Raw genomic sequence first — 72,089 nt, 5'->3', positions numbered from 1 at the left:
GACAATGCCTTATTGGTGATTGTAAGAAGAATACAGTGTGTGCCTGGGACAGCAGTACTTGTGATGAGCACACATAGAATCAACAGCACAGGTTGCAGCTCTTTGTAACTTTCAGTGACTGTGCGTAAGTTTTGCTCATTAGCATTAGCTGCTTATATACTCAGAAAAACAATATGAGCTCAGCATCAAACTTCATTTCTATCCTCTCCAAAAGCTGTCAGTAAAGTGACACGGATGTGGTTTTGTTTAATTTTCTATCATTTATTTGCTTCTGTTAAAGTTAGCATACAGCTAGTCCTGGCCCTGCCTCTACCATCACTCACTGATAGTCATCCCTGTCCAGTCTAGCCCATCACATGTGGTTAAGAGATATTGGCGTCAGCTATTATCCCGAAAATCTCTCTTGACATCTTTGTTGATGTCTGACACCAATGTGTGTGTATGCATTTGTCTGACACTTGAGACACTGACTAATACTAGACATTAACAAGGAACTCTTTATTTCTTTTAGTTATTTTCCTCCAGTTTCTCTTCCTGTTCCTCTCCACTCTGTCATTTTATTAAACAAGTCACAAAGCTTTGGAATGAGAACTGCAAATGTTTTGCTCAAGCTCAAACACTTGTAGTCTCACATGGGCTTTAATTTGTGCTTCCAAGTACACATATTCAACTGCACATTTTCAGTCACACTAACTTTAAGATTTTAAGATTTACTGCATGTTCTATCTGAATTTTTTTTTATGAAAAAAAGTTTTCTTTTTAAAAATTTGTTTTACTTTTGTATGTCTGGTCATCATTACAATGACAAAACACGACAACTAACCAATGAAGATAATCACTAGCCACACCTTTATCTTATTTGAATCATTTGCTCCCACTTAGACTCCATTTTTAGCAGTATTGCAGAATTTGAGACTTAGCAATACATAAACATTGATAAAGTTATTGATTAATATATTGTCTAATGACTTCATAAAATATGTACGCAGAGAACCAGAGAGAAGTGAATACAATAACGGGAAACATTAGATAAATTGAATTAAAAAATCGGCTTTAATTACCGTCTTTTCAAGCTCTGTGGGCCTTAATGATTCCCACTCTGACATATCTGGTAGAGTTGAGCTTCTTTCACTATAATCTACTTTTTGTTAGTGACTGTCATTGTAATGCTGTACGCAGGTCCACTCGACAATGAATTTATAATCTTTCTCAGTTGACAGTGGAACTGTCATTGCGTCTTCAAGGCTATGAGAGATTCTACTTGTCAGTTGTCTGTTAGAGTGTAAAATGAATCATGGCCACTCAGTGAAAAACTGATTCTGCATCAGTTGGGTATTTGAACTGTGTGTGTGTGGTGTGGGTGACTTTATTCTTACACATGTGGCATGATGTGTTTTTATGGCTGTGTGCTGAATTCATGTTATTTTGTTGTGTGTGCAATATGTGTAATTATGATGTGTGGAGTGACTATCAACCGGGCTGTGATGAAGTACTGAACTGTGGGGTGTTGTTTACACTGCACAACTCCAACATTGTTACCACAGCAATAACAGAAGCTTTAGAGGGAAACAACAAGAACATGTTATTTCTAGTATTTACTCTGTTTCTAAATAATTGAAGTTAGCAGCAGCAAAAAACTGTTCAGGATTTTTTACCTCCCTATAATGCCAGACATGTCCCATTTATGTTTAAACAACTCACTGGGTGGCAAATGATGTGTAGGAGGGCAGCGGGCAGTGTGATCTTTATAATGAAGGCTGGGGGGTCACAGAGAGAGGGAGACAGATACACTGGCAAAGGCTGAGCCAGAAAAGCTGTTCATTCCCGGGACGAGGAGAAAGAACAGCAATGACTCAAACACAGGGACAAACATGACACATGGAAGCAGCTACATTTAAGACTTAAAGTATCATATGTTAATGACACCACCGTTTCAGTTTCTGCTAGAAGAATTTTCTGGAAATGAAAATCAGTTCCTTGAAACAAAGATATTGCATAGTCTGTTATATTAAACAAATGATGCGGCCCATTAATGTGATTATCTGTATTCATTATTACCTTTTTCCCACAGTAAATATACTTTTCTAGTTGCAAATCAGAGGGGGTTTAAAAACCTTTCTCCAAGAGTGAATAAAACCTAGCTTTCTGGATAGTCTATTTTCCAGTCCAGATGTTAATGTGAAGTATATGAGAGGATGCCAATCCAGCAATATGGCACATCAGATGAATTCAGCAGTGTTTGCTTGTGCTCTTTAAACAACAAATAAGAGCAGGTTGTGAGTATGCTTTGAGGCCACACCAATTGGACTGTGGAGATAGCTGGTGATACAGTGCAGATGGATAATTGTTTTAACATGGTGGAGTTTAGAGTTTTTTACAGGCTTACTGCTGTGACATCAGGTCAGCAGGCTGTTTGCTGGCAGTGAAGTGGCTAAAGGCCAGTTCATTATATTAAGTAGAAGTGTTTTGGCTGGTGACAAGAGAGCTTCATGGTTAGATAAACATGTTAGATCAGTACTGACGTCCCACAGTAAAATCTGAACATCTGCTCTGAAACTGACAGTGTCGTGATGAAATCTATGGATGACATGATGACGTTTCTCTGTTAATGATGGACCTGAAGTAGCCGAAGTAGCTGAAGTAGCAATATTATCAATCAGTACAGGCTGATTTTGTGCAGCAAATGTTTGACATTCTGTGGCATTGAGAGACTTGAACTGAGTGGAGGACGACTCAGTTTGAGCTTGATCAACCTGACGTATGTTTACACTGATATCAAAGCAGATGAATCACAAGTGTGACACTTGTGTGTTAGTCTTTCTTTTTCTTACTGTAGCTGTGCTGTTAATCTGTAAATGTCACAGGGGATCTGAGGATTGGACCGAGGCCATTTGTGCTCAGCCATTCGACTGTCCTCTGTTAATCGTCTCAGCTGCTCCCATTTCTGCAGGGAGGCTTTCTGCACACCAAAACTAATTATTTTTGCTTGAAGAGCAACAGAAACAAAAGCAGACTGTTTTAATCTGTACAGAGGAGTTGAAGTGTTTGCACAGCCAACTGTAGGGAGGAAGTATTCACACTCTTTAGTGTAAACGTAGAGATACCACACAGTAGAACTACTCCATTAAGAAACCACAAACTTTAATAGTGCAGTAGACAGTAAAAATGTTTTATTACTCTTATTTGATTAATCTGCTCTCCCTTTGACTCTTATTTAAATTTTATTTGAGATCTCAGCAACACAGAAGCATTGATATAGTTATTGATTAATATATTGTCTACCGACTTCATAAAATATGAATGCAAAGAACCAGAGAGAAGTCAATAAAATAACGAGGTAGAGTAAATAAAATTCAATTAAAAACCTGATTTAACTACGTGGTATTTCCAAGCTCTGTGTTGGCCTAAATTCTAATTGTGACAGATATGGTAAAGTTGAGCTTACTTCAAATAATTTACAAATAAATACATTTTGGAGATTCTATTGGATTGATTAATCTAAAGTAGTGCATCATATTTAAGGCCTATATACTCATCATAACTTTATGTCATAGAAACATAAATAGTCATATTACCACAAACTATATCTGCCAATAGTTCTCTAAACAGTGAGATATTTTCCTCGTCAATCAACATCATTGAGTATAATTTGCATCAAATGAAATTCTCAATTATTGCTTGTTATTTCAAATGTGTACATTACCTGAGTATACTGTATATGTATAAATATATAAATATAAATATATGTGGAAATAACTGCATTCCTTACTGATACCCACACATACTGGAGGACTTTACATGGCTAAAGCTTGCAGCTCTGCAGTGCAGGATCCTGAGACCTGGTCTTTAAGAAAGTCCAGTCTCTTTAAAACTTTCGTTCCGGAATTCAAAGGTGGCTCACACACATTTGTGTTTGGTGGACAAGTGTGTAACTTGTGACGGCTACTGCTTTCAGTAGCTTTTGAATCTTAAAGAACTCTGTGAGGGTCTTGTCAGGCCACATAAAACCAAACCCAGCTGTGATGATGGGTGGGCTCAAATTTGTAACAGACTCCTGCCCTCACAATTAAAAGCACTCAAGTTCACCAAAAAAGGGCCTCTAATGGTGGTCTGGATAATGACTCTTGTTTGTCACAGGCTACAGGAGAGACTGAAGTTCACTTCCCGTTTCCTACCGACAGTTCAACCATGACCACAGTCTGCCCCCTCCTAACCTAAGCCATAAAACCTTGACATGAACATATCTACACCACAGAGGAGGAAAATAATTTGTAGTCATTTGTTATTTGAGGGCGCTGTTAATTATTATCATCTTGTTGATGGGGCACCGAATCAGATAATGCTGAAATGGTTTAGCTTAAAAGATATATTAATAATAAAAATAATAACTGTATTTGTATAGCAATTATCTAAACAAGGTAACAAAGTGCTTCACAAGAAAATCCATGGCAAAAAGATGAATGAACTTAAATAAAAGGTATTCAATTAAGTTAAATTTAAATTTTAATCATCAATATATGCCTTTTTAAACTAAACTAAACACCTACTCTCATAGGCAGCAGATTAAGCTGTCCTATTTAAGAAACTACACAAAATACGGCTGCAACAAAAAGAAGATGAAAGGAATAAAAGGAATTAAAATAACACAGTAGAAAATGCTTTCCTATAAAAATACGTTTTGAGGAGGGATTTAAAGACAGGTAGTGAGTTGGCGAGCCATATTTCGTCAGGCAGGCAGTTCCAGAGCTTCGGGGCCTTGACAGAGAAAGCCGGTCACCCTGAGTAGCCAGCCTCGACCTACAACAGGAAAGCCAACAGGGACAGGCTGGCCGATCTCAGGTCACGACTGGGATTGTAGGGAGTCAAGAGCTGCAAAATGTGAGTAGGGGCCAGTCCATGTTGAGATTTAAAAGTTATCTTAAAATCAATTCTGAATCTAACTGACAACCAGTGAAGGGATGCAAGGGTTGGCGTGATATAATACTTATGGTTTGTTTTAGTTAAAATACAAGCGGCAGCATTTTAAACAAGCTAATAACGAGTTACTAAGGTTTGGCTAAGGCATGTATACTGTGCATTGCAGTAATCCCATCAGGAACAGACAAAGGGTTGTATTCGCTTTTTTAGGGTCAGGTAGAGATAGAATTTATTTAATTTTGGAATTATTTCGTAAATGGAAGTAGCAGGACTTAATGATTTCATAAACGTGTGTTTTAAAATTCAAAGGGGAATCGAATGTGACACCTTGATTTTTGCCTGCTAGCTTTATCGGGACTGAAGATTATTATTTATATATATTTTTAATTAAACTAAAGGAAGTTGAGTGACATCCCATCCTTAATGGCACTCTGTTAGAACACTCTCACTGCTGACGTTGTCGGGCTTAAATACAGGTAGATTTGGGTCTCATCTGCATAGGAATGATAGGATATCTCATTAAAATGGCTGATGATGTTTCCTAATGGGACCGTGTACAGTGCAATAGGATGGGACCAAGGATAGAACCTTTTTGCAGACCGCGCATCAGTGAATGAGATGTTTTTTCCATTGGAAACAGAAATTTCTCTATCTGAGAAATAAAACTTGAACGATCTGAGGGCAATATGATGCCAGATATGCTAACACACTGTGTTAGTCTATTGATGAGAATGTATGATCAATGGTGTCAATTGAGCACTGAGGTCAAGGAGCAGTAATAAAGAGCAATCACCAGCATCGGCAGACATTAATTAATCATTAGTAATTTTAAGGATAGCAGTTTTGGTACTGTGTAGTTTGCGAAATCCAGACTCTAATCGATCAAAAAAGTTATTATTGTCACATAAAACTCAAAGTTGGGTTTGAAGCCCCTTTTTAAGAATTTTAGATATGAAGGCCTATAATTCTGTGGAAGTATTTTGTCAAGAGAATGTTATGTCTGCAGAACATGTCGTTCTCCTGATAGGAAGAGTAGCAGTTAAAATTCTTTTGTTTTTCTCCAATAATGTAAAGTCCTCTCCTTGCTACAGAGTGCTTGGATGTTAAATAGAGTGATTCCTCATTTTTCAGGTGCTTCACTAAGCCCTCTATTGCTTTCGCTGTCCATTACTGTACAAGACAGTGAACTATACAGCAAAGTGCAAGTTTAAAAGGGATGTAGCCTTCGTGAACACCAGCACTGTGCCGATGTGTAGATCCAAAAGAAAGTGGCTGAGCTCTTTAAGCCTTGTTGATGAGTCTTAAGGCAAATACTGTAATTCCTTCAACATCTGTCCTGTGGACGCTTAGAAAGACACAGCTCAGCCTCCCTCCGTCTCTCTCCTTTCCAAAAAAGACAGAGAGAACTAAATAAGGAGTTTGTCCAGTCTATTCCTGTGGAGTAAAAAGACGAGTTTAGGAGTTTAATAGACTGAGCCTTACTGGTTTCTCTTGCAAGCCACTGTTTTGATTTCCCAAATCTGATCTGAAGTAATGTGTATGTGTGTTGTGTTATCCAATGCCTGCCCATTCTGAAGGAGTAGCACTTTCATATATGTTATACTTTTCACTGCCCGCTAAAACTGCTGTATCTGATGAGTTATTTAAGAGTCGGAAATGTGTGTGAGAAAGGTATGCTCTCAATAGTTCCCAGAATGCAATGGTTTACTTTTTATAAATGTTGTAATGATCTATACCTTGTAGTGATGATAAGTGTCTCAGTTTAAAGTTTCAGATTATACAATAAATTACATTGATATTTAGTTGTTTGTCAGATGCTTTTATCCAGTGTGTTCCACCTTAGGGACAACAATTAAGATTCAGACATTGAAGTAGGTGCTAAGATCTAAATCTTTTTAATAAGATAAAAGAAAGGTGATCAGGTGAACAAAAAAATTGCTAGTTAGGGTTGTAAGCTGGTTCCATTGTCAACAGAGGACAAACAACAGTCTGGACTGTGATTGTCTTGTTTGAAGGGATTTAACAGCAGCACAAGCTCCTTGATAGAACTCTGTGGCTGTGGAGGGGTGTAAGCCTGTATGATTGAGGTCAATCCAGACCTTGAAGTCTCTTTTTGGCCAATATTAGTGATTTGAATTTGATTCTTGCAGCCAATGGTAGACAGTGGTCAGTGAGCAGTGGAGTGACATTTCTCCTCTTAGGCTGACTGAAGACCAGACGTGCTACCACGCTCCAGACCATCTGTAAGAGTTTCACTGTGCTTGAAGGGAGGTCCCACAGGAGGGCATTGCAGTAGTTGAGGTCAAAAGCTGGGTGGCATGAATATTCAACATCCTAGAATCAGCTACTGAAACTACTTACTGCTGTAGGGAGGAGGGAATGAGGGATGATATTCCTCAGCAGATGGAACTGCTCATGGCTTCGATGCTCTGTTGTCAAATTTACATGAAACAACTTGACACAATTTAGTAGGAATAACAGAACCATTCAAAGGACATTGCTGAGAGGGCCATGCTGTATTAGTACCTCATTGCAGTTCAGACAACTCTACACAGTGGTCAGACAATTTTAACATGATACAGTTGTTATATTTCCCTTGCTCCCCACCTGTTCCCGTTAAACCTGCAGTCGCGCAGAGCCTGAAACTCTGCTGCTGAAACATCCTATTCTGTCTGCTGACTCCATGAGTTTATAAACCGCTCTGGGGCAAAGATTAGCTTTCTTTTCTGCTTTGTGTTACTATTATTCTTATTCACAGCACTGCAGCCACCAACTTCAGAATGTAAGAAGAGCTCCAGGCGCAGAGTGTGTCTGTGTCTGTGTGTGTGTGTGTGTCTGTGTGTGAGTGAACATGCAGACCTCCAGGGAGAGTTGCTATGCAGATTGAAGGAGGCTGAGTCAGCAACTGCTCTTTTGTTCTAGGACACACACACACACACACACACACACACACACACACACACACACACACACACATAATGGTGCGGAGGTTGGAGCTACATAAGAAAATGTATTATTACCCTCTTCATCTTGAGAGGACATTAAATATAACACAGCTGCTTTTCATTCAACATACATTTTGAAATCCCAAATGTTTAAAATGCTGAATTGATTTATCTAAGAACGAGCAATTAAGAGGCCTTAAAAGAATCATTTTTGACTATTTGATTTGATTCAGAAACCAAATTCCACACTTTATATATTATATATGTTTGTGTATATGTATATATAGATATATATATGTTCTCTCTATGATTTCAGAACTAATTAACAGAACAGGTAAAATAAACGCTTAATGCTTTTGTTTTTGTTAATCAGGAAACATTGCATATTTATTATTATATATAACTTATTTTAATAATCACGCATATTGTTATATTGATGATATACTGATGACTATCAGATCATAAACCGAATATTGGTACAACCCAGAGTCATTTAGTAAAGCTCTCCTTCACTGAAAACGAATGGTGCACATCCCAGTCCGTCACGCACGATCAACCTGCTATAATCTGTAATAACTGACACTAAAAATAACAAAGGAAAATGTAAAATATAACCAGTGCCACAGCAGAAATGCAAAAGACACTCCTGTCTCCCACCTCACACACACACACACACACACACACACACACACACACACACACACACACACATACACAAACACACACACGCACACACACACACATACACGCACAAACACACACACACACACACACGCATGTTTCTACCTTTACCTTAGTGAAGACACTCATTGGTATAATGCATTCCCTAGCTCCTTACCCTCAACTTAACCATCCTAACTAAATCCCTAACCCTAACCTAAGCCTAATTGTGCCAGGAACCCTAAACCAAGCCTTAACCCAATAAAGGTGTGGCAGAAGGTGAGGACCGGCAAACATTTCCAAAAATGTTCCCAATAGGTTGGAGGCTCAAAGATATCTGTACAAGAGCACACACACACACACACACACACACACAAAATACAACAATACTGAAACTTCTATGCTTTAAACCACTCCAAACATGCTGTACTTTTACCCGCACAAGGCCCCAGGCAGAGGCTTCTTACATATTACTTTGTCGATGCACCAAGCAACAACTTGGATAATTAGATGATTAAACTCACATAAATGCTAAGAGTGTACATTTATTCAAATATTGTCTATATTACTTGGTTGTCATTTTCTACTACAGCAAAAGCAATATACAGTAGTGCATTTGAAAATGACAGCAACCTAAAGTTTGGCCTGCCATGCTGTGTATCAAGTGATTACTCCTTTGTTTGTTGCATTGCTGCCATCTGCTGGCCTGGATTGGCTGAGGTGGCCTACGGCCATAAATTAGATTAATTTGAGGTGGTGTGGAGTGTCAAACAATCTCCACCTCTGTAATATTAAGAGACATTTATTAATAAAGCATGACAAATACATAGACAGCCACCGTTGCACTTGTGGACTCTTAACTGAGAACCCAGACAGTCATTCATGATCCCATTGTTTTATTTGTTTTACTTTTTTAGGGCCATTTTACTCGCATTCACTTGTATTTATTGTGTGGATCAGGAGGAAACCATGATGAGTTAGTGACAGCGTGATAGTGATAAACTCCGGCCACCTCTGCTTGCAGGGTAGAGACTAACCTACACTTGACTCTATGTGTACCATGGGAAACAGATACTGGACTTGAGGATAGCAATCAGTCACTTGTAGGAAAGTTGCTCACACTGTATACATGAGGTAAAAAGGTTTCCCTTTCTTGCTTCTAGGTTTGTTTCCAAGGTCAGGGAGCTCACTGCGCAGAGGCCGTTAGTGAAAGCGAGATAATTATATATTTGCCAGGCAAGCAATTTTCATTCATGAGTGGCTGCCATCTTTGAGTCTGATGTAATCCAGATTTAAACTGTGACAAGGGAGATTTGTTCCACATTTTCAATCATTAAAACTACTGTCATCAAAAACACTGGTAACCTCTGCTAAAGGGCTTTTGCATGCTTTTCATAAAAAATTATGACAATTTTTTCACAAATAATTCTTAATATGATTCTAGTTCATTGAATTCTAAATAAAATATATTTCTGAGTCTGAGTAAATGTATTTATATTTAAATAGTTTGACCTGCTCATAAGTTAAAATAGTTCACACATGCCCTATATAAAAAATAAGAAGTACTTTAAAACAACATTTTTCCAATAGATGATACAAATATTTAAAAAGAATGCCATTAAATGCATAACATTTATTAAAAATAATTTCCACTGCACTATCAACACAATGTCTTTATCTGTCCTGCCTTACAAACTGTTATTATTGAATAGATATTCAGAAGTTAAAAAAACACCAACAGTGTAATTTATACCAAAGTCCTTCTCAAACACTGATTCGCTATCCCCTTATTCCCAAACCATCCGTCATCTTCCACTCTACTTAAATATTTATCTAAGCCACCCGATAATTATTTTATTGATATATGTACTAAATACAACCTAGATAATTACACTACAATTTGTGGGCTGCATTCTACTGAGAATGTTTCTTAAACGCAAAGAAAAACAGGCTTGTGTGATTTCAGATGGTGAAATTCCACTCAGAGAAAGCTTCGACACACATGTTAGTGGAGGTTGCACATGTGCACTGCATTGCTTTCAGTTAAGTGCAAATGCCAACATGGAAACATTCTTACAACGACATATAAACATGCTGATGGTGCTATAGGGTTACCATGGCCACCATAATAGTTACACTGGTGTATGTACAGGTTTTGCTCAGGCTGATAGGATTTGTTTTGCAGGTGTGATCATAAACCAAACTTTGGCACAAAAGTCATATTGATGCTGCTGTTGTCCTGGTGTCCTATACTGATTCTTGTCAGTATGCCATTATGTCACCCGTGTTACTCTGACAGACACCACCACTCCTCATTGCTGCTCTGACACTGCTCTTATGACAGAACTTATGGGCAGAGACTAAAGTTCTCATCCTCCTATAGAGTTGTGGTTGCTCTTGGACATTATGACAGGTGCTTAACACGCACACAGGATTAAATTACATTTTAAAATAAGAAAGATGACTTTCAAATATGCTTCATGTAGCCACAGTAAAGCAACTGTATTGTGCTTTTTTTTGTCAGTTTTGGTGTTTGCCTGTTTTTCTTTTAAATAGATTTTTTAAGTCAAATGGAACATTATCTGGAAATGTTATTCCCAAAGCTGAATGTGGAGTCACTTGCTTGGTTACATTTTTATTCTGTATAAGATTATATAATCTGATCATTTTCATTCCATTTTGCGATTTTAAAGCACACTGAGGCCTGGACTATGAAGCATTTTTAGTATTCCCAGGATTATTTTTTTTTATCTGGCTTGACCCAACCTAACATTGACCATTCTGGATAACCAGTACTACACAATCTGGTTCAGATAACTGTGGGTTTTCAGCTGCATGTTCATTATAAATATTATCAGTATGAATAATGATTAATGATAAGAAACACTGATACCTGTAGGTAAAATTCAGATATAGTGACAGAAAAAAGTGACAATAAACAAGGTGTACTAAAAAGAAACACTATAAAATGGTTTGTGATCATTTAAGTCATACTGAGGACATACTGTAAATAAATACAAGAATTATTGCATTTTGTCAGATAATGGTGAAACTATTACGAACTTGTGATGCAGATAAAAAAGTGAAGGAATGTCAGTTTGTAGATGCTGAAAAAACAGAACGAAGTAATTCTTGTGTGATAGCAAAGTCCTCACTGAAAATCATGGGAACACATTCTTTTTCTAAGGACATCAGGGGCTTTAAATTTTATAAATTTATATTGCTCGTTGCTGCAGTGACATCATAACAGAATAAAAACATCAACACTGTCGACATCAAAGAACTTACAATAGTTGTGTTGTGATTATTTAGTTTTGATAAACTCTCCCTACATTTTTATTAAAAGCTGTTTTAAAACAGAGTGGATACATATTAAGTCTGGAACAACTCAATGATTCCACTCATCTAAGAAAGATATCTGCTGTTCTTTATAATTACACTTTACTGTAAACTATTTTGTCCATGTCAGGATCCTGTGAAATGATGACCTGGTTGGTCGGTAGTCGGACTGTTGACAGGTTTTGATCTGATCCTCTGAAGTAAGCCTGTTCTGAAGAAGGTGTAACCTGTAAAGAGACCCTCCATCTTCACAATGAAAAGCCAGGATTATGCCTGAAGTTATCTCGCTATCCACACATCCTGATTTATAGAGCAGGCCTCTGGACCATGGCTTTAGTTTATTTGCTCTATACTCATTATCTGCCTATAGAAACATCTCACATTTACAGACAATGGATTTCAATGATACACAATACATTTGGATAATCATAAATTAAAAAAGATCCAGTGGATATTTTGCATGCAAATTCATTCAAACGCAAGTCTAATTAACTAACCCTAACCCAATGGGCTTAAGAAGAGGAGGCTCATAAAACCCTGAGCTGTTTCTGTTTAGTTGATAACATGATGAAGACCGTGGATGTGGGTGAAAGCCCTGAAAAGGGCTAGGGTGTGTAAGTGTGAGACTGATACAATGGATAAGTTTAATCACACATATCCTGTTTTTTATCAATTCAAGGCTGAGATGAAGCAAGTCAGTATTCCCTCCCAACCCAGCTGCCCGAGGATGGGTGAAATGATGCTGTCTCTGCAAATAACTTTTCATTTCTCAGGGGCATCGCCACTTCATAGCTATGGGAAGAAAGTGGTGAGCCACAGAGTACCTCTAGCCTTGCTTCTGAATGTTGCTTTTCAATATTCTGCTTGCCCCTCCAACAACACAAAAAAAACATTTTTGTTCAATTCTACTTTGATTACTTACCTGTATGGCTGGATGTCAATAAAGTGATCAGCTTTATGGCACTGCTCCCAAAGGGAATCAAAGACTCCATATTCCCCTCTGAGTATATTTAGTCTATCAGTGAGTTACCACAGCAACCCATGCTTTAATAAACTTATTTCCATAAGAAAAATACAGCAGTGAAGGCCAAAGGACTTGACAGGAAGTTAATATGGGTCAGGGTTCATTGATCGTGGCATGTTGCAGCTGAACACCCCTCACCTCACCCTCCACTTCCAAACATGAAAGAGAACATGTGGTAACTTCAGTTGTCATAAAAGCTCAAAAGGTGTTTCGTTCAACCAGTTTGGACTACTTTAAAAACCATGGTAACCAAAAAGATAAAGGTTTAAAACATTAAAATGTTTGTATTGTGATGTGGATTTGGATCTGAGATTAACAACATCAGCTTTTAATTTGAAAACTGAAGAGAAAGAACTTTCATGATGGAGGAGTCAAGGTAGGTTGAGGTCAGGGGGGGCTGATCAGGTGATCTTCAGAGTTCAGGTGTGAAACATCGAGCACTCAGACACGTGTACTTCTGTTAGCGTGCACGTGACACACTGGAGGTCGACTTCTGGCATTTACAGTTTTGCAGATGTTTCATGTTTGTTTTCGAGGACGTTAATATTTGAAATAACTTAAGAGGTTCCCGTGTAAATACAAAGTAGTTAACTCTAACGAGCTCCATTCTAGGGTAAAGAAAACCACAATTCATTCAATTTAGATGAAACAGATTAGTGAAATCATAACTAGAATTATTTTATATAAAGTTTCTGCCAATAGATCCCTTTCACCTCCTCTCCAATAAACTGCCTAAAACAGCGACATTATGTATTTCATATAAATGTTACATTTCCACGTAACGTTTTGACATAAATTCAACTAAAGGGTCACTTTTATTTAAGTTCATACAGGTCAACTTGGAGGGGCTCTCTGCCACTGTCTTATTCTTTAAAATAAGAAACCAGAGCATCACAAGAAGTTATGGTGAAGGATGAGGGGAAGGTGAAAGTGTGAGGAGAAGAGTGAGAGAGAAAGAAAGAAAGTGAGAACATACATGAGCTGATGAAAGGAGAGAGGGAGTAGGATGGTGCCAACAGTAAAAAAGGAGCAGAGAGGTGGAGGGTGAATGTAGCACCGCTCTGTTCTGCCGCAGCCTCCCGGGGGGGGGGGGGGGGGGTGAGGTGAGGTGTGGGGGTGGGCGGTGGAGCCCGAAGCTTGATGCGGGACGCTCCTGGTCTCGAGCACCGCGGATTTACTCAAGCTGGCACGCGCACCATGGCAGAAATGGAAGCCCTCCGGAGTGATGCGGACCGGCGGAGCGGGATGGGCAGGCGTTGAGTTCAGCTCCAGCGGCGGTGGTGGTGGCGGCTCGGCTAGGAAATGGTAGGACAGCTATCCTGCTGCAATGTAGCGGAGTGCTTCTTCCCGATGGTGTGCTACTTCGCGTTTTACTAAATATAAAAATAAAAAAAAGACGCAATGCGAGGAGTTGAATGCCATTAGCTACGCAGCTGAAAGTGGAGCAGAACGCGGAGGTGGCTCCATCCCTCGAAATGTCAGCGAGTCTGTGTTCAGCGTCTATTAGTTTGTAGAAGCGTCCGAATTCAAATTATAGTCCCATACGCGACGTTTCCCTTTTGGGGAGATTCTGTCGCTGAATTCCATTCAAACATCTGCCAAGTTAAATTTCACCCTGCACACCTGCATAAACCTGTGCCGGCCACAGCTCGACTAGGGAATAGCGTCGAAGTGTCAGGTCCATGTTTGAATTCGGCTCAGGCACCGACTCACCAAACAGCCCGCACTCACAGAAAACCAGAACTTTCGGAATCGGATCAACCGCTCTGCCCATCGGTGTGTTCCCTCACACACACAGCACAGGGCGGAAGTCAGCAGCACGGAGCCACCACGAAACCTGACGTTCTGTTGACATTACGGTCATTTGGGAAATCAGACATGAGCCGAATTGTTCCTCATTCCATCTAACGTGAGAGGCGTTTATGTCACAGAGCAGGTGACGCGTGCGTGTGAGTCATGAGGCACATGCACTCAGTGTGTTGTACACTCTGCTGGGGTTTGGAGCAGCGTTGTGTCTCCGTGACGGACAACGGGACGTACTGGTGTTAAACAGCCTCTATCCCACCGGTACATGTGGGGTCCGGTCCCTGGTGGTGCGTGAATAAGCAAACAATTTGTATTATATGTATCGGCCTGTGTGCTGTGTGTTAATGTGTGAGTGTGCGTGTGTGCGTGCGTGAGTGTGTGTGTGTGAAAGTTGTGGAGTTGAGGGATTTGGTGAAGGCGCGTGCAGCGGCGGGCCCAGCTGCCCCGCTCCCGTTCGTCACGCGGGACGGCGCGAGGCCAACTTGAAGTTCAGCCTCCTTCTCCCGGCCTGCTTGCGTGTGTGTTTGTGTGCGCGCTTGTGTGTCTGTTAGTCAGCAGAAAATGGCCGCAGTTAAAGCCAGCGGGCCGAGTAAGAAGGACAGACCGACATAGGGCCTCCTGTCCCGGCATGCAGCTGGGGCAGAGAGCCGCTACTGAGGCAGGAACCTCCCGTAACCGCAGCGGAACATCTGAGCTCATGTTGGGAGGCGAGCCACTTGACAACAGCACATATGCCACAATGGAGAAGAAAGCAATCAAATATGAACCCTACCTTCATCTCCACCAGCTCCAAGACGCGACAAAGACTTGATGTGAGACTGTCTGGACTTTATTTACCTATTCTTGCTCTGGCTAAATCCCCTTGGACAACACCTACAAAGTTAAATACAATCACATTGCTTTACGTTAGATGATGTGAAAGTATTTATTTACTTATGCTTCTTCAGCTCAAGGATCATATAAGTCTTCCCTGATGAAAGTAGGGAGATAAAAGACAGAACAAAATATAAGTATATGGTCCTAACTTTTCCATAATTCAGCCAGTAGTACAATTATATCCAATGGCGAGTTAATAAACTATGTATTCAGCAACATGGTTTAAAACAGGGTTGTCAAACTAATTTAACTATCCAGTCTAAAGCAGACCAAATCTCACTAGCACCAGCTTTAAAGCTGTCCAGATGTACTGTTGAAAGATGGATCAGTAATAATAATCATTTGTTACTTTAATTTATTACCAGAGTATTCAGTTCATACTACTGAAAGAGTTACTTATTGACCACACAGCCCTGGTTATTGGTTCTATCCTTATTGAACATTTTTAAATTAGTGACATATTAGTTCAGTTTTATAGTACATTACATAGTGTAGGCTACTTTATCTTGTAAAATGTACTATAACATTTAAATCATATAATGTAATGGTATCACCCACTTTTGTATCATTCAATTTTTTCATTGTTCATTTTGTTGGTTTAATAATATTAATATATCTGTGGCCTCAGCATTTATTTTAAGTGTCAGATACAAAACAACAACACGGTAATGATACCAGTAATTTGATTTAAAACAATGCCTTAAATTATATAAGTGGGTGGGAGCTTTATAAGTAGAAGCACACAATTGAGCACAGTGAATATATACTGTATAGCTTAGTGTGTGTACTGTGCGTGTGTATGCATACTGTGTTTACAGTAGGTATAGAGTGTATGTACACTGCCTGGATATTGTGTAATATATGTGCTGTGTTCACTGTATGTATACGGTATTCATAGTGTGAGTACAGTATGTGTTGTGTATATTGTATGTACACAAATCTGTACTGTATGCACTGTATGTATATTGTATGTATACTGTGTGCATCGTATGTGTATTATATATGTAACTGTGTGCACTGTATGTATAGTGTATGTGTACTGTGTGCACTGTATGCATATTTTATGTTTAGTTTGTGTACTGTATGCATGCATGTTGTATGTGTGCTGTGTGTTTGAAGGTTGAGGGTTGCTGGTGTGAACCCAGTGTGAGTAGCAGCAGAGGCTGCTCAGTGTGTGTTGCCAGCAGTGTGCCGGCTGGGAGCTGGTCCTGAGCTGACCTGTAGAGTGTGTTGTGAGGCCGCTGTGCAGAGGCAGAGCACAGAGCAGCTGCTGCGGCTTTAAGCCCTCCGTCTGGGATGGGCTGAATTCATAACGTCATTTCACTTTTCTCTTTTATTCTTCGCCCCCTCATCACCGTGCCTCTCTAGACGAGACAGCCCCCGTGCTCCGTTACACCTCCGGCCATATTCTCCTAAGAATGATTATTCGGAACTTTCTCTCTGTTTTTCTCCCCGCGAGGCATTTTTACGGGGCCTCAACTTTTCTGGCGTGTCATCATTTCTGGAGTTAACGCGGCGGAGTCATCCGAGGCGACCGGAGCCCGCTCCTCGCTAGATTCTTAGAACAACTCAGAGTTACAGCCCAGGAAATGCAGCGTTTTCTCTAACCCGGAGGTAGCACTGCTGAAGGGAACGAGCGGGGGAAGAGCATGTTGAAATCCGCACTAATAAAAAGAAATGACGACGCGATGGAAATAAAGGTGTTCAGCCCAGGGATATTTATGTTAGCACGGATCCTGGTCTGACTCCGCTCCGCCTCATCAAAATGATGTTTTCTCCCCTCTCCCTCTCTCAGGTAAAACTGCTAAGTCTGTGCTTCTGTTGCTACATTCGCTCTGTCAGAGGAGAGTCCTGCCTGCAGCGAAATGAAGCCATCATGTAGCCTCGTTAAGTAATTATCAATGAAAGTGTATGGATTCGTTAGTGAAAGAAAAGTATTTGACGACCTATGTTTTATCTTATCATCTTCAATAAGTACGAGCTCATTCTGCTGCCATTGTGCAGAACAGGGCAGGCAGTAATATGAAACATGGATGAAAATGTGGAGCAGGTAGACAAGGGGTGGAGAGCTGAGTTACACCAGCTGCACCAGGCCTGTTGAACTGGGATTTGAATTAACATGTGTGCAGTTAGCTGCAACATGCTGAGAGGAGTGTTTGAAATAACCTGTGTTAGATGTATCCTCTCTGCAGTATGTTAGCACATAACATGTGTTGGGAAAGATGGTTCCTCTGCGTCTCTTCACACCAGAGAAAGTTTGAACAAACACAACTATTTGTGCCCATATGCAGTTCTAAATCTATAGAGTGTAGATCAAAGAAAGTGGGACAGCTCTTTAGTATGTGACATGTGAGGCGAGTTGGAGTACAGAGCGAGGATCACTTTTCAGCTGGTGCTGGTTTTTGATTACCACTGCCGTTATTCTAATATAAAGCTGTTCATGTGTATTACTCTCAGCATTCCTTGTTCTTAAAGTTGACCACTATCATGCAAAACAATTGCACCACATTCAAATATTCTGTTTTCCCGGAACTTAATCTGAAAAAGATTACTTAAACTGCAATTCAATTCACTGCTGATGATATGCTGGTACTGCAACATCTGCTTATAAATTCTGCTTTTAGCACTTCTATTTCAAATTCTGCCAGCCCCTGTTATTACTTTTGTTATTACCACAACCTGTGCTGCTGTCACTATTTCCGCTACTACTGCTCTTTGCTCTGTTTAAGTAGTGCTACAGTGGTAGCCATATTTAGCACAACTTTAATTAATAATTATTTTGCTACAAAGTTTATTACTAGTACTGTTGCCACAGCCGCATCTTCATTACTACCAGTTGTTCCAAACAAGGCGTAGGAATCGGCTCTCAAGATGAATAAAATGTAACAGTAATAATAAAAATTATATTTTATCCATAATTGTTACAAAAGATACAAAATAGTAGTTTTTTTAAAAAAGTAATCAGATTTTCTTTGTCCCCACATGACCCCTTGTGTAATTGTGACTTGATTGTTGCAGCAGGATGATTTGCAGGATTACAGGAAACATTGAGACATGTGCAAGTTGGGAATTTGTTCTTTATTTTTTGTATTCTACAACCAACTTCAGGGATGATGTGGTAACAAATCTCTGCAACTTTTATTTGGAGGTCAGAGGATAAAAACTATGCTATCATTAAAACATCTGGCTGTACCAACAGTTCCCAAGATTTGTATGAACACTGTGCATTAATGCTACACCATAAAGCTTGTTTAGATTTTCCATAAATCAACCATTCAGTTCATTTGACAAATAACAAAAGTTCCACAGAATGTTTAATTCACTCAGATTTAGTGAAGAAAGCAAAGCAATGGTGACTTCCTACCTGGGAAGCAGTCTTGAAGTTTGCTTGTCCGTCCATTCCTCAATTACTTTTATTCTTTTAGTTGGTAAGGATCCACTGATCAAAATAATTGAAAGGGTTTATCACGTTGTAGATATTGCCATTTGAAGTCCATTGCTATCAGTCGAGTACTTTTCTTTCTCAAAAAATACACTTTTTTCAACTATTCCATGAAGCTGATGACGGTCTTCTGCAGGTTTTAGCATGCACTATTAGAGGCTATTGGCTTTATCAATCATTCTCAGTTGAAGAAAGGCGTTTGTCCTTTGTAGTGAAAGTAGACAAGGGGAGGAAAGGAAAGTTTAGCCCAAAGATAGTGACCTGCGTTTGAGTGTGAATGTTATATTTGACTGATAAGTTTTTTATTTTTGTAGTTCTTGTACAAATATTATAGTATAATCTCATTGTGAAAATCTGCTTTTGTGACAGCTCTATGTGGAACTATTTTCTATGGCCTCTGCTCTACTGGGGTCCAGTTTTAACAGCGCACTCTTCTAGCCCTCCCAATGCCACTCTGCTTTCAGCTCACTTTGCTGCTGTAGTCTGAGGGGAGATCAACACAATATGCTGCTGGGTTTGGCTGAAGTTGAACAAAAGCAAAATCACCCCGGGCAGTGTAATAGTGCAATACTCAGCGCCACTTAAACGAAGGCCTCTGTAAACAGTCAGACAGAAGTTTTAATACATGCTGAAGTTTTCTGCTGTATCTTTCCTGACGAGTTGCTGAGAAAAAGTGAAACTGTAGGAGCAGTGTGTTTGTGCCCGCTGGTGAGCTGCACACCGGGGTGATAATTGTAATAATTTAAAAAGTTGTAATTTAAATTACTTAATATTGTGTTAAGATGTTAATCCAGTGCATCTTTCAATTACTTTGTGTGGAAAAAACCACAGTTTATGGCTTGCCTATATCTTTGTTTCCCTCTCTCCACTCTCTCTGTGAAAACATAACCTCCTTGGTGGAGGTAAAAATTAGATGAAACAAAATGAACAGAGTAGGGAAGGGACTTTACAGGAGTTTTCATGTTCGAATATTCATAACGTTATTGACCAATTATTCTAATATTCATGACCCCCCCCCCCATGTTTTTTCCCCCACCCATCACCCCCACACGCATTAAGGTCAAACCGAACACAACAGGACTGATATTTCTCAAAAATAGCTTTATTGAGGAAATACACCATTTTGTAGTCAAGTTTAACTTTTCACAGCGCATTATGCCATCCGACGGATTTTTTTAGGTAGCGATTGCAACGCATTACTGCCTGGCTACAGCATAGACCTTTGAAAAATGAATAAATAATAATAACATTGGAAAATTATATTAAAAAGAAATAAACACGGTCTAATGACTTACATCCATCCTTTTAAACGTCAGGCTTCCAGACACTGGCGACAGCCTAATTATTTGACAATTGAGTTTTAACTTAGCCTACGCTACTTAACGTAAAACTATGAGTGAAGTTGACTGGTCATCAGACACAAATACACAAGAATAATAACAAAACATGGCTTAATGCCAAATTAGATCACTGTTGTAAACTGACAGTCATGGCAACTTATTGGCGAGATGTAGGCTATAGCTACCTTACAGGCTAGCCTACTACATTGCGATATCTGGACTTCATGCCCACCGTGGTGCAGTGCACTTAAATGACGTGTTGAAGTAATATTTGGTTAGTCTCTGTTCGCTGATACTAAATTAGTATATATACTGAAGTTCTATTTTGTTGCTTGAATTGAATTGTGTTAAAGAGGCTCACTGTGAAAATATATGTTCCATTATCTGAATGATAAATAAATATAAATAAATGTGTTTATTTTTCAGTTAAGGAACCCTGGTCTGTGAGTTTACGTGAAGGGATGGGGCGGTTAGAGTGAATGCATATTTTCTTTAGATGTACACAACACTGATCTGATCTAATAGTCCTTTAAGATATCTGACAGGGATTTAGCAACCGTCACACTCATCTGCTGTAGGAAGTCGCGCTCGCGCAAGATACCGGAAGATGTTGTTCTCATAATGCGCGGGACTAGAACGATTATTCATTAGGCTTGGATTTTTATTCGAATAAATTCTTAATGATGAATATTTGAATATTCATTACCAACCCTAGAACAGAGTAAAACCTTTTGTCTGTTGACATGAATTCTGCAGTAGCAGCAACGTGGATTTGTTATGTATAGTAAAAACATGGAAAGCAGACTAGTAGGTTTTGACCTAAAGCTCCTAAAGAGGTTTGTGTAGTTGCTACACAAATCCTTTCAAAACAGAAGTATATTTATTCACTGAGAGAAATCATAGAACAGTATTGATGTCTTTTGTCTCACCCTTCTATCTTCTGGCCTTTCAAAGATGATGCTGTTAACAGTCTTGCATATAAGTTATACTGTTCCAAGTTTTACTGGGGGGATCAGTGCATATAAGGACATACAATCCTGTGTCTCTCACACATCCACCTACATCTTAGTATATAATATTTTTCCTCAGATACTCGACCATTACTGACAATAATCCATCAATTCATTGACCTTCCATTATGCTACAAAGTCTTTTTTCTAATCAGTGCTGCAAATACCCTTATATTTCTGATGTTCTCCTTTACACTTAACCTTATATTGCACTTCTGTCCGTCCTGGGAGAGGGATCCCTCACATGTGTCTCTCTCTGAGGTTCTACCTTCTTTTTACCCTTTTAAAAGTTTTTTTTAGTCGTTTTTCCTTACTCTTGTTGAGGGTTAAGGGCAGAGGATGTCAAACCATGTTAAAGCCCTATGAAACTTGTGATTTGTGAATATGGGCTATACAAATAAACTTTGATTGTGCCCTGAACCACATAATAATCTCCCGTTCTACCAAGTCTCAAAGATGCTCTACTGGATTCAGATGTGGTGAAGGGGGAGTGTTACTGAACTCACTTTTTATGAAAGTAATTGGAGATTTACTTTGTGATAGACTGTGACATTCAAGCTATGATAGATTGCGATTATGGTGCTTACATTGCGCACAATAGACAATGTGGGGTGGGGCAGGTAGTGGGGACCAGAAGGAAGACACGTTGTTGGTGATCAGAGTGGAGCTGGTGGAGCACATGAAGTTAAAAAAAACAGGATGACACTGAGTAGCTGGTTCTGTGGCAAAAAAAAGAACAAAAGGATAAGTAGGCAGCAAAGCAAGGCACAAAAAACTCAATAGAAGATATATGTTAAATCACGAAGCCTAGATGTGCTCCCACACTGGTGGTAGGACGATCTGGCGAAAAGACAGGAGAGATGGGCTGGTGTGCTATAGCCTGAGGAGAGGTGGAGTTGACAAGGAGATGAAGCTCAGCTCACAGTTAGTCAGCAGGAGGCCCTGCCCAGCTCCAGGTAGACACACACAGGGAGAGAGACAGACAAGAAACATTGGGGGAAGGGAAAACACAAGGCAAGAAAAGGGAGGGAGAATTCTGGTCATAACACCCAAAAACAACTGCCTTCAATAATAACAACAACATTTTTCCTATAAAGGAAGTTGGTCCCCATTTGTGCCCTTATAGTTAGTGTTTAGTAGTATAAATCTTTTCATGTGGACAGAGAAGTCGCCTTGTACACATTCCACTCTGAAGAAACTGTTAAAGTTCTACTGTAGGTATTTAAAAAGTTACACATTCTCTTTTTGTTTAGGAGTTGTACTTCTACACATTCAATTTGAATTAGAATAATGGAAACAGATTTAAGTTTCAAGTCTCCAACTTCGATTCATGAACTAAACTTAAATCATCAGGTCATTGGACAGTGGGAGGAATTCAGAAGAAAGTTATGCAACTTCCACACTGAAAGACTCCAGTTTGAATCGCTGCACCACCATGCTACCCTACAATATTTACTGTGTGTGCGTGTGTGTGAATAAGGTCACGCCATGGTTTGTGTTTATTTTTAATAGTTACTCCACTATCACACTGCATTAGTTCAAATCCCAATGAGAATCAGTATTGAGAAGGCTGTAAATACCATTTACATTTGTACATTTGTACAATATATGAACAAAACTGTTTTGTTCTTCAGGCTCTGAGCTTCAGTACATTCAATTGGAAATTTGAATAAGGGACACTCTTTGTCCCACTATCTCTCTGTCTCTCTCTCTCTTAAAACATCATTTAAGTTTTTACTGTCCTCAGTCAGCAGGCAGGCAGGAATCAGCACAAAGTCAGCAGATGTCACTCTGGATGTTCACGCAACCAGCATACAGTTCTCAGAAGACAGGCAGACCTCTGCTATTTTTGAGTTGTGTACTTACAATATCCAAAATGTTTCCAGTCAGACCTAGAGAAATTATTAATTATAATCAAGTGTTTGTGCGTTTCATTTGGTCATCAGTCAATCACGCTATATGTCCTTCTTGCATCTGTAAGCATTGTGTTGGTCTGCCAGGATAATCAAAATCAGGCTTTTAATCCAGTTTCAAGCCACATTTTATATAATTTATCTTTTCAGCCGTTTTTTAACCAGATAAAGGATTTTACTCATTGGACGTCAGGATATCAGATAAGTTATGAGAGAAACAAGCTGAGCGAACTTTAGTGACAGCTAGACTAGCCACTCTAAGATAACCTGTGTCCGCCAAATAGTGTCAGAGAGACAGATTTCTTATGTGAAATGTGTTTTATTCAGTGTTTTCACCAATTTAAATCAGATGGTCCGTTTGTTTTGGACAAAGGGCTCCAGGTAAAACGATCCTGAACCATAAGCACTGATGGGAGAGGGAGAGGCTGAAAACAACTATTTTGCCCCCCAGCTACTTCATGATGTTACCAAAGGCTATCTGTTGTTATTGATTTGATTTAACAAGAAATTTGTGTATTGTGTATTTGAAGTTGGTTTGGTTACTGATCATTGTGTGTGTGTGTGTACCACATGTATCATATGTGTTTGTATTTAAGTGTATCTGTTCATCTGTCACATAGGATGAGTTCCATCCGTTCATTGAGGCTCTGCTGCCCCAGGTCCGTGCCTTCGCCTACACATGGTTCAACCTCCAGGCCAGGAAAAGGAAGTACTTCAAAAAGCATGAGAAAAGGATGACAAAAGAAGAAGAGAGAGCTGTAAAAGATGAACTGCTCGGGGAGAAAGCAGAGGTGGGATGGATAAATTGAGTGGTGGGGACTAGAGACAATTATTTTGTTTTAAAAATGAATTTGCTAAAATTAAATAACAAAATTAAATAATAATAAAAATAACAAACTGACGACATTCTATTTTTGAGTCAAACCGCAGTTCGATGTTTTACAACACATATAGATATGATACTTACCATCTGAAAACTATTATAAATATGCTGTTAGAATACATTACTCAAAACATTAAATGACATTACTCTCTTAACAATGTCATTCCGTTCCTAGGTGAAACAAAAGTGGGCCAGTCGTCTTTTGGCCAAGCTAAGAAAGGACATCAGGCCTGAATGCAGAGAAGACTTTGTCCTGTCAGTCACTGGGAAGAAAGCTGCGTGTTGTGTCCTGTCAAACCCTGACCAGAAAGGCAAAATGAGACGCATAGATTGTCTTCGACAAGCTGACAAGGTAAACAGTTTTATGGTACACGTTTGGTTATAGTGAATTTGTTCAGTTGCAGTGGGGTCAGACTCAGGCTTCAGACTTGTATAACCCCAAAAGCATGCATATGCAAGCCAGGATAAGTAAATGATAATGATAATGAAAGAGCGGATGGTCTACAGGCAAATGTAAATTTGGCTCAGCAATGCAGTGATGCATTGTTTTATTTTCAATTTGGGCTGAAAAGAAGAATACTTGGCATGACAACAGTCATGTATCTTTATTAGAATATAATTATGAATTTACATCAACTTAATATGAGTAATATATCGGCTACACTCGTTGTATATAGTGTATTTGCACTCATTTATTTTCAGTGTCACATTCAGTTCAGTTCTAATCACAACACACATTATCTCAAGGCACTTTACAGAGTAAGGTGGAGATGTTACAGTATTAAAGAGAGACAGACGAGAGTTCCCACAGTGAGTAGGCATTTGGGGACAGTGGATAGAGGAAACCAGAGCTTGTTCAAACTGTCATGTTCTGGAGTTCACAAACTGATAATGAAAACTTCACACTTCATTGTCCTGTCTTCTACAGTCAGCAGACCTTTTACCAAGAAAGTTGAAGTTTGTATGTGTGTTGGTAAAAATCACTCCAGTATGGAAGCCAGAGAGCAGTGAACCATTCATTGATGGTGACTAACGCCTGTTTTGATATTTAATTGTTTGTCACAGCTGACTCGACAAAAGTCTCCTCTGATTCTCCATCACATGTTGTTATGCAGCTCAGGCAATAAGTAAATGGATTACTTATAAAGGACAGGCAGACTTCTTGTTTCATTAATATCAGGCTACAATATCATCTGATCTGATTAATATTTATAAACAGCATCACATACTATGTTATTATTTTTTGCACTTAGTATTGTTGCACTACCCTTGGAATAGTTATATTCCTGTTTTGTCAACATGTTTGTCTTTTTCAAGGTGTGGAGGTTGGACCTGGTAATGGTGATCCTGTTTAAAGGAATCCCATTGGAAAGCACAGATGGAGAGCGGCTTGTGAAGGGCGGCCAATGCTCCAATCCAATCCTCTGCGTCCAGCCTCGACACATATCTGTCTCTGTCAAAGAGCTCGACCTTTACCTCGCTTACTATGTCCAAGAGAGAGGTATGTACCTGCACACACTTCAATGTCGGATTCTACTGTTGCCATTATGCAACCTAGACAGTTAATAAACACACACACACACACACACACACACATACACACACACACAAAGCAGGAAAAGCTGTAAAATACCTAATTTTTCTGTTGGTGTCAGGGTAAAACTTGCAAATTTAAATAAGTGGTTAAATATCTGCAGGTGGTGATTAAATCCAAAACAGTGTGGAAAATTATTATTAAGTACACTTGAACCACACACAGACAGTGGCATGGTGTCAGCAGGGCCTAAAACCCTCTAAATTTCTCAAGTCTTTCAAACGAATGAGTCAAAAAGTATGTTTGAATGTTTGAATGTTTGAGTGTGTGTGTGTGTGTGTGTGTGTGTGTGTGTGTGTGTGTGAGTGTCAGTACTATGAGTGCTAACGTTGGCTCTCATTTTATTTTTAGCTGTACTGCGTCTATGACCAGAGTAACAGTGACGGAAGACCTAGATTAGACTTTCTTACCAGGCTAACTGAGGAAGCAGCACATCTGACTGTTTTTCCAATAAGAGAAACTAGTACAAGCTCTTTTACATCCTATGAGACAACACAGTGTGATCAATGCATGTACTATGAATAGAGTTAATGATAAATAAAGATACATTGGTATTAGTGCAGACATTACCTGATATGAACACTTATTTTACAGAAATAGAACTCAAAAAAGATATGCAAAACATGTACAAATAGTGAAATATTCTTAAAGATATATATATTTGGTTGTATTTGTGATTTATTCTCAATTATAGTGGTTTTGATCTGCAGTTCACAAATATTTTGTGTCCTCTGGTCAGGTAGGATTTCTTGCTGATTCACTGGTGTAGTGTTAATCACCACTGAGAATTAATGCTCTTAGTTTTTTCAGCAGAGATTTTAAGGTGGTGAATGGTTTTATGGGAAGGGTTGACTTTGACTTCAAAGGCTCTGTCTGTGTATTTTGATAGTTTAGCCATTTCAGGCTACAGGCACTTTAATATGTTAGAGGTAGTTTAAAAACTATGATTATATAGGTATAATAAGACAAGCATTTTAGCTTTTCATAGTAACACACCAGAAAATGAACATCACATGACCGTTCTCTGTTTTAGGGGTTCGTAAAATCTGTCTTATTTATTTAGCAGTGTTGTATTTAATCAAATTAGGGTCAACAGGGTTTTGAGTTAAATAAATGCACAGGTGAAATTCTAATGTGTATGTGTGTATGTGTACATGTAAGTGAATCTGTGAAACATTGTGGTTATGTTGCTCACAGACACTATGGGTGTGTTCGAATAGTCAATTTTGCTGTTCTGCACCTGAACAGATGCATGTAGATGAACAGCTGTTTCTATTATTTTGACATGCTCTGGAACTGATATAAATCTTCAGTGAAGAGTCACAGTGAACAACAAGCCCATTGGATTTAGTTCACAATATCATGATCAGAACTAGGCACAAGTTATGTCAATCTGCCAAATGCGGAAAGCACACAAACATTTTTTTATATTAGGTTTTCTCCACATATATTCCTCATATTTTTATATTATTTCAACATTTCAGTCCACTGTGTTTTGTTTTTATTTTCAGTATCCATTTTGTTGTTACTTCCTGCCAGTAACTGGCAATGTAATCAACCATCATTGATCAATCACACAGTGGACTCTAGTCATCAGTGCCACAGTGCGCTCTGCACTCACCATCTGACCACTGGAGCTGGTTTAGATAAGACATTACAAGTGAACTTAATCCATGTAGCCACAGTTGAAGTCAAGGTTGCTTGACAGGTCTTGTCTCAGGTACCTTGAGATATTGTGTAACTTCTTGGAATAAATATTTAAAGATGTATTGGCAGTTGCTAGAGACAGGAATGTTAATTATTATTCCCTGCAATATGAAAAAGTAGTTTTTGAAGAGCTCTGGTTAATAAATATATATTTTTAATAGCAGTAACAGGTCAAGCTGAGTTCCTTATATATTATATATTTTAGCCTGAAGGGGGTGCAAGTACGAAGTTGATTCAATGATCATTTTGTAACAGTTTATTTTTTTTGGGATAAGAAAGTATTCTGTAGAATTTTACTGATGAAATTATGAAAATACGAGTAAACAAGATTAGCAAGGTTCAATATGGGCTGAAGTCGATGGAAAAACAGTTACCCAGGGTGAGGCAAATTGGGGCCGAAGTGCATCTTAGGAAACTATTTTTCAAAAAGCAAAAGTTTGTGGCAGTCTGGGACAGACTCTTGTGTTCATTCTTCAGACGGGCAGTTCAAAAACCAGTATGTCTCTTAGACAGGACTGACAAGGTGTTTTGGCATCAGTTTTGTGAGTTGTCTTGTCATCCATCTTTAAATGCAGTCATTGTTAGATTTCTTCCCCTGTGTTACTAGGTTGAACTAGCTTCATCCACAGAGATGAGTGTATGGGCAGTTTGTCTGTGCTTTCACCTCTATTACTTTTGAATAAGTCAGCAGTTTTACAGTACTGTGAATTATGCATAGGCTGTGTATGTACCTCGGTTGGTTGTTGAACAGACATCTTACCTGAACAAACTGATATATCACTTTTGCACACGTTCACAGTGTCCTCTGAAACTATTTTCTTAAAGGATATTTTATTTGACCTTTTTCTAGGAATCTGACATTTTTGTTCAACAGACAGTATTCACTTTAAAAAGGGATAATGTTGGCCAGCACTCAGTCCCATAGTTGTGTCAACGATGACAGCTTCCTGAGCACCTTAGATAATTCTACCTCTTCTTGCAGTGGGAGACAACCTTTGTATGTATCTTTCTCTCTTTCTCTCAAAGAGAGAACATGGCTTACAGCGTGGTCAACACCTACCACCACATTCTCCCTCTCACTGCGACTCTTTTTTCACACCGACCTGTCTTCCTTCATCCATCTGTCCCCTTCTGTCTATTTGCTTATTAAAACAGGACACCTGGGTAGGTTTTCAGATGAAATTGCAATCAGCTGTGTTTGAAATATAAATGCTCTGCAAAGATTTGAATGTATGTTGAACAGAAATGGACTGATTTCGATCATTCTGTTTTGAATGTGAGGAAAGAGCTTGGGGAGTTAGATTTGGAAAATGTGGTAATTGCATGCAGCAATGGAAAATGATTCACAGTTTGTGTGTTTCTCTGACTGTGTGTCAGTGTTAATTTTGGCAGCTATTTTTGATTTAGTCTTAGTCTTTTGACGAAAATGCATATTAGTTTTAGTCTAGTTTTAGTCATTTTTATCCTTCTTAGTTTTAGTCTAGTTTTAGTCGACGAAAACAAATTACATTTTAGTCTAGTTTTAGTCGACGAAAACAAATTGCATTTTAGTCTAGTTTTAGTCACATTTAATAGCCACATTAAACTCCTTATTTTCCCTTCTCAGGTCCAGGGACCCCCTGTGTTGTGTCTACAACTGCGTACTAGTCTAGCTTGCAGTACTTAGATTGTCCATTAGATGTCCCTCCTATAGGTCTATAGCAGGGGTCGGCAACCTTTACTATCAAAAGAGCCATTTTGCCCCCTCTTCCCCCAAATAAAATTTGTCTGGAGCCGCAAAACATATTTGATAACAAAGCTGATAAAATGTTATATAAAGTTATACTATACTAATCTGTAGATTATTGCATTTATGAAATTATAGAACAACAATAAAGAAAACTGTTGACATTTTATTTATTTTTACCTGTTACAACAAAGGAAAACACCAAATGCTTATGAAGAGGAGAAGAAATTAGACAGGCAAGTGTAGGCCTACTTTGAAATAAATTAAACGCAGAACTATGTAGGGTTATTTGAGTCATCCCCATATTTGTGGGAAATGTATGAAATAAGAAGTACCCTATTTTGAAATAAATAAAAACATATAGCTGCAGCCTATATATTTTAGTTGGCGTTGGCGAAATGTGAAAACAAAAAGTTAAAGCAGATCAGACCGGAAGAGGAAACTGAAGCTCGGTAGAAACCAACTGCAGCCTCTGCTCTGATCCAGAAGCTGCGGCGCTGATCTCAGCACAGCTGAGACCAGAGGAACTCTGTGTTTTCACTGTTTCCATAGTTAAGAAGCAACCGGTGAGTCAGTGACCGGCCTGCTTCATGTGAACGAGCTTTTATCTCACTGAGTCTCTCTGAGCGAGTGCGCGGGGGCGGAGCCGCGGGACCGGAGCACACACACGCACACGCACACACACACTCGCCGCTCCGGGTACTTCATGACGGCCTGATACGATTATGTTTTTAAAAATTGTTGTGAATGTTGTCAACCGCCAACATTTTCGTTTCGTCTCGTAAACGAAAATTAAAATAGATTTCGTCATAGTTTTTATTTTCAAAGATCCATTTCGTTACGTCTTCGTCTCGTCTTAGTCATGGGAAAAGGGGCGTTAACGATTATTTTTCGTTATCGTTATCGTCAACGAAATTAACACTGCTGTGTGTGAAGTTTTGACAATGTGACTTCAGTTTATAGTGCAATAGTGCTAGTCAGTCCTTCATTTGCATTTTCTATCCTGCATTTGGTTCTCATTAATATTGGATCTTATGTACTCTTCCCTACACCTGAGGAGAAATCTTTTACATTCTACACAGGACAGTATATCGAGATATTCCACCAATTAATGTGTCCAAGAGGGAGCAGCACTTTGTTGCCCAGATGGAGGCTGTGTGTTGAGAGTCAAAAGCTGCTTTCACACATGCACTGAAACCCTGCACGTTTCTAGAAATTACCTAGAGAATCTCTATGTGTGACTGCAAATGTTCAAATCAGCTGCATTAAATCCACAGCTCCATGGTACAAAGTCTTTGTAATGTCTGAGTGACTCAAACCAACCAACCACACAAGGCAGAATGCAAACACAATGGGATTACATCATGAGTATATTATTTGGCATAATCATTTTCCAGTTGTCAACTACATCCCTATTTTCACTCCTGGACTACACATTGTCCAGCCCTATAAAGGTTTTGACTGAGTGTTAGATGTAGCAGGATGTAGGAAATATAAGTCTTATTTGCACTAATGTGTTATATTTTTAAATTGAAATAAATGTACATGTGAAAAACTAATTTTAAATACACATATATGTAAATGGTAAATGTTTTTTGTATTTATATAGCGCTTTTCTAGTCTTTTATGACCACTCAGATCCCCAGTTTGACCCATCTTCATCCCGAGGTGTCCTTGGGCAAGATGCTGAACCCTGAATGGCCCCCATAGAATAACAAAGTGCTGCGAATAGATGCACTGTATGAATGTGTGTGTGAATGGGTGAATGTAAAACTGTACTGTAAAGCGCTTTGAGTGGTCATCAATACTAGAAAAGCGCTATTTAAATACAAAACCATTTACCATTACCACATGTAAAAACATGGCGACACACCAATTATGTATTCGTGGAGGCATGCTTTTGATTTGGTTCACATATCCTCAATAGACTTATTGCAGGGGACAAAACCAATCAAACTCGTAATCCATTCAATACATGAGTGAGTCAACATACTCATGACCTGTTACACCAATGTGATTGGCTACACCTGCATGACAAGTACAAAAAAAAGAACACATGGGAAATGTTCTATTTAAAATGCTCTGCCCTGTCCCTGCATCAGATGTGTGCATGGACAGAATCTGCAGGATATGAACACCAGACACTGTCAATGATTTATTCACCAGCTTTGTATTTTTCATTCCTAAGCTGCACTGTCTGCTCCTGCTCTGTGTCTGTTGCAGCTCCTTAACCATAGTCTGCTGCTTTTGACTGGTCTGCTGCTGTAGGTTTTACCCCACACTTTACACTTCTGATTAATTACATATAATGATTTACAAGATAATTTTTAACCTGACTAGCTAGCAGCTAGTAGTTTTCTTTGTTAAATTAAATTATTGGAACAACATAATCCTGGTAGCTTTATACAGATGAAATACAGTATATGCAAGCACAGGTTATAGAATGAGCAACATCTGTTCAGATGAGGAGCATCCAATCTGAGTCTTTTGTTGTTTGACTTGACATGTTGTTTATTTATTCATAATTATATTTTCCAAAAAGTTATTTTCTTAGGTGCAATCCTTGACTAGAAACAACAGGAAATTCACACAAAAAAACCTTTAGCCTAACGCTTAAGATGTATGTATCTTCATTGTGTGACATTGCCGTTCATTTGGTTTGCAAAGTTTTAACATAAAGTATAGAATAAATAATGATGTGATTCAGTTACACAAGAATGAGACAGCACTAATAAGTACTTTAAATACATAACAACCAGGTTTATGCTGAGTAAACCATCAAACCACCCTTTCAAATGGTCAATTGTAGAACTGTTCTAGTTGTAAGTTTATAACTATAGTTATCAGACAGCATGCTTGTCTTTTTTTGCACTGCAGGCAATGTTTTCTGGTTGTCCTACTCTAGTGATAGTGATATATCTCAGGAGAGCTGCGAGGTGATTTCTTCAAATTTGGTACAATCGTTAATTTGGACCTGAACAACTGATTAGAACTTGGTCGGTCGAGGGGGCCTTGCAACTCATCTTTTTTTCCTTGTGACTAAACGTAACATCCACAGTGCCTTATGGAAATGTCATATCTGGACTCAGTGATGAACTGACTGGATTTTGGTGATGATTGCATTTAGTTAAAATTGTCCTGATTTGTCTGTCTGTCTGTCTGTCTCTCTCTGTTTCTCCAGAGGCAGAGCAGAGCAGCAGTCCCAGTCGCACAGGAGTGGGCTCTGATCAGGAGGACAGCCGAACCACCACCATGGGTACTCTAAAGAAGGAAAATTAATTTATTTTTAAGTCTGTGTAACCTGGTCATGTAAGATGATGCACTTTGTCACAAATTGCTTTGTAATTTGTAAATCATCAAAGACATTCAAAACATCTAAAAGAGAAGACAGATTGTTCACAAACCAAGTAACACATCCACAAATAGTTTAATTTATGAGCAGTACTTCTTATCATTATCTGCCTGCCAGTTTTGTATCTTCTGCACTAGAAGCTCTAGTGATACTAAACAGTAATGCTGACACTGGACATCACTGATGAGTTCCACATGCTATCATTAGTGCTGTACTGGTTTCCTCTAAGGACCAATACACTTCTTTATATGAAAACATTTTGTCCAAAGGTGTTGTTTTGTGCATAATGTGCTAAACTCCTCTTCTGAGAGATTCTTGGCACAATTATAATGTTACTCAATGCAAAAAGAAAACCTAGTATTGAAATAATGGATAAAAAGAATAAACAAAGCAAACAGTGAAAGTAAACCATCAAAACCCACCACACTCTGACTAAAGATAATCCTTATTGCTTCACACATGGAAATTATGCCGTATATAAGCTCAGCTAAAAGCAGGAACCCCTTATATGTCGGAATCTATCTGATAATCTATGTTCATGTATTAACATGAACCAGCTGTCACTCCTCTAGACTATCGCACGCACACAAGTATCTTACTGCTGTTGTGTTTCTGCAGATGGTCCAGAGTTCCAGGAGAGTTTTGTGACATCAGGAGTTTTCAGTGTCACTGAGCTGGTCCAGGTGTCAAGAAGTAAGCCCCTTTGCATCAGATGACGCAGCAGACATAATTTGAAGGTTGAGTCTCAAATCCCAAAACCGAGGGGTGAAAAAAACAAACAAAAAACATGGTATTGTTAAGTAAAGCTACTGTATATAATTAATACAGACCTTTAAACAAATAAATGTTAAATAGTGTGATCTTAGCTGAGCTTTGCATGTTTCTTAGGTTTTGGTAGAACACATAGGAACTTTAATAATAATAAATTATTAATAATAATAACAACAACAACAATAATAATATTAAATCAAAACAAAAAACCTGCATATTTTGTCATGTCTTGTTTTTAGAGGCTTGACTACAGTTTTCAGCGTGCCCTAAATTCTTAACTTAATGTTTTCTCCCTTGTGTGTGCAGCTCCAGTGGTCACAGGAGTCGGACCTAGTTTCTCTGTGGGGGAGCTCCAGGGTCATCTGGCCTATGACCTCAACCAGTCTGTCAACCAGCCTGTTAGTGTCAGACGATCACTGGCCAGCACCTCATCCAGCGGGTAATCTCAAACACATGCATGCATGCAGGCGTGCACACCCGACCATATTTCATAAACTTTTAACTTCACAGCATTAGGAAGTTCACAACCTGTCTTGGTAATTGCTATTAACCTTAATTACAGCACTAAGCTTAACTTAGATTTTTTTAAACCATGAGCTTTTATTAAGCTAAACTCAAATCTAAACTCTGAAACTAAGTTCAGACACAAACAGACTTTGAAGGAATTCAAAGCAGCCAAAATGGCATAATCTGGCATAGAAGTCTGTGTTTGTCATTAAAGGACTAAAACCATAATGTATAAACTAGGGCTGTCAGACTTAACGCGTTAATGATGATTACTCACTCGTTCAGAGCGACACACACATTGAGACCAGAGCTCGTTCACGTTGAGCAGCCGGTCAGTGACTTTGTAGAAGAACAGTGAAACACAGAGTTTCTCTGGTCTCAGTTTCAAGTGTTTATTGTCATATGCACAACGGTTACATTAAGCAGTCGCTTGCAATGAAATGCTTGGGTCACAGGCTCTCTTATTGCAATGCTCACAATAATAGAAGCAGACAAAAAAATTAAGTGGTGTGACCACACATTTCTTAAAATGCCTGTTTAAAATCAAACAACCTAGGTTAATCAGTAGTGAAGATATATTTTTGGATATCCGTAGGCCTGACTTCACTGTTAACCCTCCTTGTAGTAGCTGCTGAATAACTTTTAGCCACTTACCCCCGCCTCCCAACAAACGTATTATTGGAAATGGTAAATAAATATAAACAAAACTGAACGTGTCTGTATATGTGTCTACAGGAGTAAGCGTCATAAGTCTGGCTCTATGGAGGAGGAGGCTGACAGTCCAGGAGGGGAGTATTACCACTCACCTTCCTCTCCTGCCAGCAGCTCCAGGAACTGGACTGATGACATGGAAGGAGGTAACAGAATACGCACAAGAACAGCAGTGTCAATCGTGCCCAGTGGAGACACAACTAGCATTATAACGTCAGCTTACTTGCAGCTTTTTTTACGCTGTGCTAAGCTCTTGAAAAGCAGTCTGATTAGTTATAGATTGTATTTATTTACTTACAGTCCCATTATCAAGGATCATACCAGTGGTTGACAGACCTGTATTATTCTACAATTGCATTATTCACAAATTATTTTGGGGAAAAAAAACAATGGAAATATTTCTGTGTAGCTTCTGTTATACATACTTAACATACAAAGTTAAGTAAAATATCTTAAATTATAGACACAGATTACAATTTAGTCACAATAGATGGATGAATACCACAGACTCCGTTCTCAGACAGTTTGCTTCAGTTGCTCTGGGTAACAGATGTTAGCCCTCACACTCTCAGATATGTCTCTCACAGCTCATATTAACCATGAAACAGTGATTAAATGTAGAAATCTGTCTACCAAACGTTTCAGCAATATCCAGCAGGTAACATATCCTTTACATACCACCATGGCATCTCCAAATACCGACTCACAACGACTAACAAACTGTAAATTCAAATTTGTCAAATGTTGTTTCAAATGAGTCACTGACTTCATACAGTATTAAATGCATACATAAAGTTCTGTGGGCAACAAAACAGTGAAACTATCTTTTTTTAAATATAAGCTCAGGTTATGGGGCCAATATTGTAGTTATATTATGTGCGTGTACGGAGACCTATGTAACTGTAGCTCAATCTCTGTGTGTATAATCAGATTTGTAAATGTGTAAAGGAATCTCCAAGTGCACTCTGAGATTTGTGAATGCGTAGGAATCTTTGTCACTTCTCTCATGCATTTTGTGAACAGTGAATTAGTTAATGCTTGTTTCATTAACAACAGCAATGTTTGATGAGTTTCAGTGTCATATTTTTCATTTTCTTTAAACAAAAACGCGAGAGCTAACTAGACTTGAGGTTGACTTATGACTTTGCTCTCGGCCTCGGAGCCACTTTCTAGCATTCCTATGTTTGGATGAGTGGATGTACTGTAAAGTTCCAAAACACTGCAAAATGCTGATGTCAGGGAGCAGAAGCATCACCACTTGAACATATCTCACATCTGTACTTGTCACTTCACAGAGAGTTTGGGGATTTTTTTCCACTAGGCCACTGTTCGCAATGAAGCACAATTCACACCTGACCGTGTAATGTGAAGTCATGAGTGACCTGCTTTCAACACATTTTGTCATGAAATAGTGTTGCTCTGCTGTTGTGGCTCAAATGATTTTGTTGTATTGCTATATAGCAAAGTACTATTTAAAAATTATGCAACAAAGTTTCAATTTCCTCCAATATTAATTGTTTTTGTTTGTTTTACCATTATATGCATTGTTGTTATGAATATTGTTGGTATAAAAGACAATTAAAACAATATTTTCAGCTACTGTATGTGTGGGTGTTCTAGGTCTATCTCCTCCAGTAAAGAAGGCAGAGCTGGACAGTCCCTCCCCCCAGGAAGACTCACCAAGACTGGGTTCCTTCACTCAGCACCATCGGCCAGTCATAGCGATTCACAGCGGTCAGTAACCCCCCCTCTCACACACACACACACACACACACACACACACACACACACACACACACACACACACGCACACACACATTACACACATACAGTAACATGTAATGTTCATTCTTGTTTCTTTCTCTGTCCCTGTCCAGGTCTGTCTCGGAGTATCCAACCCTCCTCATCTCTTCATTTCCCATCCTCCTCCTACTTTCCCCACGGAGCAATCCGCTACCCTCCTCACCTGGCACAGGACCCCCTAAAAGACCTAGTCACACTGGCCTGTGACCCTGCCAATCAAACCCCAGGCTCAGTAAGTACCAGAACTTCAAAAAGAGAAAAGGTCAGCTGAGTACATCACAGAGCTTCAAAGCCTGTTTTCTGTCTTCACTGCTACAGCTAGGGTTTCATGGAATTCAAAAAGCTCCCTCTTGTGATGCCTGCTAAAAGTTCTGTGCAACTTTCAGCACTGACTTAATCTTAATATCAGTGACCTTTTTGTTACACACTGGAGCTGCACTTTGAAATGAATGCAATGTATGTGCAACTGCTTTTGGCTCCTGTTCACACAAAAAACTAGCTTTAGTGGGGGGAAATTGCTTTTGAAAGCCATTTAGCTTCCGAGAGCAAATGTGAGTATGTAAGGTTGTTGGTTTGTTTTTCCAGCTGAACGGCAGCAGCCAGATCAAAGTGTCCGGTCACTACATCTCCTCTCAGATGTTAGCACCTCCTGGACCAGCACTGGCTCCTAACCCATCCTCCCTCCCCAGGCTGACCCTGCCTGCAGAGTCAAAGGCCACTACCACCTCCTCTGATGGGGGAGCCAACTCCCCAACATCACCCAGTAAGTGTTCTTAATGCTTATATTTACATAAGCTCATGATAGGTGTCAGAGTAGAATACGATATTTCATCATTCATAATCCTACAGATGTTTCTTTCCAAAAACAGAAAATGCTGGCATGTAATTGCAGCATTTCTTTCATGTGGGGGTGTTCCAGACTCACAATGGGCATATTATTATTATCATATATAGCTAAAGATTATAAGTTGTGTATTTCCTTGATCAATAAATCAATGAAAGGACCCAAGCTGTTCCTACTAGCTATTATTGTCTGTACATACACAGCTTGCTATACAGTAGGTTCCACTGTCTCCTCTTACTTAGTAGAATAAACTAGCTGTCATGTTCACACGCTATGAAGATAAAGCAACAAATTAGTGCTGCTACATCCTGGAATACGTTCTGGTGACGTGCCTGACAGTAAGTAATCCCTTTCATTATCACAGCCATACATTTAGTGCCAGATTCTTCAATTAACATCTAGGAAATGTTAAGCAACCTAATTATTATGAAGTTGACATTGACATGGGTGTTTATTCACCTCATGAGCAGCAAGTTATTACACAGTCAGCCTTTGCTCTGAGGTTCAGACTGACATCAGCACGTATGACCTTACTAAGTTTAAAATAAGAACAATGTGACCTCAGTTAATCCCCAATGCTATTATCGTATTTACAGTCTTGATTTACTGACTTACATTATAGTCCAGGCAAAGTTGCGTTTTCCGACCGACTAATTGTAAAATAATTTTTTTCAGCATAGATCATTTCTATGAGGTGTCCAGAACAACATACTAAAAGACCTAAGAAATCCTAGTTGAGGAAATATGTTTAATTCTCATCAATGTGTGCCAATAAGGCCCGGCAACAATACACCCCAAAAGGGATATTTTTTTCGTTTACTCCTATCAAAATAAAACTTTACACAATAAAAGTAACCATGAAACGTAACATTTTTTGTATTACAAGTTTCTTTGAAAATGAATTTGAATATGCAAATGAGCTATACACTAATCGACTATGCCCCAAATAGGCTTAATTTTTTCCTTTACTCCTACCACAATAAAACTTTACATAGTAAAAGTATTTATGAAAAGTAACTTTTTTTGTATTACAAGTTTCTTTTGAAATGAATTTGACAAGCACATGAGCTGGGTGTATTTTGGGCATATTCGATGAGTGTATAGCTCACTTGCATATTAAAATTAATTTTCAAAGAAACTTGTAATACAAAATATGTTACGTTTCATGGTAACTTTCATTGTGTAAAGTTTCATTTTGATAGGAGTAAATGAAAAAAATAGCCCTTTTGGGGTGTATTGTTGCCGGGCCTTATTGGCACACATTGATGAGAATTAAACATATTTCCTCAACTAGGATTTCTTAGGACTTTTAGTATGTTGTTCTGGACACCTCATAGAAATAATCTATGCTGAAAAAAATTCTTTTACAATTACTTCTATTTTTGGCTCCAAAATGGGTTGCTTTGCCTGGACTATTAGTAAAATGTCAAACAAACCTTATTGAATCAGAAAAAGAGGAAATGCGAAGTATCCTATACGTATAACTGAATCAACTGAAACGCAGCATACGTCAGTCATATTAAAATATTCAACAAAATGACTCATGATCACCTTTGTTTAAGTTGTGACAAACTTTAGGTTGGCACAGATACAGACAGAGAGAGAGTGTCAGCAGTTCAGTGGAGATGGTGTTATAGGTGGTGGAGGTGGTCTTATCTTATTACTCACTGTAACATTTGATCAAAAGACTGAAGAGTACAGCAGCGATGCAACGATATTGTGAGTTCACCAGCAAATTATGAAAATTAGGATTTTTTTCACATTATGAGACCATGAGATGTATGTTTTCAGTCCTGTATATTTGAAGGGTTCTGGTTTCCTTCTCCCTGAAAATGAGCAGAGGGCTTAGACCTGTTGGTTTTGAACTGCTCCATACATAAATGGTGGTTACTGTTGTGTTCTGGAAGACATCCTAATATGTTGTGATATCACAACTACATAACTAGACACTATCAAAAGCACTGTAATGAACGAACAGATGCAGAACTTGTGATAACGAATACAAATTATGTTTCGTCAAGTTTCTGCAGTAGAAATTTGTTTATTGTACCAGTCGTGTGAAATATATGTTAAACACTTCCACACCTGGAATACCTGGTCAGGTTTATTTGGTAGAAAATGAAACAACTATCATAGACACAGAGAGTAAAGATAAATGTGTCAATATGAGTTCAGATCATTGCGAGTTAGATCAGTCAGCAGAAATCAGTGATTCAGGAAGAAGACTTTGATGCTCGATGTGCCTTGAGACATAACAAGACTTATGTTGTTAACACAAACACCCTCAGCATACTCAGCCCCCGGGACCCCCCCTGCCAGCCGCTCCTCCTTTGTTGGAGTCACCCCTCGAGACCCAGGTGGACTCTACCAGGCCCAGGTCAGTATGGTTTATATGACACTGTCAAGTTGAGTTTGGAGAGGATTGGAGTTCCCACCTCATCATAATTTATAAGATAAATAATGTTTGGTTTCTGGAGCTCAAAGACTTGATTATTATACAACAGCAAACAAATTAAGTTGCATATGAAATATTGCCCTCTCCCTTTGTGCTGAACTAAATATTATTGTTCCTCATGCATCCTCTTTAGACTTTGTAATCTGCTCTTTCATCCATGTTTCTTTCCTCTCCAAAAAGTTTCCGATCTCACCCGTGGGAGAGTATGTTGTCTCTTTTACTGTCTGTGTCCTAAATGCTAAATCTGATGAATAAAATCTAAAAACTTTGTGACAATAAAACATCAGTTGCCACCGGCTCAAATTTGATCGTACATGGTGAAGGTGGGAGGCAGAAACATATGTGCTGATAAAGAGTAGCGCTGGGCCTCGAGTTAAGTTTGGATTGTGCCGTTGCTGCTGCATTGCAGTTCCACTGCCCCAGAAACAGCTCCATTAATACTGAGTCAGGACTCCTCTCTCTCTGTCTCTGTGTGCTTCCACAGTTTGTCACAACAAAACACATTTGGACTAGTAAGGGATATTTTATTGTGATGGGAATCTGAGTAAGGTTTCAGAGAAGCAATGTTTGCAGGTCTGCTACATGTCACACTCAATCTGTGTCTGTTCAATTTCAGTTTCAGTGCAATGAATCTTGAAGTAAATGCTTTACAAGCATTGACATGTAATCAACTTGTATCATTCATCATCACACTGGCATTTTGTATTTGTTCACTAGTCCCATCTGCAGTGTTCTGACAAATGTCTGGTGTGGTCAGTATGTTTTCTGGTAAATTCTGTCAACTTGTATAACTTTTATATGATACCCCCCTCAAAAGGTTAAAAGCTTTCGCTGAAATGTCCAGACAGTCAAATGACTTCAACTTCAAATCGTTATTTTGATTTATTTTATTAAAGTGATCTGATAAGTGGCTATTTAAATTATTACGGTATTTTTAGACATGCTAGACATAGAATAATCCAGATTTGTCTTGTTCTTTTGTGTGAGAGAAAAGCAGGTTGAGTTCATACATTTACCATACAAGCCAACTTTTTTCACTTAAGTATTTCATTATGTGTTTGTCTCTGTTCCAGTCATGGTATCTGGGCAACTGAGGGACCTCTGGAGGACGGCTGATTGTCATGGTGGTACTGTCCTGGAGGAAAACAAACAATGTTGTCAAGACATTGCCAAAGGAAAGATATATTCAGCTTTGTAGAAAGATATAACATGTGGTCTTACATATATGTAAATATACAGTGAAATATATTTACATATGTGTACGTACCCAGAAGAGACAGCCTGGATGAAGGGAGTATGCTGCTCTCACTCAGCCGTTTTGCAGTCCCAGAATGTACTATGCTCTAAGACACTAAATGGTTCACACAAATGGCAACTGAGGTGAGTTGTGACTTTCTAGAGAAAGCAGTGGATTGATGCAGATGTCTGGTTGGTACATATGAACTGTCGACCAGAACCAGGTCTCAACACACCAGATCCTGAAAAGCCTATAACCTAACCGTGTCCCCAGGATGAGGCCCGTTTCCCTGGGATGGATGTCAGCCCTCGACCCTTCACCCTGGTTCTCTACACTGAGTCCAGTGTAAGGCTCTAACCTGGGACAGACATAGACATTATCCCCCCTCAACACCCAGAATGCCCCCTCCGCTGCAGGTGCTGCTTATAATATATGCAAATAAGCCTCCCTTATTTTTTGAAACAAATAGCAAGAGAGATCCTGCTGTCAATATATAAAGTTTCTTTGCACTTTTTGATATGTTATTGATGCGTCTGAAGAAAATTTTGAGCTGAAACAGCGCAGCTTTTTTCTCTCTTCCCACCAAAAGACAGAGGCTTTTTTTTTATTGACAATCATCAGGCTGAGACCATTAAGTTGCTTTGCGAGGCTTTTGCGAGGCTCATGTTTTTAAGACTGATTGTGCTTTTCTATCAGAAAACAATGAGTTATAGTGGAATATAAGAGCTATATCCATGCATCCTCAAACACATCACACAATGCTACAGCTGGACACCAATATAGAGTCATCAGTAACACTGGGCCTTTAAAGGACAGAGGCCCAGTGTCTTGGGCAGAGGGCGTCTTTTGACATGAATTTCCTGCTGCTTCCTACCTTTCAAATGCTGATCATTTTGACATGACAGTACTTATCCAAGCGGCCAAAGGCACAATGATTGGAGGACACATGCACCTGCCTGAAGAGAACGGCTCAGCAGAACTGAGAAATGACAAAGACAAGACTAAAACCAGGATCATGTGGCTGCACAGCCAGCTTTAACCTGGCTGCAGAACTCAAAGTGTTTGAAGCTGTAGCACATGGTGTGTGGGTGTGTGTGTGTGTGTGTGTCAGTATTTGAATATGGATCCTGAAGTTCCACACTCATCCCTGCTCTGTTTTCAGGAGTTAAAGATTTTGTTTGTGTCTCACAGAACACCCTGACAGGTTTTGTAGTTGTGTGTTGGTAAAGTAGAAGGAGATTTACAATTGCGTTAAAAATTCCCATTTTGAGAAAAAGTGTGATGTGGCCTGTTGTCAAGCTGTGTGTAGTCATGACAAGTCATGTGTATACTGGTCTGAACTGAGCACAAAGTCTGGCTGTCACTTTGTCCAGCTCTAGAATGACTGGTGACCAAAACAGTGTCGCTAAGCCCTGACCCGACCTGAACAATGTGTGGTGGAACAGTAGCCATAGGGTTTGGGCTGGGCTGGAGTTCAGGCATGAACAAAAAGACATGTTAGCCACAGTGCTAGGTTTGGTTTCAGGTCAAACCTTGATGGTTAACCAATTGCAACAAGGAACTAAAGAGTGTGTAGGTCCTGGTTTTCTGAGCGCATAATGCTTTAAAGAGGCAAAGCAATATTATTTTATAGATGTTTTCTCAGATTCATTTAGTCTTTAATCCTTTCATGGCTGAAAATTAAGCACTTAATAGAACACAAACATTATTCTCTGTCTGCATTGATGGTGGCATCTCAAAAACACTACTTCAAAGAGGTAGTAAAGAGCAAGATGTCAGTTTAAGGTAAGGGAACAAATTAATATCCCAAATAGATTTTTGAAATATGTCACTATTGATATTTGTATGTAAAATTGAATGCAGACTCCAAACACAATAGTAGTAGAACACCATGGCATTTAGCTATTTCGTACATCATGTCTTTGTAGAAGAAATTTAATTCTGAATATGATTTTTTTATAATTGATGCCATATTTTAATTTCTGAGGCTTTGCAACTATAAAGCAGTTTATTTAACTTTGTTACCTGGGGATGTATTAAGTTTAAGGACTTGTGTTTCTGTGTTGAGGTGTGATTCGATTGAATGCCAAGCACATTTTTTCCACATATTATTTACACTAATATGACTGCTGGTGTGGTTCTGCAGGCTGCGTTCCCCAGTTCAAACAGTAGGAGAAGATTAAAAACATAACTCTTCCACTTGTGAATCAGCAGTGGTTTGCCTGTTGAATGGCATTGCTGTGATCTCAAAAGTGTCTTCCATCTGCCTGGAAGGATAAAATATTCTCCAACCAAAGCTTAAACATGACACTTCTGACCACTGCGGTGAACCTGATGTGCATCCAGTGAAGAGGAGGAAGAGAGCAGTGAGTTGTGAGGTCAGTAGAGTCATTAGATTTGCTCTCATCATTCTGGGCAGAAATGAGATACTTGTGTGATCACAAAAACACTTTTTAAGATGCAGCCAGCTAAACACAGTAAACTTTTCCCCTGAGTAACATTCAGAGTCTATGGTCTGTGCTATCTCAACAGCCAGTGTGCATGCTGTTGAGACCATCACAGCTCCATACGAGTGCCAGTGTGTGACCCGGGGGCTCATCAGGAATTCTCTTTTTTTCTTGAGGAGACACAGTTCTAACTTAAACAGAGGTGTCTCCATAGATTTTGCTGCCTAGAATTTGTATATTTTTCATTTTTATGTATCTGCTCAAATTTGCTTGGCATTCAATCTGAACATGTGTCTGCGTCTTTTCCTTTCCCAGGGTTTTGGGTTAAAGTTGACAATGGTCAGTGCCTACTAGGGGTTAGGAGTTTATAAGGAAGGTGCTGATAGGAGCTGTGGCAGGGCAAGGTTTAAGGTATGGTTATAGCTGGCTTAGATGTATACTGCATGGTGCTGCCCTGGTCGCTGTGCTGACCTGAAGAATGCATGGCTCAAACTAATGATACCTCTCCCTCTCAATCCTGCTCTGTCTCCTTGTCCCCTTCCTGGAAGGGTTATCTATTTCTTTGAATTTTAATAATTACCCTGTTGTTAAACTTCTATTTTGCACGATATATATATATCATACATCATGAAACCCATTATGTGCCTTGCCTTTAGTTAAAGAACAATAATACATTATTGAAAAATTATCATACTTTTCATGGTACATCTGGTAGCACATAAAATAAAAAAAAAGCTGCATGTGTGAGTGCTTGACATTAATCAATGTAGCAGGTAGACAGTTGTAGGCTTCACAATGGCTGAGAAACAGACTTGAGTCTCAGCTCAGTGAAAGCAGAGGTTGGGATAACACGTATCCTCTCCTACCATTCAAGACAGTAACTTTTTACAGTGTGGCATTTTGGGAAATACATGTCTGATAAAGTATTCAGAGTGCCAATGTCTCTTTCTACTGGAGACACAGTGTGGACATATTTAGCAGCGCTTTTTGCTAAGTTGAGCTAAACACATCACAACCCTTACCTAGTTACTCAAGGTCCATTTACCAAAAATATTTATAGCTTTAAACAATCTTCATGTGGGGAGATCTAGAGCCCTATTCTACTTCCAGGATGCCACTGCATCAGGAGTTCTGGTCCACTGATCCAAACACCTGTTATCATTTGAACGTGTATTCAACTAAACCATCTCCACGACAGCTGAGCAAACCAAGAAAACTGACAAAACTGTCTCTGAGGTAAAGAATGAACTGGCCACTTCCGGGGTAAAGCTCAATAAGAATTTAAATCCCAAAATGCTGCACTGTTCCTTTGAGGGTTCACTTTTTCATTCACAACTTTTGCCATAACCAGGTGCTGATTTCACTCATAGAGCTGATCTGGTTCAGTGGCCCTGCTCCTATAAACTTGTGCTGTCTTTTTGATAGTTCTTTGTGGACTGAGCTAAATTGACACTGACATCACCCACATTAGTATTAAGAATGAACTTGATGTGTGTCATCCCAAAGTGTTGGATCTGAAAATGGCACTTTACAGAAGCAACAAACATTGGTTTTGAAAGTAAAGTCTGGTTGTAGGACCTGCCTAAATGTTCACAATACAAGCAAAAGCCATTTTCAGAGACTTTGCTCAGTTCTGTCTACGTTTTGTTTTAATAATAAGTCTCAAATACATAGAAACACATTTCATAGTATTTATTGCAGGGGAAAGTCTTAAATATATTGTGAATATTTTGTCAGGAATTTAGCCAATGTGGCCAAGCCACTAAATCTAGTCGAATGGCAACATGTGAAACATGTTAAGATTCAGACTTCAAGGCTCTGCAGCTCTATGATTGACCATTAGAACACCGTCCATTTGTCTGTATGATGACTTCTACCATGTGACTAATCACGTAACAAGATACTACAAGAGGAAATTAATGATTTTGAGTTTTATATGGATGCATGCACTTAACACTATTCTTACTCTACTTGGCTTTTATTTTATTTTTAAGTATTTCTTGAGTTGTTATCTTCATGTTGCTTGTAGCTTTATAGTTTAAACACAGCAGTGTGTATAAAACATATGTACAACATAGACACATAAAAAAGATGTACAGAATGTTTGTTTGTTTGTCATGTTTTTGCTTTTTGTTTCAGCTGTCTTAAGATAATGGCCAAGCCAGTAAATATGGGACCCATGAAATGGGTGGGGCTGATAGTAAAGTTTATGAGGGATGAATGATGCTAGGTGAAAAGTAAAAGTGAGGATGAAGTAGAGTGCACTGAAAGAGTGCGTAACTCTGCCAAGGCTGCACAGTCCTCTAACTATGTTGCTTTCATAACAGACAGTGTTGAGACATCTGTGACTGGATCTGAGCCCAGTCTATACTCATCTCATAAGGATTGGCAACATTTTTGGATATAAATCCTGACCTGCAATGTTGGAGCTTCATTTGGAAATTAATTAATTTTGCACACTGAGTTATGACCAATTGAGCGTTTCTATTTGGAAATTCTGCAGAATCTGCAGTTCATGTGAAGAGTTGAACAAAGTTTAGCTTAATTGTTGGAAACAGTACAGCATATCAAAGAGCAAATGAATTACCCAGATTTGTATCGGAAATTAACTCAATTTTGTATTTATATCTTTGATATTTGGTGAGAATGGAATGAAATGTGGGATTGCTAAGAAGGGTTTTACCAAATATTTTAAATATGGCTGGTTCAGAAGTGAAGATGAGAGGCTTTAAATATTCCAAAATATAGACACAATCCGAAATTTGATAAAAATTGGACCTGAACAACCCAAAAAGAAAAATAACCGTATCCTATGGTCTAGGATCAGGTCATGGATATTCTGTCAGCAATAATGACTTAAAGTGAAAGGTTCTTTAAAATTGCCCACATGATTGAAATATTTCTCCAGATTTGTATCAGAAATGAACTAAATTTTATATCTTTTCAGATAATGTTGTTGAATTCTGCTGAGTAGAGCAGGGTTAAAAACAGAAGCTGCTTGGCAAAGGCAATCATTCCCAGCTTAATGAAGAGCTACAGCAGCTTGGTCTGTTTCACTGAGCTGCGATGCTTCTGTGGTCAGGTGCTGGTTGCCTATTGACAAATACACTACAATAAATGAAAGGGAGAATTTCTGGGCTCACATACAGAAAAAAGATGTCACTTTGTAAAAAACAAAGTGAAGTCTCTAGTTCGGTCACTCCAGGTAAGATTTAAGGGGGTTGACACATAACACCAAAACTGGTTCAATATTTGTCCAATTCAATACAAAATCAAATCTATTTCTGAAAAGTCCATACCTTTTCAGTTAATCACCCCCTTAATCTGCATCATCAATCACTGGATCTTTCCCCATGAACTAGGAACCTTTGCAGGAACTCTGTGTTGATTAAGTTGTATTAAGTATTTACCCCTCCTATTTCCCTGTTGGGTGTAAATTGCAGCACAGAACATTTCTGATAGTTGATGTAGTGTGGCACAAATTCTGCATGTTTGTCATTTTATATGGATTCATTGTTGTATAGTCTTTTGCAATACCGCCACCTACTGGACTATTTTTGTAGCCATCGTTTCTTCAAAAGTCAGCAGGCTTATTCGCCCAATCATTTGAGGCATAAAGGTGTAAACACTGGCAACTAGCAGTCCAAAGGAACCTTTTATTTCCTTGGTGATGTGGTGGATTAAAGAGTTGATGAGTGGCTTTGAGCTTGTGTCTCCTCCAGATGATGACCAAGATTACTATGCATATTGTACTATGGGATTCTTATTACAGTTTGCTTTTTTCTACCAGAGACTAAGATAAAAAAACTGATTTAGAAACTGTCACCTGAAAAGAGGATGTATACAGTTATTTACAATTGGAGGCAGTGAGTTCAGTCATATTTCTGATGGATGGCTCCTGATTGTCTGTGTTGAAGCAGCCCCCTTAATGTTCTGTTTTTTTCCATGTTTTCTCGATAGATGACTAGTAATCTGGATGTACATAGAAATCCAAACAGACTCCTGATATAACAACAGCCAGCCAAGTGGAAGACTGATCCACTGGTCTCATTGTGTATGGGGAGTCCAGACTCAGCTGAAAATGTTTTAAGAATGGGCTGTGTGTTTCTCTGCACCAAAAGGATTCAAAAAATACTTTTAACCATTATAAGTACAATAACACCACTAAGCACGCACTTGTGTGTCCAGGCCTATGTAGTAAGGGGTAAATAGCGCGTGGCTCTCAGTAACCATAGCACTTTCTCTGCTCTGTTCAAGTAAGAAAGCAGGTCAACATCATACAAACAGAAAAACAACCAAAATGATCGAAACAAGCAGTGCCTGTCATTTTAGTGCTGGTTTCATTTGACTCATTTTGTATGCTGGGCTTTGCAGCACTTTTTCTATTCAAATGGTTTTGTGACACACTTCAGCTTAATGGATGGTGCTTAGTATTAACAACATCCCAGTCCAGGCCAGCATATAGTCAATGGGCTGGGCTGGACCTGAGGTGACAAGCCATAAAACAAACTGAGGAGTTAAAATCATGGATCTTCATGGTTGTAGATTGAAAATTACAAATGCAGCAAAAAATAAGGTGATCTTACTTTACAAAAAAGTAAAAAAAAAGTGTGAATAGTTACCAAAGACGGAATAATGAACAACTTAAAGCTAATTGATGAATATTTAACAAGGGTTTTGTGAACAGCCTTGAGGTGTCAGCAGTAGTGATCCTAGGTCTTAATAATGTGTTTTGTATCTGCCTAACTCCGTGCACTGACATCCGAACAGGTCACAGTTGGCACAGATTTGTGGAATAAAAAGAATGATGGCTGGATTCCATTTGGCTGCTTCAGACTGGCTCCCTCTCATAACTTGGTGCCATTAGGAGCCATTAGTTAGTGGTTTGGAAAGCTGATGACAGAGAGCACACTTTTTTTCTTGTATTCATTCAAGGTATGCTGCCGTGTCCTCATTGTGACACAAATCTGCTTTGTTCTTCAATCCTTGTGGCGGAAGCTTGAGGGACATTGTAGTTATCTGATCTCTGTATCGTCATTTGTTCGCTGAATCTATTTCCATTTCACTAAACCTTTTTTGAATTTCAACGTGTCTCCTGGATGCAAACTCCCTTAATGTCAATGTAACTAGCAAACTTCTAGTTTTCTCATCATAACAAAGTCATGATATTTACTGTGAGAAGACCTGTTGCTCATGAAGGCTAATTCAGGTGCTAGATTGGACGTGGCATATAACTATTCATTACCATAACCACAGCAATGGTAGTAATGTATTATGATTCAATGTTACTGACATTTTACTTGGAATTTATCATTACCCCATCAACATTATTATCATTCAACAGTACTTGTAGGTTTTTGATGAACAACTTTCATTGAACAAGTAGGCGGGGACTGGATCTTAAGTTATCTTCCAAATTCCAGGCGCCACAGTAAGTATACTGAGTCTCACTCTTTTTACAGTTCTCACTATTTTATTACATGTAGGATGTGACATATTGCGTAAATATTTGCAGTGAACAGTTGAAGCATTAGAGCAGAAAGATGACTGAGATTATCCAAGCTTGTATTTCGAATGGTGCATTGAAGAAAACCGTATCAGTCAGTTGTGTTTTATTTCTGCACAATGACCTTAATTTTCAATTTCCATCCATCATTAACAAATAGATAATAATATCCATCAAGCAACAAGTTAACAGAATCCCCCACATCAGTTGATGGACACGCAGAAGATGCAGTGTTTCGTTATTTAGCCTTTTCTGTATCATTTCAGCAACAAATCGTCATGTACTGGTTCATTAACACATCTGACACTATTTTATAATCAATTTCACAATTTTGTATTTATTTGGGAGCCATTAGTGGTCTTTCTATTCATAAGGACTTTCCAAATGCCATACAAGTTGGGAACTACTAGTAGATGTTCTGTATACCTTAGAGTTAAGTGTTACTACCACATTTATTTTGCCTAAATCCTGACCCAGTGGGCCCTGTGGATTTATCAGGGGTTTCCGGCATGAACAAAGTAACCACTGGATCCTCTTAATTGGCTGTGAGGGGGAAGCAATGCTTGAAGATGCAAAGTGTGTATGATTGAAGTTTTGTCTTGGTGGCAGGTTGAAAAATCTAAATTCATTGTAAGTCAGTCAAGATGAAAGTATGTTGTCACAGATCTTTTCAATTTGTTGACTACATGCTGACTACGACGTTGTAATTATTACTATGGCAGATTTTGGTCTCACAGTAAGTTCCCTCTAGATGTTTCTTGCTCTGTGGTACAAACTAAGTGCTGTTCTGACCAATGGTAGCAGAGGATTATCAAAGTAACTGTGATTGGCAGGCTCACGTAAGTAATGTTAGCAACTGCGGTGGATCAAGTCTAGCTGAAGGCGGTGTGAGGTCTGCTGGATAACTTCAGAATATAGTTTTGGGGAGATTTTAGGGAGACGTTGTCATAGAGGGCTGTTTTCTATGAACTATTAATATGACTCTACACTCTTTGCTATTGCAGATGTTGCCTGAAAATCTTCTAACTCCAGTTTATGTTTCTTTTTGCTGTTTCTTACTTGAATTGCAACAGATACATTTTTTAATTGCTATTGAAACCCTTTCTGTAATTCAGACTCACAGCAGCTGGAAAACGTTTCTTAGTTACTGTAAAATCAGATTTTGTACAGATGCAAGTTTTCCTGTAACAACGATGCAATATGGATTCTTCTCTGTATCTGTGGGTATGTTGCTTCTGCACACTGTTTACTCTGCGTGCTGAAGACAGTTTGTAATGAGCGAAAGAGGAACATTTTGATGCAGTCTCATATTTTAATTTTTTCTTTTCAGATATTATAGTCAAGGTCTGCTTTGCTTGCTTCCAGATATATATCCCTTACATCAGAGAGAGCATAGGCATGAACAGCTTTCATCAGTTATTGCATGACTGCAATCCACACAGACCACAGTCCTTTTCACATGATAGTGTACATCAGGCCATTGTATAATCAATTTAGAATCTTCACACATAATGACATTCAATACCTGAGCACAGCAATACATGTTGGAGCTGAAGCAGAATGGTGTCCCCTCTCATGACTCTATCATGTTTCGTATTAAGACACCTCAGTGTGCATTATCATATGTTGATGGATGGACGAATGGATGGATGAATGGAGTCATGTAACAATGCACATGTGTCCAACATAAGAATATAATGGTAATCAATGGAAGACCCGTTGTGACTCTCTCCAAACTGGGAGAGTGGTGGCAGTATTCTTGGCCTGAGGTACTCACTGTGGAAAGGGCTGCTGATCTGGACTGATGTAGTTTGTAGCAGCTTTACTTGAGCTTTAGGTACTTCTTTTCCTTCGGATGTTTTTCAGCTGGAGCAGATATCAAAAGTCCACATTTATTTGCATGATGTAAACTGTTCCTAAAAGAAAACATTCAGACAGGTACAGGAAATGATGTCAACACTGTGTCACATTTATAACTGAATTCACAGTTTGACAGTTGTCTGCTCAAGGTTGGACTTTAATTGAGTGACAGCTGCCTGAACCAGTGTTCCTGATCTAATGTTGTTCATCTGCTGTGGGGGATATTAACATCTTTGATAATATGTCATTATAACCATATTTAGCCCATGCTATCAGCAGACACTGATGAAGTCATTACTGGAAATGAGTATGTTTCCCTATGCAAAAATATACCATTAATAAAACAAACTATACCACAACTGAACCTGTTTATTTTTGTAACTCTTGAAACTTGGCATCTGCTGATGACACTGTGGACTCAAATGTCTCAATGCTGCATTAATTCACACACATACAAAATCATTTGTGCTCACACACTCCTGGTACATCCTAGGGGCAATTTGGGGCTCAGTGTCTTGCCCAAGGACACATTCAGAATGAATGAATGAAGGCCCTGTTTCCAAGTGACGTCACAGAGAAAAAGAATTAGGAGACAAGCAACATCCCAAGGTCAGTGCAGAGAACTGTGACTGCAACCCCTGCAGTCCACCAGAGAGCCAGCCCTGTGAAGCTGGGTGGCTTGTACAGCTGTGTAGTGAGCAGCATTTAAGTTTATGTTTCGCCATTTTCTTCACTCTTTGTTGTTCAACCATGCATTATTATTTTAATTATTATTTATTATTGCATTAAAGTTCAATTTCCTCTTTCTCATCTTCCTAAATGGAATACATGTTGGGACCTATAGTGTTGGACTTCAATTTAATTCCAGTTAATTCCTGGTGGCGGGAGTTGGCCTTGTCAGTAAGGACGAACACATAGTGTTTAACTGTGTATCTTTTTAAACACAACCTTTCAGTTCATTTTCTTCATGCACTCAATGCTTTAAGTTGTTCTTCTTTTCTGACATTAAAACTGTTGACCAACCCTCCTTCAGGGTTTCCCTTTCTTGTCTTTGCATTGTTTCCTTTGATTTAATAGTATATCTCTCCTCACTTTTTTGTTGTTCCTTTGTATTAGATTTTTTGTTACAAATTATTTGAGTAAAAATGTCCGCCTGCATGCAGGCTTTCACACTCAAATTAATGATTTAATAATTCTTGTTCTGTCACATCTGTCTTTATGAAATCACATCTGTATCTCCATATCAATTAAGTGTGTGTGCGTGTGCGTTTTTGTGTTGTAGGGATCTGAATGTGTCACATTTTAACATGTTATACTCCCAGTCACTAGGTGGCGGTGAAACGCTTTGACTTTCATCGTCATCGTCCGGATGAAGAATATAATTCAGGTTCCGTTTCCAGGGCGGTTCACTTGGCGGGTGGAAGGCGCCAAATCCAAACTCAGAGAAAAACAATCAAGCCCTGCTGACTCCGTGTGGTGGTGGAGACCACCGCCTCCTTTTAGCTTGACCCGCCTGTCATTAGCGTTAGCTGCCGGACGTTAGCTTTGGTCGCCTGTCATAAGCTCTAGCTGCCTCGCTTCCTAAATGTGTCTTTAACGTTAACCGCTGTTTGTTGAACTACCCCAGTAAAAGACGACTTAAAACACCGACATGGAGGAACTCTTCAGCAAAGTGTTACAGGTGAACGTGAGGTGCAGGGACTGCGAGGAAAGGTAAGCTATCCCAGAGAGATGTTCAACTGCCTATCTGCTGTATTCATGTGAGAAACAAACAGTTTGTATATTCAGAGACAGAATGTTGATGTACACAATGACAGGAGAGGCCTGTAAGATAGAGCCAGTAGAAACAATGGACAAAATAAAGTCCCTTTTCATTATTTTTCAAGTGTCCCTTCACAAATTCAACCAGACAGTTCACCGCAGTCTCGTCGAACATATTGATTATCTGAACTCATTTTCGGTTTGTCCATTTCTAACCACTATTCACTGATCCCGACTGACAACGTCATTGTGTCACTGAGCGATGTGGCGCAGAAGAGAATATCCACGACTAGGCCCTTTTAGGAAAAACTTTATCAATAACAGAAGATGGGTACAGTGACAAACTGCGATGAAGCTGTAGATAAGGTTTCCTGATTTAAAACATAATCACACCTCATGAGAACAGATGATTCAACTAGTTACTTATAGGACATAGGTTGTAAATGTTAAATTAACGGTAACCTGGAAGTTTGAATAGTTGAACCATTAAAATAATACTTGAATACGAAATAAGGAACTTAGGAAAGATCAAGAGTAAATAATTTTCAGACATAAGTATGAAGAGTTTCCAGACATGGTGCATTTGACCTTTTCTTTAAATCTATTTAAGAGAGGTGACTTATTTGCATCAGGTAAAACTGTCCATACACTTTTTTACACAGGAATCTTCCTAATCAAAATAGACCACAGCTTGAGATTACAACCACAATATAATTATCCATAATCTTGTATCACGATGAAGGACAAAAGAACCATGATACACAGACACTGTTGTCCCTGCTGATCTGTCATTACTTCACTGATGGAACAAAGTCATATTTACAGCAGTGTGACATGTTACTGTTCTGGATAGTTTGTGATCTGAACTTCAGAAGAAGTTGTGCTGGTTTAATTAGCTGGGATGGATAATAAGCTAGAGACTAGATTAAATTGGGTAATATACACACCGTTCAAAGCCAAATAAGACAATTTATGAACTTAACCTTTGCATACAGGGATAGTTTACCAAATAAATGAAGAATCCACTCATCCACTCACCACTATGCTGATCGAGGGTTGGGTGAAGAATGCCATTATTATTCAAGTACTGGGAGAGGAATATCACATTTGTTTGAATTAAATATAGAGAAAAGTATCTGCCAAATTATTATCAAAACTGCCCATCTATGTTTTAATTAATTATTGTCAGACATGTTCAAAGTTATTTGTACAGTAAAGTTCTGCCATGTCACATTATATAAATGTTATTTTATTTATTAATTTATTTACTGACCAGTACCATCAATCACCATAGCACAATCAAGGTTATGAAAGTTACAAAGTGGCAATGACCACGTAGCATACGTACTGTTTTAAGAGGTTTAACAGTTTAATTTTGCAGGAAAGCAAATATTCGTGTCATCATCAATCTTCAGTTGACAACAAGTCCAGTGCACAAACGAGTAAGTAGGATTTTTGTGAAAATAATCTAAATGAAGACGAGGCGTCTTCCTGGTGACTGACCTGTTGCTCTTGTTTCTGTTAGGATCTTCTCGTAAGACTAACAGATGATCTGGATCCATATTTTCTCTTCAACCTCTCTATATCAGAAGAAGATTTCCAAAGGTAAAGATTTACTTGTATAAGCTCAGTGTTTGAATATAGGATGTCGTGAGCAACGTTCACTGATGATTTCTTTCTTTGTCATTGTCGGAGTAGTCTGAAAGTCCAGCAGGGGCTACTGATCGACTTTGCATCATTTCCTCAGAAGTTTATCGACCTGCTAAACCTGTGCTATTCTGAGCAAGAGTCAGAGAATCCAAGGTACGATGAAATGCAAATGACACACAGTATAACATTGTTCAGCTAAATCAGTTAAGATCTAGATTTGAATTATTGATTTGTATCAGTCCTAATAATTCCATTGATTTGCATATAGTCTCATGCACAACATTTTATTTTTTTTAAGTTGCAAATAATACTGTGATAATCTGATTCAGATTAATGTTTTTTGACTGGTTGCTGAAGAGAATTTGACATTCCCATGGTTTTTCATCTTAAGTTTAATCTAGTGGTTGAAAAATATTAGACACCTTTCAATATAATGTACTTCACTAAAACAACAACTGACACTTAATGATCGTTTATTGTCTTTTCCACAGGTTTCTCCTGCACTTGTCATGTCAGTCTTCAATGCTTGAAGGCCCTGCTAACTTCAGTGTTGTTGAGACAAACGCATTCAAACACCTGAATCACTTGTCTTTACGCCTTGTTCAAGGTTCTGACAAGGAGATTAAGGACTATCTGGCAGTGCGTCTCTCATCTCTGAAGGTTTGCTCATTCAACATAATTCATCCTCATAATACTGTCTGGCATTTTGACATTTTCGTAGTCCCCTGAACAGAGTATTACATGTGAACAAAGATTCAAGACACAATTTGAGGCATGTTTTTTTTTCCCCATGTGATGTTTATAAGGCCATGTCACCCCAATCGTTCAGGTAGAGAAGCAGGCCCTGGAGACGAAGCTTAAGAAGACTGAAGATGATCTGTCCAGACAACTGAGTTATGCTCAACAGGTGTGCTGTCATTGAATGTAGTGTTTAAATACTTAAGTTGAATGTAGCACTGTTACAATGGTAACTCTAGTTTTCCTCAGGGTCTAAATAAAATAATCCTGTGCTGAGATATCCAAATCAGTGATTTGCTTATATAAAGTTCTAGATTTGGTGCAATAATCAAGGGGATGTTGACTGTATAAGATTTTGACTTCATATCAGTCTGCTCTTCTGTTCAAAAGTAATCCAACAAGTTCTAATTCTTAGCTACTTTGGTTACTAATCATGTTTGGACACAAATTTCAGTACTTTCATCATTGCCATTTAGTTTTCACTTTCATAAATTAGGTAAAAGGTCAAAACCAAACACTAGCTATCATAACATGTCTGAATTTCTCTCATAGACTCTATCTGAGAAGACTAAAGAGTTGGACAAACTGCGTTCAGAGTGGACATGTCAGAGCAGCTCTCTGTCCAGCCGTCATTCTCAGGAGTTACAGTTGGAGAGAGAGAAGGCTGTGGAGGTAAGATCCATATTTTATATTTTTTTCTGAGGCTTGTTCCACAACAGATAATCTAAAAGTCAATGAAAGACATCATATAGGGATTTAACTGAATCTTTTTTTTATCATCGTATATGTTGAATAGTTTGCAGTTGCAGGTTTTTTCTCTGAAGCAGCCATTTATGTGGAATATACCAAGCTGATCAATGGCACAGACGTGGATTATAGGGTTCTTAGACATTTATTTGGTATTTGTTCTTGATATTTTTCAGTTGCAAAGCAGGCTTCAGCAGCAGATTGAGCAGCTCCGTCAGGACTTGGAGAGCTCTCACAAAAAGAGTAGCCAGCAGCTTCACAGCAGAGTGACAGAGCTAGAGGCCTCCTGCAGAGAGCTGACAGAGAGGAAATACAAGAACGAGTCTTCCATCAGAGACCTGAAGATTAAACTAGTTGGAGCAGAGGAGGTAAGTGAAGGACCTGAGATATTTGTATTTCTTTCTTCCTTTTTTTGTATCTGTCGCATGTTAGGCGCATCATCAACACATCCACTCACCCCGGATATCCTTCTGTTTTCTCATGTCGGCTCCTTCGGACATTCTGGGGACTCATTACAAACGATGCCGTGTATACCAACATCTGTTTCATAATCGGGTCTTGTCAGTAAGGGGCAGTCTGTCCCTTATTCGTCAAGCTTCTATCGCATGCCTCAAAAAGGTGCTACACTACTGAGTTGGAAAACGAATATTCATGAATAGAGTAAAGGGAAATGGGCCTTAGATGGATCCTTGAGGAACACCGTTATAAACTATCGAGGGATTTAAAATTATTAACCACTAGAAGGGCACTCTAAAGCACATACCTCCCAATGCTGATTGGCCGATTTATCACCATAGTGCCTTTTAAAATCAGATGCCTATACCAAGAAAGAAAAAATCAAACTCCAACTCAGATGTGTTCCTCTTTTTTTCTTGTTCAAAATCAAAATATTCTCTTATCAGGAAAATATTTTACAGAGAGAAACTTAGACTATAATCTCATATAGCCTAGAATGAACATGTCCACTGTTGCTGATATATGGAGCAATCGAATGTTGGCATCGACTGGATAGTATTAGTATTATTACAAAGTATTGGTTCTCTTGACATCCCCATGTCTGTTGCAGTGTTTATTTTACTTGTGGGATTGTGTTCCTGCTCCTATGTGTGTTACCTCTGTAGGAGTGCCAGCGCTCAAAGCAGCAAGTTCTGTCCCTGAGGAGGGAGAACAGCACTTTGGATACAGAGGTCCATGAGAAAGAGCGTTTAGTGAACCAGCTGCAGATGAGAGTAGCTGTTCTAGACCAGGAAGTCAAAGATAAGGATCAGCTGATGCGCCGAACAAAAGAGGTGCTGGAAGCCACTCAGCAGCAGAAGGTAGGAAATGCATACACAGCCCACTTTACTGCATACTTTATAATATTTCCTGATCCTATGCCAGACAGATAACTTACTCATGGATTAAAGTTTTCCGTCGCTATGACGGATTTCCGTCAACTCCGCTCGCATAAGGCGTAAAAAGCCGAGTATAAATCGGCCTTCCGGAGTCGCATTTCCGGTTTCATACCCGGAAACTGCGGAAACCACGGAAGATTTACAAGAACGAATATAGACCAAAATAGAAGAGCACTTGGCAGAAAAGATCCGAAACTATGAACACTAGTATAACCCGTCACTGACCGGCAGATTTGTCCGCCAGAAAAAGGCTCTGAGGAGCCGCCGTGGCGATGTATATAAACGTATGCCACACACGAAGAAGAGCCGACTTCAACAAAAAACATTACTCCGGCTAGTGGTCTGGCGGTGAATTGCGTTGCAACACGCGCCACTGTAGGGAAACTATAAACCAAAACGAGTCAGTAGAAGCTGCGTGCGTGCGTGCGTAAAAAACGACTATAAATCGGCCTTAAAAATGAGATCGATGCAGATCCGAAGAGAAAAAAAAATAGGGGGGGGTGTAACACTGATATGATTTGCAATAACTTCACCAATCAGCTGTGATTTTTTTAACCTTTTGTTTGTGAACCATGCCTTGCGTCTTTCTCATGTTTGAATGGATAAGTTGACGCGGCATTTTAAAAAAAAATCCATGCGTTGGCATATAATTGTTCTTGAAAGCATTGTGGAAATAAATGCTTGCTCTGACAACTCGTGCAGATTTTGTCATTTATAGCCCATTAACACGAATGGTGAAGTCTTGCAAAAAAATATTGGTTTTATGCCCTAGCTTTAAACTATTAAGTGATAATGGACCACGTGAAGTTCAAATATTGAGGCGGTAAGCAGCCACGACCCAAAGTGAGTGCCGATTTTTTTTTTTCAGTCAGATGATTTTTTTTTGCTTTAATCCCTGCTTACTACCATCACGTCACCTGAGACACTTTAAGACCAGGACTGAAGACGCATAAATACTTTACTACCAGGGCTGAAAGTTGAGATAAGCGTCACCTCCAAGCGTCTGTTTTAAACTTGTTGAAAACCGTTCACTATTAGCAGGCACGTGCACATACATTTTGGGGGGCAGGTGCTCAAACCAAAAAAAAAGGGCACCAATCGCCAAAATTGTTTATGAAATTAAAAATAATAATAATAATAAATCAATAAAAACGTACTCATTCTCCCTCATTTGTTTTACTAGTTGATGGCCTGATCCAATAAAAAAGAGAGCTGCTACCCTGAACTGCTTGTTGCAGTTCCCTATCCTTCTGCTTTTGGAGTCTGTCTTTTCTTGGCATTATGCTGCAAATTTTGTAAATGAGATAAATAAATGTTGTGCATAATAATCAAGAGTGACTTACATAATCTCTATAAAGCTGACAACACAGTACACACACATTTTTGTTTACTGTTTTCTGACAGAGTTGAAGTATAAGCAGCACAACACTAATAATATACCACAATATGCCTCACCAGACTGTCATGTAGCTCAACTTAAGATCTACCTTTCATTTCAATAATTAAGATTTTAAATGAAACAAAACTAGTGAACTTAATTTGTAGAATAGTAAAACTGCCTTTAAATTCTCTGTCTGTCTGTCTGTCTGTCTGTCTGTCTGTCTGTCTGTCTGTCTGTCTGTCTGTCTGTCTGTCTGTCTGTCTGTCTGTCTGTCTGTCTGTCTGTCTGTCTGTCTGTCTGTCTGTCTGTCTGTCTGTCTGTCTGTCTGTCTGTCTGTCTGTCTGTCTGTCTGTCTGTCTGTCTGTCTGTCTGTCTGTCTGTCTGTCTGTCTGTCTGTCTGTCTGTCTGTCTGTCTGTCTGTCTGTCTGTCTGTCTGTCTGTCTGTCTGTCTGTCTGTCTGTCTGTCTGTCTGTCTGTCTGTCTGTCTGTCTGTCTGTCTGTCTGTCTGTCTGTCTGTCTGTCTGTCTGTCTGTCTGTCTGTCTGTCTGTCTGTCTGTCTGTCTGTCTGTCTGTCTGTCTGTCTGTCTGTCTGTCTGTCTGTCTGTCTGTCTGTCTGTCTGTCTGTCTGTCTGTCTGTCTGTCTGTCTGTCTGTCTGTCTGTCTGTCTGTCTGTCTGTCTGTCTGTCTGTCTGTCTGTCTGTCCGTCCGACCGACCGACCAGTTGCGACGTATTGTTTTCTGCGGCGCTAATGTTGTGGTTCATTTATCATCACACAAAGTCGGGGGATTGCACACACAGCGTCATTACCTGTTTGTCTGATGCTGCGGGTCAGAGGAGAAGTGGCTGCAGCGTTTGGCGCTCAGCTGCATGAGGAGGAAGGGGAGAAGGAGGGGTGGGGCGGAGCATGTCGGGGCGAAATTCTCACAAGAACTCAAATAAATGCCCCGTCAGATATCAAAACACATTGGGGGGAATTGATGACAGAGAGAGTAATTTTTATTCTTAAATATTGATGAATGAAGAAAAAATTGGGCTCCAGCAGAAGGGCACTTTTCTCATCCAGGGCAAAAGGGCTGGTGCTTGAGCACCACTAGGGGTCTATCTGTGCACGTGCCTGACTATTAGTATAATAATGCATGTCTGTGCCTTCATTTAAATGAGCATTGACACTGACTGCAGAGGAGAGAAAAGAGGGGAAAGCAAGGCAAAGATACCATTCAGAAGCACTGAAATTCCATTAAAAATAACATTTACTAATTATCAACCAATGAAATATTGGCTTCTAATATATATCTAAAGCCAATTATTGTATATCTTATTCCTCTATGGCAAAGAGCTCCATCGTCCACAAACGAGTAAAAGCGAATCAATCGCACTGATGCATTATGTGACGAACTGTATAACCATGAACACATTCTGTAGCTTAGTTCGAATCAATCTCACAAATGCCCTTTACTGCACAAAATCATAAGTGTACTTATAATGAATTCATCCACAGCTGAAAATAGACCCATACAAAATCCGCATTTCTTCCTGTTTCGTTTTCTGTTCTCAGGAATCAGTAGAAGAAAATGCTGAAAGTAAAGAGCTTCAGATGAAAAAACTTGAAGCAACGGTGAAAACACTATCTGAGGAGCTTATAAAGGTTTGTGAGGCTGCATGCAGCGTGTCCATCTGCTGTGTAATTGTACACTAAAACTGAACACATGATTGGATCATTTATTATCTCTTTATGACAATTGTAGACCAACACTCTGAGGTGTTCCTGTGTCCTGTATGATCCATGAACAGGTTTAGACTTTTCATAAAGGGAGGATGACTTTTTTAATGCTGCTCAACTCGGTTGCATTAGAGAGGTTTTCCTGTCCTTTAAACTAATTTCATTGATATAAATGTGCCTGATAACTTAATAGAAACAGTTGTTGTAACTTTTAAACTGGCAACTAAGTATTGGACTGCCCTAATGTTTGAATATGGTTCAGTTCCACCTTTTATTTATTTTAATATTTTTATCCAGGCGAATGGTATCATTAAGAAGCTGCAGGGGGAGGTTCGAGGCCTAGTTGGAAAAATAAAAGTCAAAAACACTGTGACCGTGTCACAGGAGAAGTTCCTGCAGGACACATCTGAGAAACTTCAGAATGTAGAGAAAGATCTGCAGAGCGCTCAGCAGCAGGTCATCACCAAGGATGAGCAGGTATGTCTTCAAATCATGAAAAGGAATTTGAATTGCTATTGGATTAGTTCCAAGCCAACGTGTGAGGTCAAAGTCAGATTATATTTATTTTGCGTAGCATCAAAAATCTAACATTTGCCTCTCGGGGCTGAGCCAACTGTACAGAACAGGGGAGGGCCTACCGTGAAAACATTATGGATTTGTTTTACCACTGTGGTGGTATTTCTTCGAAGCATGGGTCTGTGGGTTTTTGAGAGTCAGTGAGAGAGGTGCTTAGTGACTCAATCAAAACTCTAGAGATATTTTATATAATAAGCAGGGTTTGTACGGTCATGGAAAACCTGGAATAGTCATGGAATTTTAAAATGTGTTTTTCCAGGCCTGGAAAAGTCATGGAAAAAAATAATCTCCCAAAAGTTTTGGAAAAGTCATGAAAATTTGTTCTATTCTTATTTTCATGTCGTTCGTTTTAGGGATGGGCATAATTACTCGACTATTGATTAATTGATCATTAAGAATTTCATTGATGACATTTTTTCATCAATAAACTATTGCATGTTCGCTATGTGGCAGGAGGTCGGAATATCCGAGTTGCCCTGAACGCAGCACAGCGAGGCTGTTAGCAGCTGGAGGAAGCAGCCTGGAGCTAAGCCTCTGCTGCTCGGCTTCATGTCCGCACACGGACCCTCAGTCCACGCGGAGGGTAACCCGGACAGACCCGGGTCTGGGTGAGGGGTTCCGGGAGTGAGGGCGTTACAACGACCGGACTGAGAGGTCGAGAGCCGTCAGATCGAGCTAGCTCTCAGCGGCTAGCTGCTCTCTCTCGGGGCTCAAGATTACAGCAGCGCATATTTTCAAGTGTAACATTGAACGGATCCCGTTTAACTGCCACAAGAGTTGTTAATCTTGTAATAAAGAGCTCAATGAGGAAACACGCAGTTTTTTCTATTTTCACTGCATTTTAATATAGGCTATAAATAGTGAATTTTAATATAAAAATATGAATGATTAATCGAAAAATCGATCGTTAATTCTTCCGACGATCGATTAAGACAATTTAATCGAATGCCCATCCCTAGTTCATTTACGTTTGAAATAATTCATATATTTTTAAAGAAATATGCTCAAAATATAAGCAGGCATACTTGGGTTTGTGTCATTTAAGGTACACTGTATGCCTTGGAATTCTCATTGTTAGTTTGAATACTACATTTTGTCACTTTTTCACGAAATGTTCGGTCATGGAAATTTGGTTTAAAGTCATGGAAAAGTCATGGAAAAGTCATGGAAATCCATTGGTCAAAATGTGTATGAACCCTGAATAAGAACATTTTCAGTTCACAATGCTCTGGTGGGAAAAATTTGTCCGGCTTGTCTAGTCTAATTAAAGTTACACTGAATCCGTAGCAGGAAAAACAAACATACTTACACATCTGTCCTGTGTTGTGAAAATCAGAAACCAAGAGAGAGACATTTATCTTCTGTTAGTACCTCCCATCTGTGTATTTATTCATCACTATACTGTAAGTTATCCTCCTACATAGAAGAACTTGTTGTGAAATAGTCCAGTTAAAATAAATGAAACTGATTTTAATGAATTTGGTAACAATATTTACTCATATGTATTTTACAGGCGTCAAAACTGAAGGAGCAGTTGGAGATGACAGTACAGAAGCTAAATGAAAGCAGAGAAGTGTTGAAAACTAATGAGAATGGTAAGGATGCTTGTGGCCCAACAATCGCTCATTCAAAAACATTATTTACAACATAAGTCAAACTTCTGCTTGGAATAACAATTGTCTGAAAATGTTTACACAAGTTAACTTCTTAACCCCAGAACACTAACGTACAATTAGTAATACCATCACTAACGTCGGGTAAATTTAACCCGATGTAATATACCCAATAATAAATACTTCAAAATAAATTAATGTACAACAATACATGGCAATTAAGTACTCTTATGTTATTTTCCCTGATACACAACTCATAAAACGAAAAAAGGTATCATGGGGGGACCCTATAAAAAGGCTCTAAAATTTGTGAAAAATTAGGGGGTCGTTAAAGAAGAATGAAAAGAAATAATATAGTTCGGAACTTGTTCTTCGGTCCAGCCGTTCCTGGGAGATGTCCGGAGAATGCACAGTCTCCCAGCATCTTTTACAACTTATATCATATTAAAAAAAAATGTTTACCCTCTAACACTAACGTCGGGTGAAAATTACCCGTACACGTGCCTATTGAAAAAAAAACAGGGATGGGAGCAGGGAAACTACCCTACCTTCTATGACAGGGGTTCCCAAAGTGGGGTCGCAAGACACAGAGGCGGGGACACAGAGGCGGGGTCGCGAAATGCATTCCAAAAAAAAAAATACAATTTTTTTTTTTTTTGTATAATATATATGAGTTGATATTAGAATAAAACCATGCAATTGTAGCCAAGCGTTTAGTTGTATTGAATAAGGCCTCTGCCTAAAGAAGACACAGGAGACATAGCAGCCGTTTAGTACAGCACATCCTTCCGGTAAAACCCCTCTTCAAAATAAGAGTCACTAAATAAAATAGCTTACACATTTCCCATCAGTTTTTTTCTTTTTTCTCCCCTTTTTTTCCTCCACAAAAAATAACATTTCCTTTTTTTATTTTACGACACAGGTTAGCGACAGTTCAATTTACAGCAGCACCAGTCACACGGTAGCTGGCCAAAACTCTTTTGGAAAGCAGCTGAAAATTATTGACAGTCACAATGAAACGTTGCTTAATACCAACCAAATCGAGGAGGCCACAGGAACAGGACAGGCTAGCGGAGAAGGAGAGGCTACCTGAGCAGACATGCGCAAGCGTGGCTGTGCGCAACATTATAAACCACCTCCAGTGTCGTTGGGGGTCCCAAGTATCTGGCACCGTTATTTTGGGGGTCCCAGGCTGAAAAGTTTGGGAACCCCTGTTCTATGATGTCAGTGAGCAGACTGAAGCTACCCAAGGACCCACACCACTCAGACAGCAGTAACACAATAAAAATCCCATGACTACACTTGCTCAGGTAAAAAACACCCGACGTTAGTGTTCTAGGGTTAAAAAAATACAAAACTAAATTTTAATGGTCAGTAAAAAGAGGAATTGTATAAAGAATGTACAAAAAAATAATCCATTATTGAGACTTCAAATTTATTTAAGAGAAGTTTAAAAACAACTATCAAAAGTATATAATTAAAAATGACTGAATTTCTAAATTAAAGTGAAAATCTGAAGGAAAAAGAAGGATTTTGAACTGGAAAAAATACAGGAAGAACCCTGCGGTTTGATATGAGGGTGGATTGGTCCTGACAAAAGAGTGACAGAAATGTTTAAAATCTTTTTTGATTAGTTGACATTGATCCTTCCTCTTAAATATAAATGTGTTCTCAGGTAAACACTGTAGGAGCTGTTTTAGTTGGAAATGGTTGAATTTGTTTGTGACAAAATAAATAAGAAAAAATTGTGTCTTGTCACCAAACCAAACCCTCTTCAAACCCTTTGGTTTGAAGAGGGTCTATCACAAACTCAGATCATTACATTTGAATGTTTAGGAATGTGGTTCAAGGTGCCATGTCAGCTTTGTTTCACTCTCATCTCGGTATCATTTCTCTTTTTCCACAGTTATAAATTGGCTGAACAAGCAGCTGAATGAAAAGCAGCTGTCCAGAAATCCACAGCCTCCGGAATGTGTGGGGAATCCTTCAGTTTTATCCACAACTCCTGGACTAAGGGTAGGACGTACTAGCTGTGTCACAGGACGATAAACTCTTTGTTGGCTTTGTCCCCTCCACTTGCTCACAGTTTTAAGAACACAATCACCATGTTATCACACAAATCAGATACAACAGTAAATCTTGATATATTAATGATGTTTTATATTTGTATTAAGTTTTGTATTTGTATAATTTAACACTTAAACCAGTTGAAGGCATCATTGTATTTTTTTCAGGCTCAGTTTTATCCTCAAACGGTCAAAGCGGTTGTATGTCCTGGGATGACGGTGGATGTCACCCCTGCTGAACAGAGAGCAGTGCAGCCAGCCAGCAGACAGATGTGAGTTTGAATGATCTTTCAGACCAAGAGCTGGTGATGTGTGACCAGTTTGTATCTATCAGCTCGGCTTTTCAGATGTTTGGCTAATATTAAGAGACGGCTCCAAAAAATGAAAAGGACTGCTTTAAATAAAGTGCAATGCCTTCTGTGTTGACTGGCATACAATATATTTGATTGGGGTGGTTTAGGACATGAAGAGGGTTGCCCACTAAAAAGAAGCTTGCCCGTCTCTCCTGACAGTGTATGAATTGTATGTGATAGAGAAGCATTGTCTCTGTCACACAGAGGTTGCAGGTCCTCTGATTCTCTGACTGTCAGTGATCTTCATTTCTGCAACATAAAGTAACAAACATCTAATACACACCTCTTTTCACATTCAGACTACAATTACTAATTCACCTGGCCTGTCTTAGCTCATCAATTTTCAATTGTGGTTTTATAATAGGGTTCACCGACAACATTTTTCACTTGTTTGTATCCTTGGTTTTTGTTTGTCTCAAAAATTGCGATCAGAGATGGATTGTGCATTATGGTATTTTTTTGTGGGTTGGGCTGTGTAGGTTGGCTCAATGTTAGAAATCAAATCCTAAAGAGAACTTAGCAATGCCACTACTGTTTAGTTCTTAAGCATTAAGGCTGGAAGTCTGACTTAGTGTTCCTAAAGTGCATATGTTTTTCTCCTCAGTGGTGACTACCCAGGTCTGGATTCAAAGTACTTTGAGAGGAGAGATGACAGCATCCCAATCTACGGTCTGTCATCTAATCTGCTCCACAGAGGTAAAACTCATCAGCTAAATATGTTAAGTACCTTGAGATAATGTATATTATGATTTGGCAAATACAAATCAAATTGAATTGAATTAGAGTACTGCATTGACTCTAAGCTACAGAATATTCAGCATACACAGTAAATACTGGTTTCAGGTGACTGATTTCTAATGTCAGTATTGATAGTTCGAGGCCAGTGATGCTGGTACAAGGGTTTATTCTGTTCAAGATGCTCACTGTGTCAGGCAGGTGTTTATTGAATTATTAATCCTCACTGTGACATAACAGACAAGCACATTGCTCTCCAGAAACAGTTTGCTGTCTTTTACAACATATGTGGAAAAAACTTCCATTGACAAAAATTGAAACATACTTGGTGTCGATGATAAAATCTCTCCTCGGTTTCATAGTTCCATCATCATATTTCTTTCACATGTTAGTATCTCAGTGCAGTTTTAAATCCTGTGCGCTATCAGCTATGCTCCGATGCTTACTGATCATTTCTGAACTTACCCGACGCCATATGTTTTTTGGGTTGAGCTGTAATCTGGCTGACATTGTGTTGACCGACCCAGGCACTAAGTGATTAGTGTAGTCTGCTTTTTCCATACGACTTCATGCATTTGATACCGAACTCTGAAAGCTGAGTGGTTGTACAAAGTAAAAACAATATTTAACAACGTACTGTCAGACCTCAAGTGAAGGCAAGTTGTTTCCTCCTGGTCTGAACAGACCCTGGAAGCTGCAGTCTGCTGTCATAGCCACCTCCTGGCACCTCGCACATACATCTTTGAAGTGCGACACAAACACACCTAGCCTTTTAGTTTGTAGTATAAGGCAAATTTTGAAGTTTTATGGAAATAAAAGGAATTAATCAGATAATTGAAATGAGTCCTCCATTTCATAACCCTAACCCTTTTCAGAGTTCACTCAGCAAACAAAGCCTCCTGTAGCTTCTGCTTACTTCTCTGCCTGAAGGAGGAACTACTAGATTCAAGGACTGAAAGACTTTCAACTCAAGGTGGAAGCAAAACCATAACAATTGTTTGTCTTCAGCTCATTTACAGAACTTTTACTGACCTGCTGTGCTACATAAACTTTATTTTTGGTGGCTGTTTTTAATGTTTTAATTTATTTGCCAATGATCTACATGTCTGTCTTCTCATTTGTTGGTCAGATAAATGCTGTTAAGACTGGTCGATTCCAATGATCATGAAGAATGTATTTGTCTTCAATTGTCTTCTTTCGCATACACAGCATTATTTGCCATCCTTAAGTATTTATTTTATGTTTGTGTAGTATTTCTGTTATAAAGTGTAATAAACAGATGTCCATCCTCATTGATGTTTACAGTAATCTCATTGATTGATGTAATCTCTCTTTAAGCCTTATCTAATTAAGAAAATGTGTGAGGTGGAAATATTGGTGGTGTTCAATGTTTACCATCTCATTGCTCTGTCATCTTACTCTTTCATTTAAAGACGTGTTAGCAAAAGTGTTAGCAATATAATATAGCTCTACTGGCAGCTCTAAAAAAATTGTCACATGGATACTACTTGTAAACTCAGGAAATCCTATTTGTGATACACGTGGCAAAATGGAAGTCATTAACTATTGAAGGGGGGCAATGTGTAACAACTAGCCAATATAAAATTCATAGTCCAAAAAATAGAATGCAGCATATTACCAGAAAGTTGAGGTGGTCTGCCTTATGTTAAAAAAATGAAACTTTGCCAGCCCTCCCCCTACTCTGTACCTTAGTGGGACTGTACATCGGGCCCACCAAGATAATTCCATGTTGGATGTTAAAGAATTAACTTTGTTTTCTATTTCTTATTTGCTGACCTTTTGCCTGCCATTCAGGGTGCACATTAGCCATGTGTGCTTGGTCGACGACTGGGCTACCTTTCAACCATCTCAAGTTTGAGGCAGGTTTTTGCCAATTTTTGATTGAATTTCCACTCAGGGTTTGCCTTCCTCAGTAATTTTTTTACCTTTTATTTGTATGTTTGTCTATCTAAATATATTCTGTAATTACATCATTTTCAATCAAATAAATGATGCCACAAATATATGTATGTAATCTGATTATGCAGGCCTATGTGGTGGCTATAGTATCCTGATTCATACCCCACACTCTGTATATATCTGTTAATAATTGAGGCATTGAAGAAGTTTGAATGACAGACCTTGATACTTTATTGTAAATGTTCTGTAAGATGTTAAGACTCAAACCATTCTTGTATGCGTTAGAGACTATTCTTCTGAACAGTAACTGCCATTAATTGGTGTTTTGCTTGTAATTCAGGACCTCTCGAGTTTTGGGATATGGCGGGGTTCAGGTAAAGGCTTGGGACATATGGGATTGAGAGCTGGGTCACTGTAGGCCAAGAATCCATTGCAGGGACTGATGAAGGGTAGCACTCTTTCTCTGGTAGGTGGGCCTTTAGCATGGGGTGGGGGTCCTTGACCGCCAGCAAAGGAAGGAGGGCCTTGACCATGGGGTGGGGGTCCACTTCCAGGAAAGGAAGGAGGGCCCTGACCATGACCATGAGCATGGGGTGGGGGTCCACTTCCAGCAAAGGAAGGAGGACCATGACCATGGGATGGGGGTCGCCCCCCCCCAGCTGAGGGATGATGAACAGGGGGTGAGGGGGGGCCAGCAGGACGAGGAAGGAGCATTAGATGAGGGTTTTTACACTGGGGCTCCTTCTCACCCGGGCCGAGAGCAGTTTTGTTCTGTTCAGGAGAACAAACACGAGTGAATTGAGGTGTGTATATAGCTATATATAACATCATATATCTGATCATGGAGTTTTACAAGACACACCACAGGATTGGGGGAGTATTCATGTTTAGAATATGGACTCACCAATGCAGGATAGTATTCACAGTCAACAGACTGAAGCCCAGCTCCTTGTGTATAAAATGATCTGCAGAAAGCGTGACGCTTTAGAGGGAAGAGAGAGACAATGAGACTAATGGGACACAGAATGATTGAAATATTCACCATCAAACTCAAAGACATACCGTTACTACTGTATATTGGAATACAAGGCACTGCCTATAGCTCTTATTCAAGACTTTCATACCACTGTGGGGATCATGGACATGGATATATAAAAATAAATAAAAAACTCCAAAAATATATATATAAAAAGAACAAAACAACAATAAATAAACAGACTTTCAATGAGATGCATAAATTAAAAAATGCTTGAACAGCCTTACCCCCAATCTATATCAATACATCAATAATTCAATTCATCACATATTACTACTCCTATAACTGCTAATACTGTTCCTACTACTAATACAAATAGCACAAAGTGCTTCACAGTAACTAAAATAAAACACACAAACAATGAGAGAAAAACTAAACTCTAGTGTCTGTGTGATAATCCCAGGTGATCTGCAGTTTCAGAAATAATCAAACCATGAGTAAAAATATTAGAAACACTTGTCTCAGTTTGCATTCTGTACTACTTGCTACTTTACTTTCATACTGACTTGCTATTTTGAACTATATTCTTATTAAATTGTCAGATTTCAATCGAACGATTCTACAGTTTTAGCAGAGACAGAATAAATAGACCCCATGATCAGGCCGCCCAGCCAATCAACATTAGGACACAGAAATATGAAAGTAATGTAGAAATACAGACATAGCGTTTTCCTCACAAACTGTATTTATGCTTATGTGTTTTTTTACCTTATATATGTTCCAAGCCAGTTATTGTAAGTATGTATGTTTAAATATTTGTTTCAATTAAATTGTTTGGAATGTTAAGTTGTGATGTCATCAATGACCTAAAATGCTTGCGATCGCCTCGTGTCTTGTGTTTAAAGTCTGCATGAATTCTGTGCTCTTATCAGTTCAGTCCACTGTCTGTGTGGGGCGGTACATCCTCACAAACCTCTGTATGTAAGAGTTGTACTTACGGCTCTGTCAGGGCAGAGGGGGTCGCATGCTTCAATAGCAATTCTGGATCCCATTGGGCAATGAGTCTCCACAATTACGAACTCAGAACTGTAATACATCCCCTGCGACGACATCCACTGAGAGAGGAGGAGGTCAGAGTAAATCAGGGAAACATGCAGGGTTTAAAGGGATGGGATACAGATGTGCTGCTGTGTGAAACTCAAATTTGGAATGGCACTTGTCAATGGAGGGGATAAAGCAAATTTTCAGGTGAGTGGTCAGGGTTTGATTAAAGTTGGCAAGTAGTGCTTATGTTATAATAGGTCTTCTGTGTGTGTGTGTGTGTGTAGAAAATCTCTACCCCACTCTTCACCCGTCCCACTTCCTGCAGGATGTAGAAGTGCTCGTTGGTACTGTTGATGTTCTCTTCGTGCACAGCTGTTTCAATAGCTTTGAGACCCTCAGGGCTGTTGAGTGGGATCATCGAGGGACAGTCAGGGCAAATCCTGTGCATCTCACTGTTGGTTTTCACTACATACACACACACAAATAATTCTTGTTCTGAATCAACCGGCTTTCTCACTTGTTTGTGAGGTTAAAATATGATGATAACTGCACAGCATTGTTTCACAGAGAGAAAGTATGTGTGTACTTTTTTATTCTGATTCTACTTGAATCAAAACATAGTGGAGTGGACAATTAAGAAGAGAAGCCCACCTAGTCGCGTGTCACAGTCATTTTTTGTGACATCAGCATTGCCATCTTTTACAGCCATCATGACGGTGCAGTTTGCCATCACCGCCTGCAGGGAAACAGAGACAGTAAACTGTAGAGACCTCAAAGCGTCTTTTGAAGAAAGTCAAGATCCTCAATTAAAGATGATAGCATAAGGTTTATAAAGGGGAACTAGTTTAAAGAAATAGTGGTTTAGCATTTACACGCTGACTTTCATCACGGGTCTCACAGTCCTCAAAGTGTTTGGGGCTGATCGAGGGACACTTTGTCTCCAGAAGGTCCAAGTGTAGCTCAATGGTACATCCTTCCTCAACCTGGAAACAACAGAGAGGAAATCATTCTTATTCAGGTAAATTAAGCTTTTCATGTCCCAACAGAACGGCCAACAGTCTTATATTCTCGCCACATTGTGCTTGTCATGATTAGCCAATGGAATATAATCATTTAAATATGCATTAGACACATAACATCACAAGGTCCAAAAAACACATTCTTCCCCAGACCTCCTTATGGGCTTCCACACATTTTTTGCTCACTCCATTCCTGTAAGTAGGGCTACAGTGTACAATTAATAAATAATTACCAATCTTATTTAGAAATTTAACATTAGAATCTACAATGTGAAAGTAAATTTGTTGTTAATCTAAATACTACATATTTTCACAGGGCCACAACCTCAAAGTCAAACCTAAAGAAAACGGTTCTCCTGTTCTGCGTCCAATACCTTATCCATTTTGTTCTCCTTGATCTCGCTGAGCTGGAACTTGTAGCCATGTTTGTGGTGCTCGTTGATGTCATGCACTGCCAGACGTGCCGCCGCAGCACTGTGATCCTCATTGCACATCACCGGCTCCAATACTGGAGAAGCCCGGCAGAGCAGCACCACTGAGGCCAGCAGCACCAGCACATGTAATGCCTTCATGGTGCAGAGGAGAGAGACAGCACTGACCATTGCAGCTAGGCATGTTATATAGACATGGACAGGTTAACGAGAGCCAGTGGGAGGCAGAGAGAGTGGCAAACAGGGGGAGAGATAAGGGGTTGGAGGGAGATAAGAGACAGAAGCATGCGCATGAGGACAAGACCACAGCACTGTCAACAGGAACAAACAGAGACTTTAACCTGAGCAGCTCAGGTTGTTTTGGAACCCTGTCAGTCTATTCGGCCTTTTCCTGCCACCATACAAGCACTTTACTTGATAAGATGCATTCACAGCTTCATAAGTTCTCATGTTGCACTTGTACTACATACTGTAAGAGCACTACTACACCCAGTGAGAGTCTCGCGGCTGGGACGCTGTCGAGCTGCCACAGCAGACCCAAATACATTTGACCGTTTCTGTGCTTTGGTACAGAAGCTGGTCAGATGAAATCTGCCTGGTCTTTACTGAGCGATAATTACTCATCACAGAACTCTGCATCACCATCACGACCACTATTCAGCTTTTTGCACCCATATGAAAAATACAATGTTTCCCTAAGTGTCTTTTTTTGCCAATTTTTTATTCACCTGAGGCATTTTTGATAAAAAGAATCAGCATATCTTTGCAATGGACACTTATATTATGCCATACACCAGGGAGCGTACCAAACATCTGCCACCATGCTGAATGAACGTCACTTCCTAGCTTTCAAGACCTCAGGAAGTGTGATGGAGAAGAGCTCATGGTCAATTTCAGTTTCCAGTTGCAGTTTGGTTGAGTTCAGGTTGGTTTCGGCTACAATACTTTTTTGTAGGTTTAGAGAAAAAAATGTGTTTGGGATGATTACAACAAAACTACTTGATATACAATACGTCTACTCAAATATTCTACCATTACTGGCAATAACTCCAACATTTCAATTATCGTTGCTGCTCCCTTCATTTCTATCTGACACTGTAAACATTGACACACCTTCCATTATGTTAAAAAAAATTCTTCTAATAAATTCTGTAAAAATGTTAATTTTGTTGTGTTCAGTTACACGCAGCATCTATTGAACTTTTTTCCTGGGAGAGGCATCCCTTACATGTGGCTGTGTCTGAAGCTTCTATTTTTTTCACCTGTTAATAGTTCTTTTGCTAATTTTT

At 39.1% G+C, this 72,089-nt stretch overlaps 3 protein-coding genes across 8 annotated transcripts; 2 read left to right on the top strand and 1 right to left on the bottom strand.

Moving 5' to 3' along the window:
* The first annotated feature begins 14,148 nt into the window (after positions 1-14,148).
* nfic (nuclear factor I/C) lies at positions 14,149-51,034 on the top strand. 5 transcript variants are annotated; one of them, XM_061078748.1, is made up of 13 exons: positions 15,263-15,503; positions 23,893-24,063; positions 24,331-24,507; positions 25,473-25,656; positions 32,364-32,438; positions 33,153-33,227; positions 33,612-33,744; positions 34,548-34,669; positions 36,144-36,257; positions 36,401-36,558; positions 36,912-37,089; positions 39,459-39,547; positions 40,699-40,781. In XM_061078748.1, exons 1-13 carry the CDS (start codon positions 15,423-15,425, stop codon positions 40,717-40,719), a joined length of 1,578 nt encoding a protein of 525 aa, XP_060934731.1. In that variant the 5' UTR covers positions 15,263-15,422; the 3' UTR covers positions 40,720-40,781. The 5 variants fall into 5 exon arrangements, with proteins under 5 accessions (XP_060934735.1, XP_060934731.1, XP_060934730.1 ...); XM_061078751.1 differs by lacking the exon at positions 15,263-15,503 and adding an exon at positions 16,925-17,362; XM_061078752.1 differs by lacking the exons at positions 15,263-15,503; positions 39,459-39,547 and adding an exon at positions 14,149-14,190 and having other exon boundaries at positions 40,699-51,034.
* A 1,292-nt stretch (positions 51,035-52,326) lies between these two features.
* On the top strand, positions 52,327-66,895 carry sass6 (SAS-6 centriolar assembly protein). Its single transcript, XM_061077676.1, has 16 exons — positions 52,327-52,388; positions 53,818-53,878; positions 53,962-54,041; positions 54,135-54,239; positions 54,578-54,746; positions 54,916-54,993; positions 55,377-55,496; positions 55,748-55,939; positions 56,693-56,887; positions 59,903-59,992; positions 60,365-60,544; positions 62,157-62,238; positions 64,163-64,272; positions 64,491-64,594; positions 65,280-65,371; positions 66,286-66,895. Exons 1-16 carry the CDS (start codon positions 52,327-52,329, stop codon positions 66,336-66,338), a joined length of 1,773 nt encoding a protein of 590 aa, XP_060933659.1. The 3' UTR covers positions 66,339-66,895.
* Positions 66,896-67,537: 642 nt separating this feature from the next.
* On the bottom strand, positions 67,538-70,973 carry ahsg1 (alpha-2-HS-glycoprotein 1). Of its 2 annotated transcripts, XM_061077678.1 has the most exons (8): positions 70,744-70,973; positions 70,223-70,333; positions 70,002-70,086; positions 69,646-69,815; positions 69,305-69,421; positions 68,235-68,312; positions 67,978-68,101; positions 67,538-67,932 (listed from the first exon to the last, which is right to left on the bottom strand). In XM_061077678.1, exons 1-8 carry the CDS (start codon positions 70,969-70,971, stop codon positions 67,667-67,669), a joined length of 1,179 nt encoding a protein of 392 aa, XP_060933661.1. In that variant the 5' UTR covers positions 70,972-70,973; the 3' UTR covers positions 67,538-67,666. The 2 variants fall into 2 exon arrangements, with proteins under 2 accessions (XP_060933661.1, XP_060933660.1); XM_061077677.1 differs by having other exon boundaries at positions 67,538-68,101.
* Positions 70,974-72,089: the final 1,116 nt, after the last annotated feature.

Source organism: Limanda limanda, chromosome 9, assembly GCF_963576545.1.
Source record: "Limanda limanda chromosome 9, fLimLim1.1, whole genome shotgun sequence".
Taxonomy (NCBI): domain Eukaryota; kingdom Metazoa; phylum Chordata; class Actinopteri; order Pleuronectiformes; family Pleuronectidae; genus Limanda; species Limanda limanda.
Note: the sequence above shows the minus strand (reverse complement) of the source record. Positions and strands in the feature narration are given on the sequence as shown.

Coding starts and splice junctions, on each gene's coding strand:
- ahsg1 (XM_061077677.1), bottom strand. CDS start 70,971: ATGGTCAGTGCTGTCTCTCTCCTCTGCACCATGAAGGCATTACATGTG. Junction 69,816..70,001: donor TGACTGTGACACGCGACTAG/GTGGGCTTCTCT, acceptor GTGTGTATGTAG/TGAAAACCAACAGTGAGATG. Junction 68,313..69,304: donor CCCTCTGCCCTGACAGAGCC/GTAAGTACAACT, acceptor TTCCCTCTAAAG/CGTCACGCTTTCTGCAGATC.
- sass6 (XM_061077676.1), top strand. CDS start 52,327: ATGGAGGAACTCTTCAGCAAAGTGTTACAGGTGAACGTGAGGTGCAGG. Junction 54,240..54,577: donor CAAGAGTCAGAGAATCCAAG/GTACGATGAAAT, acceptor TCTTTTCCACAG/GTTTCTCCTGCACTTGTCAT. Junction 60,545..62,156: donor TCATCACCAAGGATGAGCAG/GTATGTCTTCAA, acceptor TGTATTTTACAG/GCGTCAAAACTGAAGGAGCA.
- nfic (XM_061078747.1), top strand. CDS start 15,423: ATGCCACAATGGAGAAGAAAGCAATCAAATATGAACCCTACCTTCATC. Junction 33,228..33,611: donor GCTGGTCCAGGTGTCAAGAA/GTAAGCCCCTTT, acceptor TTGTGTGTGCAG/CTCCAGTGGTCACAGGAGTC. Junction 33,745..34,547: donor GCCAGCACCTCATCCAGCGG/GTAATCTCAAAC, acceptor ATGTGTCTACAG/GAGTAAGCGTCATAAGTCTG.